The 64403-nt window shown below is 39.4% G+C and overlaps 1 protein-coding gene across 2 annotated transcripts; it reads right to left on the bottom strand.

Annotated features, from left to right (window-relative positions):
* Positions 1-5407: 5407 nt before the first annotated feature.
* PHF6 (PHD finger protein 6) lies at positions 5408-52689 on the bottom strand. 2 transcript variants are annotated; one of them, XM_029930600.1, is made up of 11 exons: positions 52529-52689; positions 48438-48621; positions 48117-48218; positions 33773-33906; positions 33459-33502; positions 20988-21157; positions 20668-20811; positions 19172-19276; positions 16532-16665; positions 8872-9001; positions 5408-8546 (listed from the first exon to the last, which is right to left on the bottom strand). In XM_029930600.1, the coding sequence occupies exons 2-10, from the start codon at positions 48573-48575 to the stop codon at positions 8872-8874; spliced, it is 1101 nt and encodes a 366-aa protein (XP_029786460.1). In that variant the 5' UTR covers positions 48576-48621; positions 52529-52689; the 3' UTR covers positions 5408-8546. The 2 variants fall into 2 exon arrangements, with proteins under 2 accessions (XP_029786460.1, XP_029786461.1); XM_029930601.1 differs by having other exon boundaries at positions 20988-21154.
* Positions 52690-64403: the final 11714 nt, after the last annotated feature.

Here is a 64403-nt window from a genome sequence, read left to right as displayed (position 1 = left end):
ACCTACTAATTCAGGGGTCTCACATGTGGGCATTAATCCCAGAGGCTTAAAACGTAATGCTTTATGGCAGATGGATGTAACTCATGTTAATTCTTTTGGAAAATTGTCCTTTGTCCATGTCACGGTGGATACTTATTCTCATGCGCTTTTCGCATCTGCCCGAACTGGAGAGGCTTTTAAGGACGTTCAACAACATTTATTTCAATGCTTCTCTGCATTACGAATGCCTTTCAAAATTAAGACTGATAATGGGTCAGCATATACATCAAAGAGTTTTAAAAATCTCTGTGAACAGTTTCACATTCAGTATTCAACTGGGATTCCTTATAATCCCCAAGGCCAGGCCATTATTGAAAGAACTAATCAAATTTTAAAAAATCAAATAGTAAGACTTCAAAATTCAGATTTTAAGTATGCCGCACCTCATCAGATCTTAGCTCATTGTATGTTTGTATTAAATCACCTGACTCCAGATAATTCCGGAGGAACCCCAATGCTTAAGCATTGGCAGAACAAACTGACCACAAAGCCCCTAGTGAAATGGAAAGATGTGGTCTCAGGAACTTGGAAAGGCCCTGATGTCTTACTAACTGCAGCTCAAGGTTTTGCTTGTATTTTCCCACAGGACAGTGATTCACCCATCTGGGTGCCAGATCAGAGACATCAACCTGAGTCAGAAGATAAAAAGACTCTGCCTACATTCCTGCAAACAGACAAATGATATCCGTCTGTCATTTAAAACCAAAAATAGTCCCCTCCCTACTTGGGGACAAATTAAAAAGCTCACTGTATCTACTGTTGTTTTAATTTAAAAAGTACATACAGCCTCCTTTGTTAACAGTATGTCTAAATATGTGACTTTAGCTCTTACTACTCAAGAAATTATTATTAGAAAACTTAATGATAAGGTTGATGCCCTAAAAGAAGCAGTTATGTCTATTGGTCAAGAGCTATTAACTCTAAAAATTCAATTATCTTTAAGATGCCATTCAGACTACAAATGGATTTGTGTCATTCCCCTGCAGGTAAATGAGTCAGAACATTCTTGGTACAAGGTACAGCAACGCATTTTGGGGATTTGGAATCACTCTGACCTAAGCTTTGACTTAATTAAGCACTCTGCATAAACAAATCTCTGATACCGGTGCCTCAAATCTAGTGTTTCTCGCCTTCGATTGGAATTTAAAGCTACTCAGTTCTTAAGTAAAAAGGGGGATATTTTGGGGCCCAGTAGGCCAAAAAACCTTCCACATAGCAACCGTTGATGGCACTGCCTGCGGGCACAGGAGAATCTATGTAAGTGACCAGTGATGGCTATGCCTCCGGGACTCAGGAGAACTATTTGGGAAGTTGCAGAGCAAGTCAAAAGACTGTGAAACATTTGGCCTCCTGGGCTGCACATGTGGCTTCTGTTTAACGTGTCTATGATTTTCTCGTTGCTATGCAAAAGCAAAAAGGCATATACCTTTAAGTTTGGAATCAACTTGGGTCAGTTAGTGACACCAGCTTTCCCTTACATTATTTTTGTTCCCAGCCCATTGCCTGCTGTTGGGGGCAAACACAAACCTCTGTCTAAAATTAACTTTTGGGATAATAAGCATCTTGGCCAGACATAACTGCTAAAGGGCCTTGAAGAAAAGAAAATTCTTTGAGAGACAGACTCCCTCATTCCTGTTTTGTTACTTCTGTTCTCACGGCTGTTCTCTCCTCTGCGATAAAAACTGATCCTTCCCAGAACATGTTTTTATCCTTTCAAGGACCATAAACTATGTGTAATCATTAAAGAAAAAAATGTAATCACCTATGGTTTATAAGACACTGACTATCTTAGTAAAGTGTGGCTTTACCACCATTCATGTTGTCTGTCTTCTTTGCTATAGATATTGCGCCGACACCAACCTCCTACTCAGAGACCTTTCACTGGGTGCGTGGGCTGGTCCCCCGCATGTTGACCGACCAGCATAACTGAATAATTGTGTTATTTTTACCAAAAGTTTATTTTCAGACATGAAGGTAACTGTTGCTTGAAATTCTTACATGAGAACAATCATTTTTTTTTTTTGCAAATGAGCTGAAAGCATGATATGTATCAAGTCCATTTTTCTGGTTTGTCTTAGACTTTATTCATACAAGGACAAAACAACTAGCTGAAAAGTTCAAATGGTATCATCTTGTTTTTACATAACTGACTAGTCATTAGACACATTCATGATTTCAGGAGTAAGAACCATCATGACAGATAAAGGTCATAAGAATTCTTCAACAAAACCGTGCTTGACCCCTTCAAGCACACTGAACCAAGTCACACATGACGCCAAACACACAGAGAAGCTGATCCATCTGGAAACAATGAATAGCTATTAACAATCTGTTACTTTCCAGGAAGCAGGAAGAAGGGAAAAGATTCACCTATTACTACTCTTACTAACACACATAAAACAAAACCTTTGACTTAATCGATTGTTTCCCCAAAATAATACATATTCTACTTTTCTACTTGGAGATACAGTCTCTATGGGCTTTACCACAAAATCAAGACCCTACAGTTTTCTATACAGCAGGTATCATGTTTTTTTAAAAGAAGGTACCAGAACTCTTTCCATTAAAAGGCATTCCTTGGGGCGCCTGAGTGGCTCAGTTGAGCGTCCAACTTCGGCTCAGGTCATGATCTCGTGGTTCGTCAGTTTGAGCCCTGTGCTGACCTCTCAGAGCCTGGAGCCGGCTTCAGAGTGGGTCTCCGTCTCTTTCTGCCCCTCCTCTACTCATGCTCTCTCTCTGTCTCTCAAAAATGAATAAACATTAAAAAATTTTTTAAAAAAGGCATTCCTTTTGGAGTGGAAAAGCAGGGGCGCTTAATCCCTAGAAGATGAACTTTTCAATTGATGCAAATATTTTGGATGGCAAATTTTATTAAAACTTTAAATGTATATACCTTTTATTTAGCCTAAGAAATGCCCCTCATAAGGGCATAAAGATGTATGTGAGACGGGCGGCACAATTCCGGTCAGCCACATACTGCAACGGAGCGGAGACACTAAACACAACATGAGAAATCTAATTGTTCAAGGGAAAAGGACAGGTGCAGAAGTGTGTGTATAGCACGATCCTATGTGCACAAGCATTTGGAGGGATACACGTCAAATACTGGCGAGTAGGCCTGTGGAGAACAGGGGGATTTAAAACGGAAGTAAAATTCACAAAATATAAAACTCACCCTTTCAAAGTATAGAACTCATGGTTTTTAATATATTCACAAAGTTGTTTAACCATCACTACTACTTAATCCAGCCATTTGCATCACCCCAAAAAGAAACCCGGTAGCACCTGCTAACAGTCACTCCCCAGGGTCCCCTCTGCAGCTCCCCCGTAACCACTAATCTGCATTGTCCCTACGGATTTGCCTCTTCTGGACATTTCCTGTAAATGTCATCACACAGTATGTAATCCTTTGTGCCAGGCTTCTTAGCATTATGTTTCCAAGGTTCATCTACATTGTAGCAAGGATCGGTAGGTCCTTGGTTTCTTTTTAAGGTGATGTGTGAGTTTAATAAAAAAAAAAAAAGTTGTAAACAGCTCTGATTTTTTGAAAAATACTCAGAAAAAGACTCCTCCTTTTGTACAAATCACTGTATAGAAAAACTCAGTGGCTCTAAAGCCAATGTCCATATTAAAGTATGGTTTATTTCTATGTTTCTGCCCCAACACACCCTTGAATATGCACTCTCTCTCGGGGCCCATTTCAAAGGTTGGTCCCTTCCAACAGTATTTTTGGTTCCATGTTAAGTCTGTTTATTAGATCACTATCATTCACATAGCAGACCTAGTTACTAGCTCTTTGCCCAGCTGCACCTTCCTTATCTCACTGGCACTGCCTCTACCCACAAGGTAAAAACACATGTACAGCCAGAGAGGTAGAGACGAAGGCATCATTTGGATGCATATGGACCCCCTATCTTCTGACAACGACCCAGGTCTGAATGGCTTCAGTCCGCTAACCACGTGCGGAATGTGTCTGGTACAAGGTCACACTTTAAATACTATCATTAACTTTCATAAGTAACTGGCATTTTAGGTTTTTCATCGTGTCAATAAAAATCAAGAGGTTTTTGCCTTATGTTGTTAATGCCCAGATACTTCATTATCTAAACATCGCAAAATTATATAACATTGGCTGATACATAAAGCAGCTTTGTCTCTGCAACTGAGGACTCTAATATATAAACATAGAGGGATTTCCCTTTAAAATATGGATCGGCCATTTGCTGGCCATAGATTTTTCCTAGAAAATTCTATCAGGTTTATACTTTGGAATGACCTCAGCAATGGCTGACGACTGCAGCTGGAAGAAGAAAACAAACCTCCCCCACCAACACCCCCAGCTAGCCATAGTTTCAATTAACTGAAGAAAACCACATAACCCACCCTCCATATTTTTATGGTGATAAAAAAAAATCAAATCATTAAAAAAAAAAACCTGAAAAACAAAATGAACATAAATAATGGATTTGAAACACACACACACACACACTGGCATGTGCATGCGTGGGTGACAAGCAATAGTAGGTAACATTTGCAGTAAGGCATACTATCCCATCCAGCATTAACCAGACCTGCTACACGATTTTTTAAAATATATTTATTTTTGAGTGAGGCCCCCCTCTCTGGGGGAGGGGCAGAGGGAGAGAGACAGACAAACAGACAGACATAGGATCCAAAGCAGGCTCCAGGCTGACAGCAGACAGCTCGATGTAGAAGTTGAACTCTGGAAACGTGAGATTATGACCTGAGCTGAAGTCGGATGCTTACTGACTGAGTCACCCAGGCGCCCCTAATTTATTTTTCCTCTGGAGTAGGAATGCAGGTTAGGAGTTGTGTGTATGGAATGAGCCCGTTCCACTAAATAAAACTTTGATTTCTGCCCTGGATAAGACTGCCTCAATAAACGAACGCTGTACTAGAAGTAAGCTGTCCGTGATAAAGGGAGTAAACTGAAATCTGCAAGGTGGAATCATTTCCTTTATAAGAATATTAATCCTCACCCGTATTACCAGATAAACCTCACTAGGAGTTTTGGTTTATTTTCAAAATCACCTTTTAACTAGCTTCCAGAGGACCCAATTTACGCCCAAGGGACCTGAATCATGGAATAAGAAGAAGAACCAAGGTGTAATGCTGTTCTGATGTGCTTGAAAGATGGATGTTTCGCTCCATGATGAAACTTGTATGTTGTGAAATCCTGAACTGGACTCAAACACACTTTTTTGTTCTCTCTCATACTTGTTAATTAACAAGTCACTGAACAAACTAGGCATTTCATCTTGAAGGCAGACTACAGGGAACACCAACTTACTGCTGCTACAAATAGGCTTCATTACACCCTTTCACAAAAAAGACATACATACAAACATGAAAGTCATAACTCATTTATTGAATGAATAGTATATGCAAGAATACCAATAAAAGGAAACTAACACTACAAACTACAGTTTTGAAAATAAAGCCAATATAACAGGAACAAAATATACATAACATGAGAGGAATGTTTGATTTTGACCCATGATGCATTCCTTATCTCTACAATTAACCTAAATGTCTGTTAGAACAAAACAGTATACCTTGGTCTAACCTTTAGTGCTTTTCAAAAAAAGCAACAACATTCTAGAATGCTTTTCTTTTTCTTTGAGATATTTAAGATTCACACATTTGTTCAAGTACATAGATTCTGATTCAACAGTAGATCTACATATCTTGTTATTCTCTTAATATCTTGAGTCGCATGTACTCCTGAGCAAGTACTATCTGAAATTCTAAAATTGCTGATCTTTGAAATAAAATGTATTTCAGCTGTGGGTTTTACGAAATTGAGATGAAAGTAAAATTCACACCCCCCTCCCCCTCCCCCCAGGAACAAAGAGCTCTTATTAAAGTATAGAAACTCAAGTCTATCTTTCTACTCTAAAGAACGTTTCTTACTAACAGTTCTGGTAAGGCAATAAATGCTCCAGAATAATCTTCAATATACGCTTGCAAAGATTACACTGTTGAATATCAATAATGAAAACAAAACGAAACAAAGGGGGGAAGAAAAGGAAAGAAAAGACGCTTCAAAATTTCAAGCTAAAATATGCGTAAAAGACAGTCATGGCAGTATTTTTTGAAATGATGTACATGTTATATACTTATCAAATAATGTCATGCTTATTAAAACTACAGTTAAGGACTTAAGAGATGAACAGTAAATACACTGCTGAGGTCCATTTTTCTAAATATTCATACCACAATGTAATTACTACCCAGAAGATGATGATGCTACTTGGGAACATAAGTACTGTACAATTTTTACATTGTAAGGCACTTTTTACTCAGCATGTGACGAAGACATGGATGGAGAATCAAAGTATTGGAGGTTTACAACCAAACGTGATTTTTCATATGACTTCAATTTACATTTCAACTTTTAATGAAAGACTGTTTAGCCAATCACACCACAGTGAGAAAGATAGGTAGCCAGCCACTTATTCTAGCCAACCAAAAGGTAAAGTGCTATTCTGGTTGCTAGTGGCAGAGAAAGGGGTGAAGACACCCATACAAAGTTATATACTTCAGTACATAGCAAATCCCATCGACTGACAGCTAGAGTATTTGAAGTCCCTAACATGATCATTGACTGGCCATTCCTACCCCGCACCTTCCATTTGTCCTAAGAACATCATTACAGTAGTTGTCTAAAAATGAAGGTGCTCTATTGTTCCATGGGTAAGTCTATGGCACACCATGTAAAAATGATCAAGACACAGTGAATCAAAGATTTAAAATAACAGGTTTCAAGCTGTTTTAAGGAAATAAAGTACAGATCCTTTGGGAAAAGTCACAGAGCTTGGTAAACAAACATCTAGATCTGTCGTTGCACTTCAAGTCATGGTGAATTTTGAAAATCCATCACATACACACACAGTAAAAAAAATCCAATGGCATATTTAGAGCAAAAGGAGAAAAACATATAGGGCAACCCCACTAAAGCTAGTTTTCCTTCTAAAAATAATAAAAGATGGTTAAAAAGCAATCAGTGAGTCCCTTGACATAAGTGAATACACACTCGACAAATGTGACCATAAGGGACTAGCCGTTAAAAAAAAAACAAAATCAGTCATTAAGCACAGTGTAATTTTCCACCTGTTACATTTTCAAAATGCTTTTCTATAAGCTGCAGAATATCCTGATGCACAGTCAAGTTAACATGATATTTCTTATCTGCTAATTTGCTTTAATGTGGTAGGTTAACTATTAATTCAGAAATCAGAAGCCCTACCTTTGAATATTGAGGTGCTATGGTAGTATTAGGCAGACCACAACTAAAGGTTTTTGGTTTTGCCATGAAGAAATATACAAATGTGCTTCAGCAGGTTATGTGGAAGAAAATATCACTGGCTGAAATGCCAGTGTGAAAACCCTTTCTAAAGAGCTGGGTTCTTAGGCTTTGAAAAACAACTTCGATGATCGAGACAACAACGCCAAGCCCTACCAGAAGAAAAGTAGGGCACAAAAGCCTATTTAATAGATAAGCAAAGCAATGAATGAAAACATTAAAAATATTAAATAATTTTTTTAAAATAGTGGTCACAAAATTAAGAATAAATACTGTTTTATGCAGGCTGTTGTTTATTCCAACAGCATATGAGACCTCCTTACACACTTAGGGCCATATGAAGTGTCCCACACCACACGGCACTTGAGAGGGACCGGTTTCCGACATGGTGGCTGAAGTCCTTAGTGAGTGGTAACCCTTTAAATCTTAAAGAGGTTCAATTTGCTGTTGCCAAATGTTAGTTTCAACGTGAAAGGATCCAATAATTTTGCTAGAAGTTCTTTGTATGACATGACAAGAGAAGAGGTTTACTGTCAAGAGAATTTTGGCAGGAGCGCACTGGAGCTCATTATCGCCAGTTGCCCAAGTGCATGCTGGTCAGTGAGAACAACGTTAACAGGAACGTAATAAAAAGCTTTAGCACACTTCTTGGAAGAGATTTTTAGCATGTGCTGTCAAAGCCAAGAGAAAAAGAAGGTTCTCTTCATTTCTAGTCTCCATTACTTGAGTGTGGAAAAAAAAAAAAAGGACGACTTCCCATTTGTCGCCACCAGAGGCGTGTTTGCACTGCAAAGTGAAATTCGCTTATGCTCTCCCTTGAGTATGAATCCACTAATCAAACTTAGACACGCTTAACAGTAGAACTTTGTTCAGTCCAGAAATATAGCTTACTTCATTTCAATGTCTGCTTTATCTGTTGACACTATACACAGGGTTAATAGTGTTTCAATTGCTTCCCAGAAACTGCAAACTACGGCTACGTAATAGCAACATGTCAAATTCTGCCATCTAGTGAAGGCTCATAAAACAAACAAGACGTTTTTAGGCGGTTCAATGAAGGATCTAAGAGTTGGGCAGTAAAAAGTTACAAACCCTTTTTGATTTTAGAAAACAGTGAAAAAAGCATAGTAGTTATGGATGTCTTATTCAATTCCCAGTTTTCTAACTCTGTCCCATGAACCTGTTCAAAAGATGATAAAAAATTGTAAAATATGATGCTTGAGGGGAACACAATAAATATAATGTTATTGAGGACCGAGAACATCTTATCGGCTTGACATTACAACTATATTTATGGATAAAGTGGAGAGCTTGGTTTTACTGGTACAAAATCAGCTAGCTAAAAAGAACTATGCAAGCCTACACAATCCTTTAGCATTCTAGGAACATGCTTAACTAAACATAATAGCATTAAAAAATCATCCTGCATATACCATTACTCCAACGTGTATTTATCAGTGATTACTGTATCCTGACAACAGATCCGAGAGAAGTAACATTCATACCTAGTTTCCATTAAGTTGCTGCTGAGTTAGTTGCTGCTGGTCAATTTCTACTTTTCCCCGGCTTTTACTCTCTCGTTCCTCATCTTCTTCATCTCTCTCGTCATTTCCGCTATGATTTTTACAATATAGTCTACAATGATGAAAGACACAAATCTCAAAATGTTTTGTCAATGTTGATGAGGGTATATTTACATTATTAGTAGATGAGGTTGGTGCCCTAAATTTAAAATAAGGGTTTCCTCATCCATGCTTTTTAAACACTCTACAATCAGTTACAGGTCCATTTCGATCTCAAATATGGGAAAGCACTCTATTAATGAGATTATGGAAGTTCATCTGAAATAAAACCTCCGGTTTAAGGTAAATGTTGTCACACGTGCCCAAAGATGACGCAAGTCTTCATTCTGCCCACTGAGATGAAAAATAAAGCTTCCAGCCAAGTTGAAAATAAAAACTTGTAGGTATACAGATGAAATAATCCAATTCGAGGTTTCAGATACATAAAAAAGCACATTTTAGGAAACAATATAAACTCTACATAAACTATTGCTTTTTGCTCTTATTTCATGAAACATTTTTATTCAAATTCCTTAAAATGTCTGTCTTTTCAGCATTAGTGTCCTGGCCTTCATTAGAACACCTTCATGAGCCATCTTAACAGTTTTCCAGGCCCCACATTTGGCTAGGTCTCTCCTGATCTAGACTACTGGCTCTTCCAACTTCTTTCCTACAACACTGACTTTTTAGAAAAAGTTATACCAGCTACCTTTCCAAATGCACCATTCTGGATTTTTCTAACTGTGGTACTGTTTCATTTGGTTCTCTCTTATCCCAGGTTCCTATAAGACTGATAATAAAGTCCAAGGGCTTGGTTAACTCGAGGTTCAACTTTTCCTTGTTAGTCCAGGATATTTGATAGGTGACCCTGTGTACTTCAAGGGGCATGTTAATTTCAGGAAGCCCCACTATTAGTGATGTTTTTCGATCACTTGGTTTAAGTGGTGGTGATGGCCACATTTCTCTATTTGTACCTGTGGAGTGATACTTTGACATTAGGCTGCTCTGACCACCTTTTATGTGGGTAATATATACCGTATAATTGACATTCATTGTTTTTAACACATAGCAATGTGAGTTACTTAGGACAAGGGTTTAGGGAGGCCAACTAACATATAAGTACGAATCTGTGTTTTATAGGTAATCACCCCACCATCATCAGTGGGTAAGTTGATCTGAGCTCAGTTTTAGGTCAATTATGTACAAGATGGAATAATGCTTTAAAAATGTTCAGTGAGGGCCCTCTTGTGGTCAGCAATAGATAAAAGACATTCATATAGGAATCCTGACACAAAGGATCTAAAACTCAGTTTAACATGAGGAGTTTCTAAAATAAAAAAACAAAAAACAAAAACAAAAACAAAAACCATGAGGAGTTTCTAACATGTGAATAGAATAAAAGGTGAGGGGAAGGGTGGGGAACAACAATAGCAACTGACTTCCAACCTAGTTTTGCTTATTTTTTTATTCTTAAAATATTTTCAGTTACTTCCAAAGAACTATGGAGAATTTGTACTCTTTAAATTATGCATATTGGGAATCACTTAAAAACAAAACAAAAACATGAGTTCAAATATCAAGAATGAATTCCTACATGGTGCACCTATGGAGTATCTTCCCCCAAAATATAACCTGAATCTAATTAAGCCTTTAAGTCAACTTATAAATTATGGGAAATATGGAGGGGTAGAGAAATAAAGTAAATGGCACCATGAAAAAGCAAATAGCCAAATTCACAAGACTTATCACGGTTCCTTAACAGGTGAGGGGAGGGGCACGGTTGAGGGGAGATTGCTCTGTTATCAAGAGAGACTTACGAGCCATACCCATTAAATGAATGTAGGGTCCTTGTATGTGTTGAGATTTGAACAAAGCAAGCCTAAAAAGACATTTCCAAAACAACTGGGGAAATGCGAACGTGGACTTGGTAGGAGAGTATACTAAGAACCTACTGTTGATTTTACAAAGTGTGAGAATGGCATAATGATACTAAAGTATGTAGGGATCAAATGACAAAAGAGGTGTGGGGTTCTGCTTTAACGTACATCAGAAAGAAAAACAACTGATGAAAACAAGTATGGCAAGAACTTGGTAGCTACTGAGATGGGAGCTAGTTACCATAGTTTTGTATACTTCTGAAATTTTTCATCAGTTTTTTTTTTTCATAAGGGTTTTTGTTTTCCTAAAAGGATGAACCCTTTCTTGCTAAAACAGATTTTAATCTTCTTATGGGATTATTTTTCACTCCCATAGACCCATTATATGTCCTTCTCCAATCTAGACAGAAGGACCGCAGGTGTCAACCAAAGAAGATCTCTACTGTCACAGAATTTACTTTTTTATGGTGGGTGACTGACTTTTTAGAAACATACATATTTTAAAGTTTAGTAATACAATAAAGACAAAAAAACAGGTTAACCAGAATCACTATGTAATCCTCTCTCGCCTTCTTAATGAATACATTTCATTTAATGAATGGATTACTATAAGGACCCAAGAGTATATTCAGGATCCAGAAAGAGCCAGTAAAGAAGGAAAGCACATACAGGAGAGGGAAACCCCTCATTCAGAAGTATTCCTCCCTGCATTGCCTCCAATTTGTTCATTCTTCTATCCCCAAACTACTTGCATATGGACTCTCATTTGAACTGAATAGTCTCTACAAAAAAATCTGGAATCCACACCATAAGCAGCTTTTAGAACAAATTTCAATGTGAAAAATATAAAGAGTAATTCAAATCATCGTGGATTCCAATATAAATATTTTCATTTAGAGATGGTCACTGGCAACATGGTTTTCTAACAGCTAAAGAGTAAAAACCATCTGAATGTCTAGAAAAGGAACTGATTATGCAACCATTAAAATGGTGATGTAGGACTGTTTGTCACAGAAAAATACCTCAGATATAGTAAGCGGAAAACAGATTCTAAGAGTATACATAAGAAAAGCTTTTTATAAACACACGCATACACACAATCACATAAATGTTGACAAAATATTCCAAAAGATTTAAAATTCTCTCTGCTGGTAGAATAAAAGTTCACATTAAGCTTTTTTCCCCTTATTTTCCACGTTTTCCCCAAAGTGAAAATGGGTAACTATTACAGTATGTAAATAGAAAATTTAAATACAAAAATTCTTCACACATCTGATTCTAGATGTTTAACATGGGCCTGTTACTTTTACATATTAATGCTACTTTTGAATAATATATTGCTCACAAATATAGTCAATCACTCAACTGAATAAATATAAAATTGTGTCTCTTCCATTTCCATGCAATGGATGAGGTAACAGCTGTTCAGCTGAATACGCCCCTCAAAAATTTATGTATACAGACACATATCTCCACGCACATGTGCATACATGTAGTTTTTAGGTGCTAAGAGATCATGCGACTTGGGTTTTCACCTGACTCGATCATAGAATACTGTTCCATGACTCTCCACATGGAGCCATTGCATTCTTTAATTGCTGCACAGTATTCCGCTAAACACATGTAGTAAAATTTAAGTCTCCTGATAGGCATTCTGGTTTTTGTGGGGTGGATGTTTGCTAGTATGAGTGAAAGGCTCACCTTCGGTTGACTCTAGCTATTTCCCTGGCTACATAAAACACTTGGCGTGGCGTGTCTGCTTCTTCACCCAGCTGCTAGCCCCTGGTTGGGAGAATGCAGCGGGACCGGGAGAATTAGACTCTGTTCTTGTGTGGCGTAAACCTGAACATGACCTATGCCTACAGAACTATAGTGGGACAGGTGCTGGCTCCAATGGGGTATGAGGCTCTTACGCTCAGGCGGATCCCCCGCGGACCTACCCAAGGGTGGACCCAATCTCACCGGAGCTGAGCGGTACTGTTGGGCTGACTGCTGTAGGGACTGTCTCTGAAGCCTCGGACGCTGGCCTGCTGACAAGCTGCAGCCCCTGCCGCCACCCCTGAGCACACTGATGCCGTCCGTGGTAATCACACCAATCCGGAGGACAGGGGAGTAAAACGCCTTAGTGGCCACGGCAGCCATCATTAACAACAGTACAATGAAACTTCTTGCATGTACACTTTTGTACTGTTTTCTGCTCACTTCCCTGGCAGACATCCCTACAAACCGGACTAGTGGCAAAATATACACACTATTTTGGTAAAGGTTTTGGTTTCCAATGCTGTATTGCTCTCTCAAATTGTACCAATCTATATTCTAACTCAATATCAAACATGAATGCCCAGGTCTCCAGAACCTAGCTGCCATGTGAATACTACTAATCTGTGCCCATCAGATAGGCAAAAACTGGTAAGATCTTGCTTTAATGTATATTTCTTTCATTATAAATAAGGGGGAATAGCTTTTTACAGGCTTATAATCCACAGCCAGTCCTTCTATAAATTGCCTTTTCATGTCCTTTGCCCATTTTTTTTAAACCTGGGCTGTTTTTTCTCCTTAGTCTAATTTTAATACAGTCAAAAATTCTGAGTTTCCTAGCATGCTTAGAAAGGTCATCTGTACTCAACAGATTCCAGAAAATTCCTCCTACATTTTCTACTCAGTTCTACATATGATTAGGTATTTAACCCATTTTATATTCTGGGGTGTGGTCTGAGGGAAGAATCCAATTTGTTTTCTAAATGGAGAGCGAGCTGTACAAACTGTATAGATGTCAGGTATTGAATAATCCATCCTGTCTCCACAGATCTAGTACGGCTGAAATGACCCAACAGACACATGGATTTCCTGGGGCCGTTGTTACTGTGCCAGTATCAGCTTTAATTACTATGTTACTGGTTTTGAGATCTAATAGGGGATTTCTCCTCTTGATCTCATTTAAATGTTTTCTTAGCTGCTGTGATAAAGACTTGGTGACTACCCCAGGACTGATTTTGTCCCCTTCCCTTCGCAGCACTGAACCAGATTTGGGTAGATGTGCCCGCCAGGGGTGCATTCCCTCGCCTCCTTGGGATAGGTGAGTTAATTCTGGCTAATGAGGTACTGAGCAGAAGTGCCTGTGGAACTCAGCTGGAGAACAGCCGCTTCCCCCATCCACTTTCCTTTGCTCCCACTTCCTCCTACTGCCTATGGAAGGGACGCCTGAAGGGCAAGAGAGCAGAAAGATGGTAACCTGGGTCCCCGATGACACGGAGAACAGTCTACCACATGCAGACTGCTCTCCTTGGGACATCTTTGCGGGGAAAGCCAAATTTCTATCTTGTTTAAGCTTTCAGTTTTTCTGTATAAGGTAACTTAATCATTACCAATTGAAAACTAAGACCCCATTTACTCTTCTGGGTAAAAGTCAAAATTTTGTATTTCACAACAATTGTACTTATCGTATAGATTAATTTGAGGAGAGCAGGTATCTTTTAAGGTTGAGTCTTTTCGTCAAGGAACATAATATATTTTACTATTCATTTGGGTCCTGTGTAAAAACACTTAAAAAAAAATTCACCTTTCATGTGAGCAGGTGCAGGGAAAGGGATGGAGGGTGACACTTTTCCTTTATGATTTCTTTTTTTTTTAATTTTTTAAAATGTTTTATTTATTTTTGATACAGAGAGAGACAGAGCATGAGAAGGGGAGGAACAGAGAGAGAAGGAGACACAGAACCGGAAGCAGGCTCCAGGCTCTGAGCAAGCTGTCAGCACAGCGCCTGACGCGGGGCTCGAACCCACAAACGTGAGATCTGATCTGAGCTGAAGTCGGAGGCTTAACCGACTGAGCCACTCAGGCGCCCCTCCTTTATGATTTCTAACTAATTATTACTGGGATTGTTTATAAAAATTCATCTAATATTCAGCGATCTTCCTGAGCTCTTATTAATTTTAATAAATTGAGCTGATTCCTTGGGGTTTTCTTGGTAGACAATGACATCAATAACAAATATTGATGATTCTATTTTGCTCCTTCACAATATTTATTATACAGTCTTCTTTTTCTTGTTGCACTGGCTTAACCCTGCAGAAGAGTGCTGAAAAGTAACATTGGTAGTTAGCACCCGTGTCTTGTTCCTGGATCTAAACGAAAGTGTACTGGTAGAATGGTTCTCAAATACGGATGAACGTGAGAACCACCTGGGGTGTCACCAGGGAACATGGCGTGGGCTTCTACCTAGTGAACTGAAAATCTCGGGTGGTGGGGCCAGGCATGAACATTTTTAAAGTGGGCCTTATCCATTCTCAGGTGGATCTGAGGCTCAGCCCTGACTAATAACCACTGTCCCTTTACTTTATTAAAGCTCCTTGCTGTTGTTTTCTCATAAATTCTTTGTTAGGACTCCTCGCTGCCCAAGGGCACTCTTGGCTCCTTACTTGAAAATTCAGAAGTGTATGTTGAATGCCATCTAATGCCTTTTCACCATCCACCAGGAAGGCGAAAGGATCTTTCTTCCTTTATTAGTTCTAATGGTTCACATTAATATATTTCCTAATTTTAAACAGTGTTTACATTGTGAGACTACAGCTCTGGATTTGACTTTCTAACATTTTATTTAGGAATTTGGTATATTATTATAAAAGCAAGATTTGGTTTGTAGCTTTTTGTTTTACATGCTATCATTGTTCGGTTTGGTGTCACAGTTAATGTAAGTTTCATAGAATGAATGAAGTTTACCATCTTTTGCCATGTGCTGGACCTCTTTAAATATTAGAATTCCTATTCCTTAAAGGCTTGACAGAATGCACTTGAAAAACATCTCCTGTCTTCCTTATTAAACTAAGTTTGGCAAGTTTTATAATAGAGCATCAGCACCTCTTCTGATCACCCAAATATGTGGTGACTGCTTATGTAAATTGCTTTGTACACAAAATAGTAGAGTGTTTAGTCATTAGCTTATTGCATCCTGGGAATAAAAGGAAGTGCTTTACAACTCGCAAAGGCAAGTCAAAAATCCACAGATCTCTACCAACTTATTCTCCATTCAGTTGATCGAATGGAACCATTACAGATGTACATGGACATGGAAGACCCATAAAGCAGAGGATAGAAATCCCAAATCTCCAAACCTTTATGCTTTCATCATTCCCTGAGCAGCCTCCTGACTCATCTTCCCATTTGCACCTCAGCTCCGGTTCCATCTCAGGGTCTTGCACACGCTGTTCCTTCAGGCTAGAACACTGTCCCACCACCCACACTGATATGCCCTTCATGTCTTCGCTCAAGCTCCATTTCTTTATCCACCCCCCCATGGACTAAGTCAGCTCCCCCTCATTACGTGATCTTGTGGTGCTTTGTAATGTAGCCTTTCTAGCACTTAATGTAGTTTGCAATTATACATTTATTTATGTGGCCATTTGGTTAATCTGTCTCTCCCACTAGACTGGAAGCTTCGCGAGGACATAGTCTGTATGAGTATTGATCACCACTGTATGCCCAGCTCCTAGCACAATACCTGGCACTGAGTAAGCATAATACACACTGGCTGAATGAATGCTAACCCAGGGATGTATAATCAGAGGAAAATGCCAATCATAGTACTTGTTTCTTTATACAGAATCTGAAGTATTCTACACTTGGCTAAATACCATCTAGGAATAGTGACTGAGTGAACTAATGTCATCTATTTAAGGGTAGTTACTTACTGACAAGTCAAAGAAAATGGACAATTGTTGTTCTCTTACTTGTAAATTCCTCGTGACATATTTTCAATGTATTTGGCTTTGTCTTGTACTCCACAGTGGTAATGGTAAGTCTTAACACAGGCTTTTATTTCACATCCAATAGTAGCACCGGGCTGACTGCAAAGTGTACATTTCTGTTTAAGGGAAGAGAAAGAATAATCATAAGCAGTATTTCAAACTTTTTGCAACCTTATCTATTCTATTTTAGCCATATTTCAGTCAACATTCCACTTTACAGAGAAAACAGCCAGTTTTCTATGGAAAAAGAATACACCGAACTTACTGTTTAGCATACTGATGCAATTTAAACCACTTTCTGATATTAAGTCACTCCCTGATGTTTCCATTGTTTACTTATACTAACCTTCCAAGATCTGACATCTAAACATTAACGAGATATTCCTGAATTCTGCCAAACACATAAATTGATATTCTAGATCTTAGTGGTTGGCTTCTCCTCCTCCGCAAGGCTAGGTCCTTTGCGATTACGACTAAAGAATGAGAAGACAGGAGAGCCAGTCCCCATGGAGGGACTGCTACCAAGTAGGTAAAAGGGCGGAGGGAGTCTAATGGGGCTGAAATCTTTTCAAGACATCACAAGTTGGCCTAGATCTGCCTTGTCTCAAGAATGTTCTGAGACTAAAAGGGTGGTTGTTGACAAAAGAGTGTCATAGTCAAGTAAGTTGGAGGAATGCAACAGCTTGCTGGATTGCAGAACTTCTCACAGCCTTTCTGCAAGAAGGAGGGTATAGGAAGTTGTTCCCAAATTACTGAACTCCAGGTGCCCCTTTATTTTTAGAAGGGTCGGGGAGAATCTCAATGGACTAATTTCCTTTGGGGCACACTTGGGAAAATGCTAGGTTAGTGTGCACATGAACATTCCACTGTGCAGAGGTAAATAAGTTGACCGGGAGAATGCAACCGTTATCCTGGTCACCTACTTATAGCCGTACGTACACCGCCACTGCCTGGTGTGAAACAGTGAAGAGATTTTTCCCCTTACATGTTTTTGTAGTACTATACATTCTGATTTCGAGTTTCGGTTTTAAAAGAGTAATCAAAGTATCAATAGACTGAGCTGGATTTAGATGGACTAGCTCATATCAACAATCTTCACACCTTCAAAGCTGCAGTTGCACAAAGGGTCATTTCTAATGGATTCCGATAAAGCTCGGCAAAGCCTGGAACCACTGGATGAAAGGCTGAAGGGGGCCACGCAAGGGAGGGGCAGGGGACACGCTCGCCACCTGAATCCAAGGACCAGACATTATGACCAGTCTGATGTGATAAAACGAGGATAATACAGTCCCACCTGTGAAGCATTCTTACCCCCCAAAATCTTGACACTGAATCTAATCAAATCTTTACATCTCACTTCCACTTTAAATTTAGACAATCTGGCGGATAGAGGGACAAGTTAAATGGCATCACTAATAAGCAAAGAAACAAATAAAATATACAGGTGTTCTACAGGACAGTTAATCCATTTTCTTCAACAGGCCAATGGCATGTAACAAAATAGAAATAGAAACAACAAAGACAAGGGGCAGGGAAATGCCCTAGATTATGTAAAGGATACGTAACAACAAATGCAAAGTGTGATCCTCCTTTGGATTCTGAGTCACACAAATCAACGTTAAAAAAATAGTTTTTGAGACAAGTGGGGAAATACAAATACGAACTGGGTATTAAATGACACCAAAGACTCACTGCTAATTTATAAGGTGCAATGACATTGTGGTTAGGTAAGAGAATGTCCGACTGTTAAGAGATACATCCTGAACTATGTAGAGGTGAAATAATATGAAGTCTCATCTCTGCTTTAAAATACTTCAAGCAACAAGAATAAAAGGCACAGATGAAACGAATGCAAATTCTTGATAACTGATGAGTCAAGGTGATGGACAGACGTGTGTTACTAGTCTTTCTAATTTTGATAGGTTTGAAAATTTTGAAAATCAAAAAATGTTTTAAATTAAAGTCATCTCTAGAGACAGTTGCTGTCTTAAAGAAAAAATTTTGCATTTCATTGACATTTTGTAATATTCATCAACTGTAAAGGAGTAAGTGATCGATAAAGATGCCAATATTTCTTAAAGCTATTTATTAGTAATTCAGTATGTTTAAGAACAGGAGACTTAGGAACATTTTATAAAGAAAACTTTAAAGCTATGATAAACATTTTAAGAAACATAACTGTTTATGTGAACTTTAAACAGAAGGCTCTGAAAAAAATCTTTTCCTTTTATTAAAAAAAAAATAACAACATGGGGAAGTTCCCAATGCTCTATTAGGGCTATGGAACTGTTCTTTAAACAAACTTAAACAATGTAACATTTTAAACTTAATTAGGTGTGTTACATTCACATCTGCATTTATTTTATTAAAAGACCCTCAGATACCTTGAAAATATAAATCTCAGTGTAATTCTCTAACGTAATGAAGTTACATAGAAAGAGGAATAAGTTTCATTAGCATCAGCATCCTTTATTATATTACAAATAAGTCAAATAGATACTTGCTTTAACATATGAACTACTGTATATTAAATTTTGTGATGACTGGATAAATTTGAGATGTGTTCTAAGTTTAAAGGAGAAAGTCAGAAGAGTAACATTGCATAAACATAAAACCACAGACCATTCTTTTTCCTCGCTTAATCTCCTGAAGTACAGTTTTAATATCAAAATCTCCAAATTCTGCTCTTGATGTTGTTGTGAGCTGGACTGTGCCAGAAGAAAATAACTAGAAAAGAAAAATGCAGGAACATTGAACATTCAGAATCCTTGTGAGAAAAAAATGAAACATAGTAACAAATGTGTTATGTTACTTCAATATCCTGAAAAAGAAGACGTTTCCTTAATAATCAAGTACCAACTCAAATATTTGTAATACATTCATGTTTGATTAAAATATAACCCAAAATAAGGACAATGAAATAAAACTAATGCTGCTAGTGTGAAGCCAAGATTAAATATTTCATTCAACAATGCAGATTTCAACAATGTTACCCTGTCATCTCAATGGTTTTACATTTCCATAAAGTTTTCTGGTTTTGTTTTTTTTAAGTAGGCTTCAGGCCCAGCATGAAGCCCAATGGAGGGCTTGAGCTCACAACCCTGAGATCAAGACCCGAGCTGAGATCAAGAGTTGGATGCTTAACCAACTGAGCCACCCAGTGCCCCCTCATTTCCCACAAAGTTTTAAAAAATACTTTAAACTGGCAAATTTCAACCACATATGCAGATCGAAAATACCTGGGGAAATGTTAACTAGACATGTCGGGGGTATATTCCAGGGCTGCATATTTTGGAAAAAGCTCCCAAGGTAAATCTGATACACATCTCTAGTCAAGAACCTCTGATATAGATAATCTAATTTTTAAATGTTTATTTTAATTCTTTGTTTTGAGAAGGAGAGAGAGAGAGCACGCGCGCGCAAGCAAGCGTATGCAAGCAAGCAGGGGAAGGGCACAGAGAGAGGGAGAGAAAGAATCCCAAGCAGGCTCCACACCGTCAGCGCAGAGCTCAACATGGGGCCTGAGCTCACGAACCTCAAGATCATGACCTGAGCTGAAATCAAGAGTCAGACACCTAACCAACTGAGCCACCCAGGCGTTCCAATAATATAATTTTTAAAACCTAATCATAAATGGGATGAATAATTCAATACAACCAAACTAAAGAATGTTTGTGTATACTATATGTCAGACCTGGATCTAAGGATGCAAAGATACAGTTCTTCTCTTCAAAGAATTAAGAGCCTATTAAGGGAGAGAGGCTCCCAAACGAGGAACCGCAACGCAGCGTGGGAAGGACAGATGTGCACGAGGGTGCGGTGGGCGCGCAGCACCTCTTTCACGACAGGTTTATAAAGCTGGAATTTGTACGGCTGTGAAATAGTTAACAATCAATTATCTAGAATACGGTAACTATAATTAGGAGTACTTTAAATCTTAGTAAATCATAAAAGTTATATTTTTAAAGCCCTAAAGTTAATGAAGATTTGGGACTACAGGATATACTATTCAAAATTCAAAACCACTAAAGGAGAGAAAAGTGCCATATTTGGTTACTAGCTAAACGCCTTTCAAAAAACACTTGGGTTTAAAAGAACATAAAAAGAACCATGCTTACCATGCACTTATAATGTGCAGCTGCCTTCTTGGCATTAAATATATGCAGTTTTCCTCTGGCTTCATTTTCTTCCTCCCCTACATGACAAAATCCACATTTAGGCCTGGTGTCACTAGGGCTGCTTCTATGTGGAGACCTATCTCTCTGCAAATGTAAAAGGGAAAAAAACAACACTTAAAAAAGAAGATCCATCAAAATACGCTATCAGTACCCTCAAGCTTAGTTAACATTTCAAATGATGAGCTTTTACCTATAAACACAGTTTAAATGAAATATTCATGGTGCAACAAAAAGTAAAAATCGCACATTTTCCTACTTACGTAGGAACTACTCTCCATTTCATCTGTTCCATGGGAGGATGTAGACCTGGTATCTTCCGACAGCCCTTTAAAATTGGTTTTTCGTGGCCTTCCTTTGCGACTTTTCTTTTTACTTTTAGGTGATGAGGGCTCCAGTTCATGTTCATTAAAACTTTCTTCTAAATCAGCTGCTTAAAAATGAACAAAAGCTTTACATGGGCCAATGTTAAAATGGACATTAGTTCATGGGTCCTTAGAATACACATTTCTCCTTAGAATGAAATCCCCTCCAGAAATGAGGAGACGTGGTATGTGGAATGCTCAATATATATAGGAACCTTAATGTTTCATATAAATGCAACCAAAATCAAACACACAAAAAACAGTTTTAGGGGCACCTGGGTGGCTCAGCCGGTTAAGTGTCCGACTCTTGGTTTCAGCTTACATCATGATCTCACAGTTCATGAGTTCAAGCCCCACCTCAGGCTTCACACTGACAGCGCAAAACCTGCTTGGGATTCTCTGTCTCCTTTTCTCTCTGCCCCTCCCCTGCTTGCTCTTTCTTTCTTTCTTTCTGTCAAAAAATAAATAATCTTTAAAAAAACAGAAGACTTAAAAATAGTTTTATTTTGTGATCTTGACTGTGCATAGAAGCCAGTCAAAATTTTCAAACTCTAATAAGTCAATTTTAGTTCTTGTATTATTGTCTTTACCGTAGGTTTCAAAGAGTTTTACCAAACACTGTTGGTGAAATCAGAACACTTACCAAGAAAATAATCTATAACTTGGAAATCCAAACAAAAATAAAGTAGGTGGATCTGTGATGCCCAATACAGCAGCCACAAGCAACAAACAGGTGGCTTTTACAATTTTAGTCGCTTATAATGAAATACAATTAAACCTTCAGTTTCTCATTCACAACGAGCACATTTCTAGTGCTTATTAGCCGCAGGTGGCGAACTGCATCTATACTGGACATGACAGATATAGAACATTTCCAGTGTCACAAAACAGTTTCACCGGGCAGCACTCTCCTAGGATGGCCCTTTAAACTACCACGAAAATCAAATGATCATATTCCACAAGGAAGTCGTCTATAAATGAACAACGGATCAAGTACTTAAACAAATATTACGTATGCAGGGAATTTCTAACATAAATGGCAAAAAAGCTACGTTGCAAGTGAGTTGTATACTTAAATGGATTAAATAAAATTTATGTGGAAATTTTATAACTGCATTTCCCAGCAATTTGAAAAGAATTTCCATGATAAATGAAAGGGTATTTCATTCCGTTTTTCACTACAAACATTTTCTTTATTGAGGGCCTACCGTACATAAGACAAAGTTTTTAGTGTAAAAACCAAATGTTCACTTCTCTTACGGTCAAACTAAAGATAGTTTTAGGCACAGTTCTAATGCCTTGTTTTTTCTTTTAACCTTAAATTTTCAATTTCAGGGACTAATTTCTCAAGGAGAAAGCATATCAACTTCTATTTGTAGATGTTATTACATTTCCCAATAAATATTAAAAATTTCCTACTTAGAAATAAAAGAATTATCATTATGACAAGAAAAAGGTAATTCAATTAGTATACTGGAATGTATAAACTCAAGGGACTGAAGGCATTAGACTGCAAAAAAGTTCATAAAAATTTATATCAATGCAGTTTCACAGAACTACAGTAGGATTTGAGGGAGGAAAAAAGGGGAAAAGGTAAAAGAACAAGGTAAATTCATGTCAACAACTCCCTGTGAAGACCAAGGAGCCAGATATCTTCTGATTTTAACATTATAGCAAATTTTATAACAAAACACATCGCCTACTTTAAACACTGAAACTGACAATTAAAAAAAAATTTTTTTAATGCTTTTTATTTATTTTTGAGAGACAGAGAGAGACAGTGTGAGCAGGGGAGGGTCAGAGAGAGAGGGAGACAGAATCTGAAGCAGGCTCCAGGCTCTGAGCTGCCAGCACAGACCCCGACGCGGGGCTCGAACCCACGAACCGTGAGATCATGGCCTGAGCCGAAGCCGGACGCTTAACCGACTGAGCCACCCAGGCGCCCCTGAAACTGACAATTTTTAAGGCACAGAATTTCATTAAAGCTGTTAGAATCACTTGCACTGCACTTGCCCCAAATTAAAAATTCTTCAAAATGAAAAATCACAAGCAAATCTGTCCATCATTCTGATACATGTTACACAATACATGATATACAGAATATTGTTACTTACAATAAAAACAAATAATCATTAACACTATAAGACTACATTATGAAACACTTTTTTTGTCCTAAATATAGAACCACTTGGTATAAAATTTTACGGGACTTTCACAGCAAAATAGTAAAAATCATAAGACTGACAATTTTAACTATACTAAAATTTCACACTTATATAGCAAAAAAGTGATAAAATTAAAAGGGAAACAATAAATTAAAAAAAAATCTGCTGTAATTGTGAAAAAGGATTAGTATCCTTATGATATAAACTCATAAGAGATTAAGACCCCAATTGAAAAATGGACCAAGCATATGATTAAAAAATTCACAGAATAGAAGTAGTTAAACATACTGATAGAAAATATGACTTTTCTAGAATCAAAGTGTAAATTAAGTGATATATCATTTTCACCTATCAAAATAGACTTTAGTTATAAAAAGCTACAATAACTAAACACAAAATGTGTTAGAAATGAAAACCTAAAAGAAGCCTCACAAAACTATTGAGCTACAGCATACTTCTGGATGAAAAAGATCAAGTTTTGAATGTCCAGTCTCACTAACCTAATATAATGCAACTCTAATAAAATGGTTGATTCCACAGTTCTCTGGAAAAGTAAATTTATGATATACAAAAAAAATTTTTTTTAAGATATCAAAATATACAGTAAAGAGACAGCAGTTAAAATACTGGCACAGGAAGAGACTTATATCAGAAGAGAAAGCAAGGTTGAAAATAGACCCATAAGCATATGGGAATTCAGAGTATAATGGTAGCATTTCAAATGAGTGGGGAAAAGACACGATGGCATAATTGGCTATCCATTTTTTAAAAACTGAGATTCCTTTCCTCATACCATATGAAAAAATCTAATGAAATAACAAACTATAAACGTAATAGAAGAAACTGGAGGGAGTATTTTTTATAACGTTGGGTCAAGACACCTAAGAAGTCATAAAGGGGAAGATTGAGATCTGCCTAAAAATTAGAAATCTTTGCATGGCACACACACCATGAGAAGACAGTGAAAAGTGAGAAGACAAATGAAAAACTGGGAAATCATTCACATTTAGTGACAGAGAATTAATACTTTCACTACCGAAATCACTCACTACAAATCAATTTCAAAAGGACAAACCTCAAAAGAAAAATGCACAATGGATAACTGGCAATTCACAGAAAAAAGATACATGACTAAAATAAAAATGAACAGAGTTCAATCTTAACTAGAGATGAGAGAAATGGAAATTCAATGAGATAATTGGATTTGCAAAAATTAAAAACTGTTAATGTCCAGCACAGAGGCAGGAAACTGAACACCCTCATACACTGTCAGTGGGACCATAAACTTGGTACATGGGATAGTACTTTCCCCAAAGTGAAAAGCAAACCAGTTTTAAAACTTTATCCTATAGAATCACTTGTATAAGTATATAAACATATATGTACAAGAAAGATCAATGCAGTTTTATACGTGGAAAAAAACAGATGTTAATGATTTTTGATAAAGAAATCCTTAAACTATGGTTCTATTTATTCTATGGGATACAACATAACAGTTAAGACGAAAGAGGTCAAATGGGGCGCTTGGGTGGCTCAGTCAGTTAAGTGTCCACTCTTGATTTTGGCTCAGTCATGATCACACAGCTCTTGAGTTCAAGTCCCACATCAGGTTCTGCACTGACAGTATGGAGCCTGCTTAGGATTCTCTCTGTCTCTCTCTGTGTGTCTTTTCCTACCTCTCTCCCTCTCTCTCCCCACTGCTCCCTCCCCACTTGTGCTCTCTCAAAATAAATAAACATAAAAAAATCAGTGGGGATAAAAGACAAAATGCTTCAATGGATGAAAATAAAAAGAATGAGGTCAATCTGTAAACAACAGGGAAGGAGGTCTGTGATAAATCACAGAATAAAGAAAGCAAGTAGCAAAATAGTATGTACATATACTATGATGCCACTGTATTTAGTAAGTGTGCATATATACTATATACATGTCTGTATGTGGTTTAAAAACAAGGCTCTGGGAAAATACACACCAAACTGCTATTACTAGTTACTCCTAAAGAATGTGACTTCAGGGTGAAGGGAGGCCTTTTTGAACTGCTTTAATGTAATAGTATTATTGTATGATTTTAATTTTTAAGCAATGGATACTATACTATTGTTGTAATTAAAAGAACTTCTAACATCCACCACCCATGGGAATATAATGTAGCATAGTCTCTCCAGAAAGATACGTGGCAACACGTATCAGGAACCTCAAGAAGACTGAACTTTGACCCAGTAATTGTACTTGCGGAATTTGCCCTAAAACATAATTGAAAATGCACATGAAAAAATGAGCATGAGGTACACACTCATAGTCACAGTACTTTCATTTAAATTTTTCATGGTGACATGGTTCCAGTAGGGTTTTCTTCCTCAATTCAAAATTGTGAAGATGTTTTAACATGTTACTAGGAAAGGCTTTTTTCTCCTTCAATGATAATTATAAAAGTCCTCTGCATCAAAGAAGTAAACCTTTTCTTTTCTACCTTCTAATTCCGCCTGCTCGGCTGGTGCCTGCCCTCGCTTTCTTCCCTTCCTGCTCCCTCCCTCCTTCCCTCTCTCTCTCAAGTAACCCCTGTTAAGCGCTTTTCTTCTCAACCTCAAGCGTTGAGAGAGCCTGGCCTAGAACCCGGAACTGCCTCAGACTGTGTGTGCCTGTGTGTCCTCTTACCGGAGACCTACGCCCAGGACCCACAAACACACTAAAGGATCCAGTTAGTGTAAAGTACTTCATTCACAGCAGCGCCTGGCACATTAAGAACCTCTCAATAGCTGTCAGCTGTTATTTCTTCCACGCACACAAATGTGGTTTTTAAAAGGATACACAAACAAATGGCATTCTAAGCAGACTGTTCTGCATCTTGCCCTTTTCTACCTCATTTATGAATCGGAAACACTGCAGACCTCAGGGCTAACATTTGGCTTTTGCAGTTCTGACTGTGCCAGATGCGCCGTGCGCTTTCTATGCACGCTCTCACTCGAGGCTCACTAGCAGCGCACGAGCTTCTACCTGTCAGCACCCCATCCCTCATTTTACAGGTGAGGAAAAGTTCAGAATGGGCCAAGAACTTTAGCCAAGGTCACCAAGCTAGGAAGTGGCAGAACTGGGACAAACCTGTGCCAGTGAGCAACCACATGCTTTTAAAGTGGCAATACCCACTGTCACGGAAATACAAAATGTCAAGTACTCCTGGAAGTTACAGTTTTATGTACGCTCATGTCTGCAGAGAAATGCTCTGGAAGGAAACTTAAGAAGCTGACAGCAGCGGCTGCTTTCAGCAAAGGAATCCGGACACCGACATAGGATGGGAGGAAGGCTCGTGAACAGCCTACGCTCATCCTTACGTCCGATTTCTGTACAGTGTTCACATACCTATTCAAAGGAACGAATCCAGTAAGAAAACAAAACCTCACCCTCGTCCTCACAGCTGTAATTTCTACATATCCAGGCCGATAGGGAAGGTGACGAAGTGCTACCAAGCATTCCCAACCCTTACGAACATTGCCCCTAGATGTCTATGTGACTTTAGAAAGGCCAGGCCCTTCTCTGTCACCGTTCTGATTGCGACTGTAAGGCACAGGAGTGACTCTCTTACCAGTACACCAACTTTCCTCCTCCCTGTATTGGAAAGTCCTATCTGCTCCTTTCCCAATTCTCTTCTTTGTCATCACTGTTTTTCTCACCTTCTACCTTCCTGGGTTAAGCTCCATTTCCTCTCCTCCCCAAAGTCCCACATCAATTAACAGTATGAAGCAGAAAGGACCCCTGGACACAAAGTTTGAAGTCTGCAGCCTACTAGGACTTAAAACTTGGTAAAGCTAGTTAACGCTCACAAGGCAAAGTCTCCTCGAGTATCAAATGGAACGAGAACACCTTCCTGAAAAGGATGCCTTAAACATGAAAAATGCTTTGTAAACTAGAAAACTCTATTCACTTGTTAGTCATTACTCTTGTCACACCGTGTGTAGATGGTAAGCTCTCTATCAAGGGGCTAATTTTTATTGGGGAATTGGCAATTCCCCCATGTGTCCACACCCAGGAGGCACTCAATAAATATGTGTTAGAATTATTTTTAAAGCCAAAGTGAAATGATAAGCATTAGGGTTGCGGTGAGCATGGCCGCCCCTGCCGTGCGTCTGTGCTGCTGCAACGACAGGAAGACTGGGGGCGCTGCGCCTCGCCTCCCCAGGGGACACGGAGTGTGCGTTTGCTTTGCACACTCCCCGTCACACACAACTCTGCTTTGTTTTTCAGAAAAGGTATCAGAGAAATGATTTATTTTATGTATATTTACATATGTATGCATATATAAACAATGGAACATACCTCAAAAATCTTCTTTTTCCAAGTATGTATTTATTTTTGAGAGCACAAGCAGGAGAGGGGTAGAGAGAGGGGGACAGAGGATCCAAAGCGGGCTCTGCATTGACAGGCTGATAGCAGGGAGCCCGATGCGGGGCTCAAACCCACGAACCTCAAGAACATAACTTGAGCTGAAGTCAGAATGCTCAACCGACTGAGCCACCCAGGTGCCCCCAAAATGTTCATTCTTAGTTCAGTGTGCTAAAATGAAATATGTCTGGGATTTAATTCAAAATAATCCAGATGGAGGAAGTAGGTGAGAGGTGCAGATCAAACAAGCCTGGCCATGAGTGGATGACTCTTAAGCCAGGTGATGGGGCTTTTTTTCCAAACATATTTTTGTGTATGTTTGATACTTCCTATAATGAGTTTGAAAAGTGTGCCAAATGTAAGATGAGCATAAACAGTGCCTAGCACAGCACTTTGCACATGGGTAGCCAATAAATCTGTTGAGCCAAATAAAAAATATGGAGTAAGTTCTAGCAAAGTGCACAGTGTGAACATGTTACTAAAATTTTCCAGGTTAAATCACAGAGACCATTTAAGTTCTATGATCTTCCGAGGAAGAGCACACGAGTGTAGTATTTACTCGGCACTGAACCACGTGCCAGGAGCATTGCTAAGACCCTTACACACATTATTTCATTTAGTCATTATTTCATAATAATTTCATGACGGTTTTTTTAATTCCCATTTTACAAACGCAGTATCTAAGGCTCTAAGAGACATGAAATAGCTTGCCCAAAACTATGTGACTAGTAAGTGGCAGAGCTAAGATTCAAATACAGATCTGATTTCAGAGCCCATGTTCAGCGAGTGTACAAAACTCCCTTTCCAGCACTTCATAAATCTACTCAACGTTACAAAACATAAAAGGTTTTCAAAGACACTGATATCATATAAAAATCTCCCCCTACTTCCACTTAATAAAAGTAATGAAGACTGAAGGTGCAACACATTGTAGAAAAACAAAGGGAAAGAGAATATTAAGGTAATATCAAAGCAGAATGTACACAGAAAACAACACACCTCTCCTAGAACTACAGTGACTCTAGTTCTTGAAACACAAATTGAGTTGTATGATTTGACAAGTAATCTCTAATATAAAGTTTCCAGAAGGTCTGTTAGGGGATCCACCAGGTCCCTGAATAAAATCAAAAGTAGGTCTTCCAAAGTTAGGCACGTAAGAGTCCTTTACACTGTCTTACAGTCACTGTGAGTAGTTGTGGCACTTCTCACTAAGCTATTTTTAAGTAATTTCACACTTATAAAGGTATACAGAATCAATTCCTACATACCCTTCGCCCAAATGTTAACATCTTACCACATCTGCTTTATCATTTATTCTCTTCATTTATTCATATTTTCTTCTTTCATTCAGCCTTTCTTCTGAAGGGGTGAAGATGCAAACACGATGCCCCTTTATCTCTAAGTACTTCCATGTGTCACCACTGTATTTTAATCAGTTGGTCACAAATCTGTCACTAAATTGTGTCCTTCCCCACCTCCCCAAAACAAAAATCCCACTCTATGAATTCATCGTGCTCTACGAATACCCGGTGCAAGAGAAAGGTCACCCCAAAATAAGGGATACATTCAAGACCATGCTGTGTTGCAAGTCAAGGAAAAGACATTACAGACATTTCTTGAGCACCCATCCTATGCAAAACGTTCTCTACTGGGTAGCTTAGAAATAATAAACCACAAGTTTGGCTACTTACACTTTCAAGAACCTAAACCGAACTGAGGTTATGTTTGTAATCACGACTTAACAATCTACGCATTCTGGCTGCGAAGAGCTAACACTCAGCGTCTACTCTAAATACTGTTTTCTATCTCATCACAGATTACTTTGCTCCACATATATCATTAAACAGAAAAGCCTTAACCTCTTAATGAAAAGGATTTTAAAAGAACCACAAGACATAATCACAGTTCCTTGTAGGCACTCAAATGTTTACTGATGTAATTCTACAACACAGAAACTAGCATCAGTTCCAGACTAGACCTACTTGCTATTACCAATGTTGGGCATTTAAAAAATATTGCTTAAAAAAAAGGTAAAGAATGTATCTATTATCGAAACACAGAGGCCAAAGAAGGGTACATGTAAGTTGTAGAATTAAATTCTAGGCTTTTCCTGTCCATTTTTAATGTACAAATTCCTAAAGAGTAGAAGGGCAGGGGCGCCTGGGTGGCTCAGTTGGTTAAACATCTGACTTTGGCTCAGGTCATGATCTCACAGTTTCTAGGTTCTGGCCCCGAGTCAGGCTCTGTATAGACAGCTCAGAGCCTGGAGGCTGCTTCAGGCTCTGTCTCCCTTTCTCTGCCCCTCCCCACATGCACGTCCTCTCATGCGCGCTCTCTCTCTCTCAAAAAAACATTAAAAGAGTAGAAGGACACGACATTGTTTCATGGGCTCAACAACCATTTGTGGCTGGTGGCTATCATAATAGACGGCGCAAATACAAAACACTTCATTGTCACATGATGTCCTACTAGACAGCCTTGTTGAACCATATGTTCCATAGCCCCTTGTGAAAAGCGTGCACCTGAGATCCACTACATCCAGCTAAAACCACTGCTTCTCAAACTTTCATGTGCAAACAAGTCACCTAGGATCTAGTTCAAGTGGGAATTCCTATTTAGTAGGTCGGGGGTGGGGCTTGAGATGACGCGTTTCTAACCAACTCGCAGATGATGCCACTTTTGCTGGTATACTGATTATGCCACCTCCCTCCCCTCCTGGTTGCTAACAATTACCAACTCCCAGTCATCCCAGCCCGTGCACCAGGTTCTCCTTAGCACGGAGCTGAGCGCTCTTTCCTCCCTCCAGCCCCTGCTGCATCCTGGGTGATTTCAACGGCCCACAGGACAATCCAAGCAAGTTCCCTGACCTTCAGTGATGGCCTCCATCAATTACTCAACCCCTACCATCACACCCAGACACCTTTATAATCACCTAAGAATGGTTCTAACCTCTGAAATCACTATAAATCACACATACTTTGGGACCACAAAATGAGTGCTTTCCCACGTACTTTCTTTCTCACTGATCTTCAATCATGACCCTCCGTCTATTACTTCCTTCCTGTTTCTTATTTTCCTGCCTTCACTTCCCTATCTAACTTAGATGTCTAACTCGCCACTTTCTCCATGCTACACACAGGATTCTGAATTGCTGAAGTAACACAACCTGAGGGTATCACTATATAAATGAATGGTTAGCAACCTTAGCTGAGCCCTCTATCCAGTCTGGAGCCCTTACATTTCTCCAGGCAAACTTCCTCTCCCATCTTCACAACTATTCCCGCAAGCTTTCTCATCTCTCCTTCAACGTCCAGCCCTCCCCAGTCTCCTGCAGTGTCCCTGGCAGACAAAACAGTCCAGATAGGAACCACGTATCCCCCTCCATCTCTCCTGTGACAATGGAAGTGTCCTCCACCTCATGGCAATTCTGGTTGTGTGCTGAACCTCCCTCCTTCCTGGGGCTTCAATGTCCTCTTGCCTAACAGATCAACTAATCCACCTCCTCTCCCAAAAAAAAAAAAAAAAGGCCCACTAAATGAAAACCAAACCGATAAGGCTACATGCTATGTGATTCCAACGATATGACATTCTGGAAAAGGCAAAACTATGGAGACAGTAAAGAGATTCTCGAATTTAACATTTCAAAATACATTTTGTATTAGATCAAACTACCATGAACAGACTGAATTATGGAGTATTTATCATTTTAAGTACTAGCAAACTAGGTTATTGAGCTCACCGATGGCAAATAATCAAGACCCTGCCACAGGCAATCAGCTCCTCTCTGCTGTACAAACTACTGTGGCACAATTCTCAAAGATAGTCCCCGAAATACGACCCTAAAAGCCCCAATCATAAATTACAATCATAAAGTAAAACATATGTTTCCCATTAGAACAATGAAGTAATTGGAAGTTCTGTTTTTGACAAAGCACTCAGTATCAAATAAATTCAAGCTAGATAAAAGTGACAAAAGCCATAATTCAATAAATACATACTCTGGAATACCTTCAAGTTATAAAATTATGTTTCAAATTCTACAATGAGTATATACACACTATGTATATATCAATAACACAAGGGGCCCCAATGTGCTACAAAAATATATACTGAACCCCACCCAAATTCAAAACGATTGTATCACAAATTTGAATAATTCAGGAATTTAGGATTCTTGCCAGTTACATTAAAAAACAGTCCTCTTGAAAACCATTAATTTAGATCTGTCTCAATAAATTTCTCAAAGCAAAAAGGTGGCCAAAATTATTTTACTTTACAGCCTGCAGTGACTTTTCTCTACCACTAGATGGTACTATCAGCTTCAGAAATCTACCAAATGAAAGGGGAGCCAGCTACATTAATCACTGTTGCCACCTTCAAGTACTCTACCCCTGAGTGTGTACACATTCATCTTCATCAGATCCCAGCTCAGAATCCTTGGTTTACCATGCATATATGGTCACTACAATTTTAAAGAGAATCAGAAGTGCGTGGGTGGCTCATTTGTTTAAGTGTCCAACTTTGCCTTCAGCCATCATCTTGTAGTCCATGAGTTCAAGTCCCACGTCAGGCTCTGTGCTGAAAGCTCAGGGCCTGGAGCCTGCTTCAGATTCTGTGTGTCTCTCTCTTTCTGCCCCACCCCCACGTGAACTGTCTCTCTCTCTCTCTCTCTCTCTCTCAAAAACAAACATTAAAAAATTTTTTAAAAAACCCACACTGTTAAAGTGTGTAGTAATGAAAGGTGGGAAAGCTTCCTCTTAACCTTTGAACAAAACAAAAGGTTTTTCAATTAAATTCTAGAACTAAATAAGGAAAAAAACCAAGGACAACACTTAAAAGGTTTTTCAGTTGCACTTTATCACCTCTGCAACGTTCTGTTCTTAATAGTTATCGAATCTGTTTACCTTGAAGACACGTTTTTGCTGAAGATTATATAACCAGCACTATGCTAAAGTAATGAAACAATCTGGAGTCCCAAAGTGTAGGATATAGGCAAGATCTAAGATATCAAAAAGGGCCACAAACTTTAATATGCTGACACTGATAATTAGGTAAGTCTTTATAAAAGCAAGCACTTCCTAAATCAGCAGACTGAAACCATTCTACTGCTAAGCAACACGTTCTCGGAGGCTAACAAAAACTAAAGATCTCCAATCTAAATGCAAGGACAGAACAATCTCAGATTAAATCCAAGCCTTTTTATATTGCTAGTGAAAGTATCAAAACCATCTGTTGGTAAAGGTATGAAATAAGTCAGAATTCAATTTAAGAACATTTCCATACCTTTTAAGGACCAAGTACAACTTGGCTAACTATATATAAACATCCCTGACCTTCTTTTAGTTAAATTTAAGGAAAAACAAACTATAATTTTAAAAGTTACTGTATTTTAAAATTGATTCCTTCTTATGAACATGTCTGTATGTTTTAAAAAGCTCTACAACATGAAAATACAACAGGAAGCCTGATCACAAAATGCAGTGGTCTCCCTAGTTCACATTTTCTGTATCCGACAGTAGCACGGATCCCAATTACCTTTACAAGCTACTAACACTGTTGTGATCACAGAAATCCCAAACCCTACCATCATGTTTCTCCTAAAGATGAATACATTCTCAATGTACTCCTTACAAGAACTTTAGGAGTAAAATTTTTCTTAAAAATTGAGATCATTTCCACTATGTATATTAGTTTTAGTTTATCTTAACACTTTTTTTTTAACTCTTTGAAATGTATTCAATATTGAAATACATCTTGTGGCAAAAATCGGTATAGTAGAATTTACTCCAATTTCTTCCTGATATTGAAAAGCAGCTGAACGACATACCTTCAGAGTTATGTGCAGTCTTCTTGTGTTTCCGGCAATAAACCCTATAAAAAATGAAGAAATCAAAAATTATCAAGAAAACAAAATTCGTTTTTCAAATTAAGAAGATGAGCAGTATACTTTATCCCATTCACAAGCTGCATCCCAAACATGTCAAAGTCCTATGCCATTTGTCTAACCATTAAATTCCTTACCAAAAACACCTATGACAATGATGATGAAACGCTTTGAAATGGGAAAAATGTTTACGAAAGCCTAAAGAAAGTATGACTGCTAAAAAAAAAAAAAAACTTAAAGAGAAGTTAAATAATTACATGTAAATTCCTTGTGAAGGTTTCTCTCGTATTTGAGCTTTATCATGCAACGCACAGTGGTAGTGGTATGTCCTGTGACATGTTTTCACATCACAACCAATTGTTGCTCCAGGACAATGGCACAAAGAACACATCTACAGCAAAACAATAAGATAATTATTATTAGCGCGCAATTTTCCTACGGCCGTGATGTCAGGTTAGCGGCATATCGATCTCTGTCAAGGAAAACAAACCGGTTACTGAGAGTTTTGTAACTAATAATGCTATTTTTCTTGTTTTCTCGCCTAGAAATAATTTGAATAAAATTCTACTAGGGGTATTTCCCCCTGTGTTAAACACTGACAAAATTAATGGAATATTATTAATGTCTATTGTTTCACTATGGTCAAGAGAAAAATTGAAATGTTGCAAATCAGGAATGTAAGGTATAGTATATAACCTTTCCACAACCCAGATTTTCCTGGAGATGAGTAACTGCGGAAAATGTCTCATACCAGAAAAAAATTTGTCCTTCACATCTCCACTGAATGAGAATCTTTGGGAAAAAACCCTCACATACTATTGGGGAACTTGGTAAAATCAATTTCAAGTGAGGGAAGAAGGATAAAAGAATTAAAGTAGATTTTTAAATATCTCGAGCTCTAAAAATAATTTGTGATGTCGATTGTAAAAATAGCTAATCTATTTTAATTTAATCTATGTTACTTACCTACTGCATTATGAATTCAGGCAAATAGACAAAAGAACAGCTTCTTAAACATATTTTTAATGTATTTACCTTCTAACTTTATTGGATAATTCCTATCGTTTAACTAGCTCATGCTCTAAATTTAGGAAAAAGCTCTTTTTTAAAAAAAAGTGCAGAACAATGATTGCTGGTGCGTTTGATTAACATATCATAGTACACTGGACTGAGGGGGCTTTTAATGAGGCCAACTCCTAAGCTATAAATGCCATGGCCAAACACACTCACTATATGGGACATTTAAAAACCTGCTGGTTTCTAGATACCTCGTTTGGAGCCGTTTTCACTCCTCTGTTGATTTTAACATAAAGACCACTTAGCATCCTAACTTTGGGATTACTTGGCCCCTAGGCAATTTTGGTATACGGAGAGGCTAATATAAATTCCAGTACAATTCCTTATACTTCTTTAAGCAAGTCAAACCTCCAACCTCTCATCCGAGCTATCATTTAAGAAATACTCCTATTAAGTCAGAACCAGAAACAGTCTCAATACAGGTACACCCCAGAAAACACGAGGGCCAGCGCCCATTAATATTAGAGAGGAAAACTTCAAAGTATTACTGTTAAAAAGAAATACTGTGGCAAATGATCAAGCAGGAGAAGCTGTTAAATACTTTGGGGTGACATAAATCCTTGAGGAAGTGCAGCATTTGTACTGCAGATTAACTATGAAGTTTTATTATTTTAGCAAATTGTTATCTTTCATCGAAAAACACACTTAACACAGAAATTTTGGAAAAGACAAGGGCACAAAGGAAATTTAAACGTCACTCATGCTTACCAAGTAGAGATTCCCTGAAGGTGGGTTACAATGTTACATGACAATATTTCTCTATATAATTCTGTACTTACTACTTTTACGACCAGTTGTTAGTTTTTTTATTTAACAAGTCGAACATACCCCATCTCATTGGAATTCTACTGCAAGTAATTCATCTTGAAATTCCATCAAAAATGGGTTTACAAGTACATTTTGAAAAAAAAAAATCACTGAATTCAATTAGCAAGTAAAAATGAAAGGAGGGGAGGTGCTGTTAAAAATACCGTACTTGGCTCAACACTGGCAAAAATATAGTGAGATGGGCACGCTCATATCCTGCCAGAAATCACTATACTCTGGATTTTATTTATCAAAGAGCTTTTAAAAAGTTCTTATTTCCTGATCCACTAATTTTACTTCTGTTACTCTAGTCTAAAAAAAAATGAGACTCAAATGACTTGATTACATTCATGTTCATGGCAGATTTACAATAGTCCAGCATGTAAAACCACTCATGGAAAGCTGAAAAATCTTTAGATTATAGTGCACCTGTATGTAGGAATATTCTATAGCCATTCCCGAAAGAAAATTTAGTGGCATGGGAAAAGGTTTATGTATAATAAACACTAAGTGAAAAATAAGGCAGGATACGAAACTATATTAATTAGGATCACGATTATGTGTATAACATATATTCTTTAAAAACAGGGGGAAGTAGATATAGGAACATACCAAGTGGCTATCACTGGGTGGTTGGTTCTCTTCATACTTTTCTGTATTTTCTGATTTTTCTACATGGACAAAAATACTTTCATACACAAAAAATTATTTTAGGGGCACCTGGGTGGCTCAGTTGGTTGAGCATCAGGTCATGGTCCCAGGGTCATGGGACTGAGCCCCGCATCAGACTCCACACTGAGCTTGGAGTCTTGTCGAGTCCCGCCCTGCGGAAAATCCTTGCGGGTTCTTGATCCTGAGGGAGGGAGAGAAAGGGCAGGAGGGAGACGCAGAGAGTGGAGACAGCACACGGTATCTGATCAAGCCTCTTCTTTTTATTCAGAAAAACTGTATCTTATAAAGCTTTTTAGGAGGGAGAACAAGGCAGCTGACCTAGGTCTGTTGCTAGGAAACAGGGTTAAGTGATTAAAGCTAGGGTAAAGAAGGAAATAAACTAAAGTTTTTAGCACAGCACTCAAGGGCTGATACCACCCTGCCTGTGGGTGATTGATCTTTGTTCTTCTGGCTTCTCTGACAGGGAGTGGCGCTCCCCTGCCCATTTTTGCAACTCCCCTCAGGGAGTGACATATCCAGCTAGCAAATGGCCAAGCAGCTGAATCTTTGCCGCTTCCCACAGAGTCTGCTTAAGATTCTCTCCCTCCTTCCTTCCCTCTCTCTCTCAAAATAAATAGATATTTATTTATTTAAATATAAACTAGTTAGACTATAAATTCTAGACTGGGGCACCTGGGTCGTTCAGTCGGTTAAGCATCTGACTCTTGGTTTCAGCTCAGGTCATGATCTCATGGTTCGTGTGTTCAAGCCCTGCGTCGGGCTCTATAGCTGGCAGCATGGAGCCTGCTTGTGATTCTTTCTCTCCCTCTCTCTGCCCCTCCCCTACTTGAGCTGTCTATGTCTCTCTCAAATAAATTTAAACAAATAAATTTAAAAATAAATACGGGTGCCTGGGTGGCTCAGTCGGTTAAGCATCTCACTTTGGCTCAGGTCATGATCTCACAGTTCGTGAGTTTGAGCTCCACGTCAGGCTCTGTGCTGACAGCTCAGAGCCTGGGACCTGCTTCAGATTCTCTGTCTAGCTCTCTTTCTGCCTCTTCCCCACTCATGTGCTCTCTCGCTCTGTCTCAAAAATAAACAAACATTTAAAAAATTAAAAAATAAATAAACTAAAAAAGCAACAATTTGGGGAATACCCTAGCAAATGCTTTTAATACCCATCTCTCAGTTTGTTAATAACAAGGAAACCAAAGGTCCAAAATATATCAAAATTTGTTTTATCTGGTTCTCAGTTTAAATCTGCCCAAAGTATAACCAGTTAACTACAGCAATTTAGGACAGATAAAATTTTTGAGGGAGAAAATGCTCATTCTCACTTTTGTTAGTTCCTCTCAAGGAAGAAAAAAGATATACCAATAAAAATGGTTTCAAAGAGTGGAAAGTTGTTTTCAAGGTTAGGAGTAGGAATTTTTCTCAATTAGAATTTATTTACTAGATCTATTTTAGGCAGCATTCATATAAAAGCAGAAATCCCTGCTTATATATGAAGTTCTGGCAAGGCACTAACATAATAGCAAAAATTATCCATAACAAAACTAAATATAAAATTTACGTGTGTTTTGTGTACCTATGAACACAAAACAGAAACGTAACTGTTACCTCGAAGTCTACTACATTCCAGCCCCTAAAATATCCTTTCTCCCCTGAACTCTTATGGGACTTAAGATATAGTATTTATTTTGGCTCCTACCAATTTACTCCTTTGTATGGCTAATTATATTTATAAATGTATAGATTTTATCCATCAATTGTTTCTAGACTGAATTTTTTGGAAGATACACACTGCTTTACGAAGTAGTGTTCAATAAATGTACTGACTTTAAGCTTATTCTGTTACTGAAGATTTTAATACCTTCTGGTATATTTTTTTCTCATTCATGTTTCTAATACCTGCAGATTTAACAGAATAATCTTCAAGTGTGTCTAAAAATTTAAACAGTCTGATCTAGAATGTGGAAAGGTAACATTGAAGAGAACAATATAGTTGAAGGGGTACAGAATCAACAGAGGCAGTATTTGGGAGGAAAAGATTAGCCCTGTCAGATACAAGGTCGAGAATCAAAAAGAGATAAAAAGAAAAATGAAAAAAAGCTGGGAACCCAGATAGATGGCTGGTACACTTTCCTTAAGTTATGGAAAATGAAACAAGAAATGACCTCTCTTGAAAAAAGTAGAACAGGAAAATCCCCCCCCCACCCCCAGCTAGCACCAAGTGGCCGGACCCGGGTAATGTTACCCCGTATTCCTCTTTACATGAAACATGTGCCCTCAGACTTGCCAGTCCCTACTGGGCTCTTAGCAGAATGACTCTCAGCTGCCAGTGAACATCAAGTCTGCACTACCTGTGACTCTTTCCAACATGGGAAAACGAAAGAGAATCTGACAGGAACATGGTTAACTGTGGTTAAATGTCTGTCCCACGTATCAAATATTCAGTTAAGGGCTAATTTTCTGCCCCCAGTGGAAGTATGAATGTTAATTCATACTTATCCTGTTCATACCCTGATTTCAAGTTCTTTAAACAGAGGTGAAAATTTGTTGAGAATCATTTTTCTTTTACTTCTACTCCTCTCTTCAGCTTGCTACCTACTAGTCCTAGTAAGCCTCAAAACTCAAGCACCTCTTCTGATGTGGGGAGACTTGAAAAAAAGGCCCCATCCTATTACAGATATTTGCACCTCATCTTCGCAGTGTGGTTAGAAGCTATGCTGGCTTTAAAATTTCTTAAGTAAAAGCCATATATATTTAGGATGTATGGCATGATATTTTATATTAGTGAAATGATTACTGTAGTTGAGCTAATTAGCATAACCATGTCTTCATATACTTACCAGTGGGGGGGGGGTGAAAGCACCAGAAATCTACTCTCAGCAAATTTCCAGCAGACATGGTGGCACTGACTACAGTCATCATGACATACACCAGAGCTCTAGACTTCACCCTTCGCAACTGCAGCTTCGTACCCGTCAACCAACACCCCCTCCGCCTGCCTGTGGTAAGCACCATTCTACTCTGGGTGAAACTCTACTATGGTAACGTTAAGCCGTACCCCACAGGCCGAGTCTCAACGAGCTGACCCAGACTAAGGAGGAACTAGATCACACATGAGTGACGACAGAGGGAACCGAAAAGGCTGTGACTTAGCTAAAGTCCTACAGGAGCTGGAGGCTGGGATGTACCTGCTCCTCAGGCAACTGAACCGGGCCTGGGCTGAAATTCAGTTTGTAAAAGGAAGTCCTAAGGAATAAAAGGCAAAATAATGCTTTCTCAGTAGCCATGGGCGGAGCTCAGAGAAAACTCAACCAAGACCACAGAGAGAAAGTAAAACTAAAATAAGACTGCCAACTTCTAGGACAGGCAGAAGGGAAAGCTGGAATCTGATGGCTAGGCAGAGCCATAGGGATCCAAGTGACAAAGGGCTCACTTGTGAAGACTTGGCTTGGCCCAGCTTACTTGCCGTGTGTCTCCCAGTATGTGTTGTGTCAGTGACTGACCGCCACTGTATAGATATAAATCTGCTCAGCCCAGTAGTTACTACTCTCAAGACACCTGCTCCAAGAAAAGGGGTATAAATGTATGAGGATGCAAAAGAGGTTCCCAAACGAGGCCATATTCTTAAGTCCGCAGGCACAGAAAACATAAAAAGCACTTGAGTCGGGAACAGGGTACCTGGGATACGTGCACAGGAGACAGGAGACAAAAATAAAGTGAGGGCAATTCCCCTTACCCTAGTGTCGGGGGGTTTTTGTGTTGTTTTTAATATCACATAACACTACCTTCAGTAAAAATGAATGTGCGATGAGGCGGTTAGGGTAAGCTTTCAGAGCTTCCTAAAAAAGGCTCCTAAACTCCAGGTTCATTGCTTTATATACAGTAATACCTCACATATCCAACACTGTTAGAAAACAAGAGTGACCTCTGACTTATCTGGTTAAATGTCAGCTGTCCAATTTACCTGTTAAAAATAATTCCTAAAAAGAATTACCACTGCATGGTAGGCTGGAACATGAACACATAACTGCATCTGCTATATACTACAGCATCATTAAAAAAAGTTCACCGTTTTGAAGAAGGCCTCATAAAAACACAAAGTTAACAATAGAATATTAATAATAATAAACTTCATATAATAATTAGGTCTAAATGGAAAGCTAGAGAGCAAAAATGAAATCTGAAAGCCATCAGAGTCATTTAAAAAGGACAAAACTGATACGTAAGGATCTTAAATTTCCTAGTACTAAAAAAACAGGGCCACTGAAAAGTACTTGTTTTCATTAAAATAACAGACTAAATCTAAGCAGTTACTGAATAAATCAGTTTAGGAAGCTTTCTGAAATTGGAGGGCCATGAACTAAGTTAGACTATGTAGTTCTCACTTAACGTAGTCTCCTGACCTTGCTCTAAATCTCACAAACTCTAACTCTGTCAGACTTTGTGAGTCACCACTGATGAGGAATATAAATTCTTATTGGAGCTTTTGAAGGTTTTTTTTTCATCTGAAACCGTTTTTCTGAGCTCAGAGCTGTTTTCAGGAGTCGGTTGTTTCAGGCTGAGGGTACTCTAAGCTGCTATGTTGTCTGCTATATACACTCAATCAGCGGGAAATGTCAAATACACATCCATACTCAAGTGACTACCAAGAATCTCCCAAAACCAGACATAGATTATTTTACATTACTGGTTTGGGTGCTCCTCCATTAGCACAAATAGATGAGAAGTAGTTACATAAAGACATAAATTTACATTATTCCCAATTACAATTAAATGAAGGCAAAGAAAAATATTAATTTATTCAGTAATAGTCAAAGACCTGATTTTCTCCATCACCGGACTTGAAGTTTCTCTTTCACCTTACATTCATTGTCCTTAATCACCTCCAAAGGAAAGCAAAATTCATTTTCATATAAATGACAGGTAAAATACCTGCACACATTAAAATTAACCTGCATGCCATCATCTGAGCTTTTTAAAAAAGTACACACTAAGAGGAATACACTTGTGATGCACCTACACTCAGTTACACAGATGACAATGAGGCCAGTGACTCAGGAAGAATTTACCTGTTCTTCCACAAAAATACTCTCAGGCAGGGGTCCCACAAGCCTGACCCAGCCCACCAGCCATTTTCATATAAAGTTTTATTGGAACACAGACATGCTCATTTCTTTGTGTATCATCTGTGACTACAATGGAGACAATATGGCTGGCAAATCCTTAAATATTTATTATCTGGTCCTGCAACCAAAGATGGTCTATCCGTCTCCTAATGCACTGGTCCACAGCCAAGAGTGTCCATCAAACATCATCTAGGAATCTTTTTCAAAAGATACATGCCTGTAATCCCCTGCCTGCCCCACTTCTGATCTAAAAGTTGGGTAAGGACCACTGCTCTAAGGACTCAGCACCACTAATCACCTGGCATCTTCTGCTGCTCTGTATGCAGTAAGCAGCGGTAACATTCTGTGCACTGTGGGCACTCCATTTTGCCCTTACTGAATGCTAAACGAGCGACTGACTCTACTTTAAATAGCACTGCCATTTAATACTTACCTATTACTTTTGACCACATCCTCTTCCTTGAAACTCATCCCCCTCTGACTTCTACAAGCATCACTTTCCCAGTGGAACACATTTCAAATGTCACTCTCTGTGAAGCCTTCTGACTTCTCAAATAGAATTCATGAGGTCCTCTATCCCAGCTCTCCTGAGACATTCTTTACATTCTCCTACGGCTAAACTAGATGCATTCACGGTTGCACCCAAAGTGTCTAAGCATCGTACTTGCTACAAAGTAGGCACTAAATTAAGTAACTGATACATTGACAGATACATGAATTCTAGACTCCAGAGGGAGGACTGGAGAGATACATGAATTCTTAACTCCAGAGGGAAGACACTGCCTAAGGAAACAACAAAAATAACACCATACCGGGCCACAAAATGTTGAAGAAACACGAAAACCCTCCTGTGCGATGCATACATAGCTCTCCACCGTCCTGAACAAATAACCAACCTGATATTTCCCTTCAGATTTCTCTTCCTTTTCAAACCGCTAGAGATGCAAACAACACTAAAACTCTGATTAACCAAAAAAAAAGAGGAATTTAATGCTACACTATTACCTCCAGAGCCAATCTACACTTAGACCATTATTAAGGTTTCACGCTATTATCCAATTGAAGCTCTTCTCTCCTTCAAATTAAACAATGAATGAGTGCCCACTTATTTACTAAAATGCTATTGAGCACAAATGAGACATCAAGTACCTTGCTAAGTGTCTTCCGTGCATTATCCCCACTGAATCCTATGCTAGGCAAAAAGAAGAGTCTCTACCCTCCCAGAGTCCATAATATAATAGGAAAAAAACCTGCACAGGTGTAACAAATACAGTGCGTAGCATGTTAAACTCAATGACAGAGGTAAGAACTGATAGGCAGCCAGGATAAATAATGTCGGTGCACGCACAACATCGGGGACAAACAGAATGCATGGGAAACCGAGAGGAGAGACAATGAGATCAAGAATGGAAAAGGTGGATTATGACTTCTGCGGGGCAGGCTGAGGCCTCTGGGTAGTATTTTGTATACAATAAGACATCCGTAAAGGTTCGGAGTCAGGGAAGCAGAGATCAAGTAATTACCAGCAGTGCTTGGAAGGACAGAAGAGGAAGACTGGATGCAGAGAGCATTAAGAAAGAAAAGAAAGCACGGACATCCCAGAAGGAGAGTCAATGTGACAGATGTGGAAGAAGGAAGAGCTGAAGGTAAAGGATTTAGAAAAAGAATCAAGGTTCAGCATGGGGAGATGATGAGTAACGGTTTAGACAGGATGCATTTTATGATGTCCTTGCAGGACATCTATGTATAGCAGACAAAAATGCTGCCGTTATGAGATTTCATTCTCCATAGTGAATACTGTATACCCCTTCTCTCCGGAAAAGCCCTGCTTTGCCCGTTCCCATCCCCTACTATCAGAGTTGAAATTCCTGTCTAAGGTGTAAACACCCTGCAACTATCCCACTTTACTCAACTGAATCATGACTGCCGGTCTCCTGTTCTGGTAGTTTACCTATTTCCTGGATGCATTCCCCACCCCCCCGCCTTTTTAAACCTTACTGTCTCTAGCAGTCTTACTTACCTAAATAGGCAAGGCTCCTCCTACTCAGAATAAAAAGGCGTATGTATAAATTGTCATATATGCAGATTCATGGCATGCCCGAAATCTAGGTCATAAACTCAAAATCAGATACCCCATTTCTCTGGGGTACCAAACACTCCATTGGTACTGAGGAAATAACAAAGTAAAGACCATCTAAACTTGGTCTTTTCATTTTCGGAGACCACAAAAGATATCTTGAGGGTAACAGAGAATAAGAATATTCTTACCTAGTATATATATATAAGATGTTTGTCCTAAAAACTAACAATGCTATGAGGGCTGAACAGGGAGAGGGGAAGGAGGGGTGTTCATGGAGAGGAGCACTTGGAGGGAAGAGTAGTGGGTGTTTTATGGAAACCAACTTGGTAATAAACTATTTAAAAAAAATAAAGCATGTTGGTTACCCCATTAAAAACAAAACTAACAATGCTATTAAGAGAACATAGTAACAGGAGTTAGATTATGTCCTAAATTCAGTAGCATTTCTATATTTACCAGAAAACTCTTTAAGCTCTAATAATTACATTGCTTAAAATATGATTTGGGGCTCGGTAGCAGTCTAGTATAACCTAGGGTGATGAAGTGTTCTGGCTTTGAAGTTACCTGGCCCTAAAATCAAACACCAGCTCTGTCGCTTACTAGTTATAGGACCTTAGTCAGGGTACTTCACTGAGCCTCAGTTTCCTCACCCATAAAGTGAGATTTAACACCTATCTCACATGATGACTGTCAAGATTAAAAAGAATCATATTTAAAGTACTTTGCCCACACGGTAAGTGTTCAATAATGTTATCTATTTCTACCACTGGAAAAAGCAGGAAAAACGTTCAGAGGATTTCTTTAGACGTGGGAGTAAAATTTAGTCTTAAAAGGGGAAAATTTAAAAGTGGCCTGAGGACAGTCATCAAGTATATGAAAGACTGTCCATTTTTAGTAAAGAAAAAACCCAAATACTTCCTTTAATGGAAGGAGAAAGACCTAGAATAAATGGCTTTAAATTGAGATAATTAAATTACAAAGAAAGATGGATTTCCCAATTCTGAAGAGTGTAATATAATGATGGTCATGATTCAAGGTGCTTGGGTAGAATGACAACTTTTTGATATACTTAAAATTTTTTTTATGTCTTTATTTTATCTTGAGAGAAAGAGACATAGAGTGAGCGGGGGAGGGTTAGAGAGAGAGGGAGACACAGAATCTGAAACAGGCTCCAGGCTCTGAGCTGTCAGCACAGAATCCGATGCGGGGCTCAAACCCAGGAACCGTGAGATCATGACCTGAGCCAAAGTCGGATGCTTAACTGACTGAACCACCCAGGCACCCCTCTTCTTGATACATTTAATAGCAGAGACGAGGGGCGCCTGGGTGGCTCCGTAGGTTGAGTGACTGGCTCAGGTCATGATCTCATACTTCAGGAGTTCAAGCCCCACACCAAGCTTGCTGCTGTCAGCATGGAGCCTAATTTGGATCCTCTGTCCGCTTCTCTCTCTGTCCCTCCCAACTTGTGCTCTCTCTCTAAATAATAAATAAAACATTTTTAAAAAAATAGCGGAGACAAGAATCTTATGGTGGATGGCTTGGAGGCAATCTTGCATGGGGGTGAAGGAGGTGAACGAAAGGGCATTCTGAACTCCTGTTCTTAGAGTGATATATGTGACACAGTTACCAGCTGCAACAGCAAGTAACTCTCCAGTGTAGGTACTTAAGGACTTCACCACCTAGCTTCATCCAGAGAGAGTATGTTCTTCAAATACACTCCTCTCAAGTATCTCCTTAAAGAAAATGAAAACAGTGATGATGATTCATAATTTTACTTGGAAATATGCATTTCTTGGCTAGATAGCTGGAGGCTAAGAGTAGATGGTACAGATATGGTGTCTTCATATGGCTTCATATGGCTGCAAAAACCATTCTGGAAAAATATGTATTTGTCTTAACTGCAAATACAGAGACACAAATTATAAAATCCTTAGTACTCTGGCAAAATCTTCCTGGTCCATCTGGGTGCTCAAAGGTCACGCAAAAGAGATGAACTTCCTCCCTCATCTTTGTGACTGACATGAAAACCTTGGAAAACTGCCTATGGCAGCAAGGACACAGAAATCACATGCCTGCATCTTCTGCTCTGTGACCTCCCTTTCTCTCAGACCGACCCCCATCTGGCCCGCTATACACTTCCATCGCGAGTCCCAGCCTCTTCTCTCTAAACCTCCCTTTGGGGCGAGTGAGCACCTGTTAAGCCAATACCCGCTACAGGCTGGGACCTCGCGTGGCAGGACCCAGGGAGCAGCACTCCTGTTTATTTTCAGTGGGTGTTCACGACCTACCTTCCCCGCACAGGTCAGAGTTACACGTATGAATGCTCCTCCTGTCCTACTTATGTAACTTCTTTAAATTCTGACATTTGGGAGGAAGAAAGGGAGCAAAACTATGTACCTAGGCCCAAATTCTTTCCTTTTGCCCCTATTCCTTACTAGTAGAGACCCATAGCCTCAAAATAGCTTTTGAAGCACGTTTCCTAAGGCAACTCTTTCTATCTTCTGGAGAACTTTTTAGTCATGTAGCATCACTGTTTAGTAAGCAGTGGTGCAGCATTGCCTGTTCACCACTGGCAGAAAGACAAATAAGTTAATGATCTGTCTAAAGTTACATAACGTGTCAGTGACAGAGTTATTAAAAAAAACAAGCCTCATGATCTCCCAGCTCAGCATGCTTTTCATTAGCCCACAATGACAGGAGCAGGATATTATTATTTGTAAACACTAACTACAATGGTGCCTACCATTTACCAAGTCCTAGCCCCGTGCCAGGCACCACGCTAAGTCCCAGACAGTGTCTCTTTCAATTCTCACAGTACCTCTGCGAGACACGTACTGCCACTACCTCCTTTTGGCAGGGGAGGAAAACATGGCGGAGAGAAGTCCAGAACTTGCCCAGGGTCACCCAGCGAGCCAACGACAGAGCTATGATTCAAATCCCAGTCTGTTACTATAGTGTGTCGTCTTAACCTCCAATGTTCTTCCGTTTCCTGGATCCAAGGGACAAATGTAGTTTCTTTGTAACTTGCTACACTTGGGGGAAAACTTAACTCCCTATACTATACCATTAAAAATTAATCAAAATAATTTATATTTGTGAAACTTGTACAAGGTTCTGATGCTCTCTTCACAAACAAGTCCAAATAAATGAAATCTCCCCTGGATTTAGCAATACCGCCAGATGTACACTGCTGCTCCATGTAAAACGCAGCACTGCATTTGTCAATAACAAGTAACTTTAGAGACCAAAACTGCTCCCATTCTGACTAGAGCAGCCATGTCAAGTGACCAAAATGCTAACAGGTCAGGATGTAGAAGCATTTTCCAGACATATTCATAATGCCAAGGAATAAATAATGGGGCAGTAGGTTTACGGCACAACCACTTCCAAGTAAATAGTATTCTTTCTGTGCATCTGAATTTGCTTTTAAGGACTAGCAAATAAAAACATATTGTCTTGGTTCTCAAAAATCAGCAAGCCATAAACACACAAAGAAATCTAAAAGCAGCAAATACAAAATCATGATAAAAAACCACAAAGCATTCGATTACTACAACAGTTTTGGAGGTGGGGGAATATAAATGCTTTCACACTTAAGGCCTCACTACCACAAAAACTGACTTCTGAATTCCCACCTGTGCCAGTAATGATTCTAAGCTTTGAAATTATTAATCCGAAAGCAAGTCTCAAATCCTTGAATTTCTTCATATTGCTTTTTTCCCTAATACTATAAGACTGACACCTTTTAAAAAACGGATTATCCCTGATCTTCAAAATGATAGTACCTACCTTTGTTCATCGGATTCTTCATGAAATATGAGATTATCCGGTGCCTAAGAACATACATACATGTTTGCCAAGTCCATCTTTAAAATAATGACACATCTGAGGGCTGCCTGGGTAGCGCAGTCCATTAAGTGTCTGACGTGCAGCGTGGGTCATGATCTCACAGTTTGTGATTTTGAGCCCTGCACTGAGCTCGCTGCTGTCAGCATAGAGCCTGTCTCCCTCTTTCTCTGCCCCTCTCCCATGCATGCATGTGTGTGCATGCTCATGCTCTCTCAAAAAAAAAAAAATTAAAAAAAAAATTAAATAACGAAACACTTGATAGTGAAGCTACCGAAGAGACATTTACAGATATAATTTCAATAAAGAGCTCAAAGGAGAAACATAACAGCCAAACGAGGAGAAGCTACTTCAATGTAAACCGTAATGTATCGAAGTAACAACTGAGATGACGTTACTTTTCCAAAAGAATAATATAGTATCTTGTCAGTCTGGTTACTGGTAGTGAAGCCAGCTACAAGAATGGCATTGTAACATACCTTCAGAGAAAAAAAACCAGTAAAATCCATCAAAAGTTATACAAAGTCATAAATGCTGTTACACGGCTGAACCACAGTAAAATACAGCAAGTGCTAACATTCTTCAGCTGAAAGGGTACTGTCATCTTCATTTATGATCACCACAATTTGTGATGGAAGATGAAAACACATCCGAATTATGAAAATTCACCTGAATGAACACTTTAACACATGACATATTCAAATCAAGTAAACTGCTTGCTTTCTAAGTCAACCCAGCCTGCAAGAAGATTTTAATTCTTTTTGAACAGAAAAAAAATTGGAACAACATAAATATTGATTTGCTCCTTTCTTGTTGAGTGATAAATAAGTTAAACCCAGCCTTGGAATTTCTGGTTGGGGGCAGGTGGGGGGGGGTCGGGGAAAAGACTGTGATTTAAAATCATACTGTTAATAATAATGCAATACACTCTATAATAAGCAATCTCCTCTTTAATGAGCTTTAAATAAGTTTTATTCTCAAGAGGCAGAAATACCAACTTACCAGTTTCGTGCCTCTTTTAATTTCCTTTTGGACATCTTCAATAGAAAATCCACCAAGGCTTTCGTTATCAGAGTGTGATGATACCAAAGCAGATGAAAAGAGCTATAAATTACATTTAAAAACAATTAAGGTTCACATTTAGAGAAATTACAGCGAAACAGTGAATAAGATGTCAACTTTAAAAGGGAATCTTCTAGCACAAACAAATGGGATAGCCTTAGTGAGAATCCAGTTCTTAAACAGGGAACTGAGCTTCGTCCTGCTCGGGCTGGTCCCCATCAGGGCCCCGGCGGCCAGGCCTCGGGCGCCGCCGGTACTTACCATGCACTTATGATGCGCTGCCACCTTCTGGTTTGCCGAGATTAGTAACTGTCCACACTCCTTGTCTCTATTTGACTTACAAAAGCCACACTTGCGCTGTCTTGTGGGCCCTTTTTTCTGTTCAACTGAGCTTGACATGATTTTTAAATTGCTTTTAGAATGCCACTTTAAGCCTCAAGAAATGCTACAGAGAATGAGAAGGGCAACAAAATGGTTAATTGCACTTTAATATCCATTTACACAGTCATGTCGTTGTTTAATATTTAACCTAAGTTTTAATATCTGCAGTTTAAATGGGTATTTAGAATAGACAAATTAACATTAAAACCTAAAATGTCTCCATAATGAAAAAAACCAAATGTATGCATAAAGATAAGTAATGAAATAATTCAGAAAAATCAAACTGCTCCCAAATTAGGGGATATGTGAAATAATTAAAACAATTTCTGCATGGATAAATTAAAAATGTACACTGTGTGATACTAAAATCATCATCTGCTCACATAATTGATGAAAAATATTTTTCCTATATAGCTAGATGCCCCATCAAGGAGACCGAGAATTATATATCTAAGAGCAGAGCATAAACTTGTAAGAGAACTACACAATATCCAGAGTGAACAGAATTCTAGAACTGCACAACTCCTTGAAGTTTACATATTCATAAACCAACAAAAGAGAAATGAATGCACTTAACCGTGACTTCGGAACACTTATTTTTTAAATTGGAATTATTTTCAAGTTTAGAAAAAAATCATGTATACATCTTTAGTCAATTTTTGCTGTTGTATTCCTCTTTAAAGAAAAAATTAAGCTGATAACAGTCTATTCAAAAAAACACACTTTAGGAACCGATTATTTATAAAAACAACTATATTATCGGACTCTGAGGCTTATCCCAAAAGTCTGCTTATTAAAGTAAAGTTACAAACTGAGAGTGGTGTTCTAAATGCAGCAACTTTCGTATTAAATTAGCAATACTGTATAAGGGAGGGAAATTTTTGTGTGTGACCCTTAAATCTAGACAAATTATAATTATAGTTGGTAGTCAAACCAAAAAAAAAGGGGAAGAAAAGCTCTAAGATACAAAGTTTCAGATTTAGATCATCAATCTCAACATGGATTCTTACGAAGAATCTAAACAAGTGTAAAATCAGTTATGTGATTTGTGTAGTTTTCTCAAAGCAACCGAACTAAGCAGTCCAGGACCCAGGCGGCCACAACACAAGTCACAATAAATAAAATCTCCAATGCTCATCTTAAAATTGACTAACATTCCTCCCATTTTTCTATGTACTTGAATATTTTCATATTATGTTGAAAAATGGACTAACACCACAGTGTAGCTTTCATTCACCAACAAGAAGAGCAGCAGCTGGTGCCAGGAAGGTGTGAGCTGGAAAACCACTCAGTGCCTTACAATATAAAACTGCAGATACTTCATCAAAATTTAACATAAAGCCACAAAGAAACAGGTCTTTTTATCAATTTATGTCTGGGGCTGTTTTGTTTTGTTATTAAACAAAACTTCAAAGGCCTTGGCAGTCTCTGTGTTGATGAGGTTTAACAAACTCTTAATGCTATCTACAATTTTAAATACCTCAGTCTTCCAAATGGCATCGGACACTTTACAACAGCACTGTATTCCTAGCACTGCCTATAAACCATGAAACTGATTGAAAACAGGCAGCAAATACTTTTAGGATTAAAGAAAAAAAGGACATCACAGAGAAACAAAAGAAACAAAAGGGGAAGTGTGTTTGCATTTGTACAGGCAAATATGTGTTCAGTTGCTTTATCAAGAATATAGCTGCCAAAATCTTTAGAATTAACCATGCAAAACAGCATTAATACACAAATAGTACCAAAATCTGCTATTTGAGGTCTAAATTTTTTTTACGACTATGTAAGGAATAGTAGACACTCTGAAACCACTGTAATGTATTCAGCATTTCTCCCCGGTCATCCTTGGCCAGTTCAAAAGACGGCACGTTATGAACCTAATCTGTACAGTCATCTTTAACGTGTAATTTCTGTACAACCCTAGCATAGGCTATAAAACCGGGTTTTAAGATTTTAAAAAGTCCTAGAGCAGTAAAGCACTTTTTATTCTTGAAATCAATTCAGAAAATGGTGTCCCTCAGGTTTCATCCGTACTGAATTCTGCCTGTTTTGAATTTATAAACAGGGAAATTTCTCATCCTAATTTTGAGAACTTCCTTTCCTACGATATCAAATACCCAAAAACCCAAGAAAGAAAAAAGGTACACTTTATTTTGGACTCAACAATATTCTAGTGTTTTAATCAGTTTAAATTGGTAGAGTGAACAGAAACACAAAAAAGTGCCCCAAACCAATTAAAAAACTTTCCCCAGTGTGCAATGACTAAATGGATTTTTCCACTAAAATTAAAATAATGCATCTGTGCGTATCTTTCTAATTTTTTACAGCCTCCTTGTAAAACATGAAGGGGGGTACATCATGGAAACAATGACTCCTCACAAAAATGTCTTTATCATAAAAATACAGATTTTTATCTAATGCTGTCTCACTTGTGGTCTCTAGTTAAGGAGAATATAAGGGCATTCCAAGGACCAATATTAAGGAGTTCATAACGATCCACACAGCTATCTGGCATTTTAATTTCAGCATAAAAGGTTTTTCAGGGCACGCAGAGATCAAACTTTGATGCTTTCGCCCAACAATAAAACCTTTTCCTTACAAGAAACGTAGTCTTATAAAGCAGAAATACAGAGGCAAAGATAACAGCGTGAAAAACATAATTTAAATGTCTGAAAAAATATAAAAGCTCGGCTAGTCAGGGCTGAGGCAATCAATTCGTTCCTGATTTTACAAGATGCTGTAAAGCACCAAGGTGGAAATAACCTGAAACAAGGAGAGCATTCACGAACCAAGTCGAGAGCTCATTCAATGTCTCGTATCTGAAAGACCATTTCCACAGAAAAACAAAACAAAACAAAACAAAAACTGCCGTTCCGGAAGATCAAACAATCCCACACGCAATCAAGCTGAAATATACAGTTCAAAATACATAAACGTGATCCCCAAGGAAGCAGTATTTGTCAGGAAAGTTACAGTGTAGAGAAATAAACGAACAAGAGATGAACCGGAAGGGCACCTGAATTTGGTTGCACGATATTATTACATGCTTCGCACTGCTTTTTGCGGTTATTCAAAAGGAAACTGAAGGAATTTTCCAGTTGTTTCAACCCCAAGGGTAAGAAAGAATTTCAACTGTCTGAATAAGACCTGATATTACGTAGTAAGGCGATGAAAAGAAAAGGTTCTTCAAAAAGAAAGGATTTTTCAACTTCCACGCAGAATATCGAAACGAACAAATTTCAAAAGAATGCCGTGCTGTTCGTCCAGAGAATAAAGGATGGTACACATAACGTACCGGATCTTCTCCCCGTTATTTATTCCCCAATACACACTGGACTCCAAGACCTCCCTCTAATCAAGCGCTAGATAAACTCGCAAAACTATCTTCCTCTAAAAACACTTTAGCAGGTCCTTTCGGTCGTCAAGTCACGGTCCCCTGATCGTCCTTTTCCAATCCTCCCGAAGCCAGGAAGATATCCCACCCACTTTCTTTAACCCTCCTTCCCCAGGAGTTCGCTCTCAAATAGTCTTCGTTTCAGATCTGTTTCACCCCTCATTCCCCCACCCGAGTTTTTCCTCATTCCGCAAAGCTAACCCTCTTGCCATCCTAACCATTCTTCCTCTTACGCTTCCCAAACTGGGAGTCTCCCTCCTTCCCTAATATGTCCCAAGCGAAGGCAAAGACTAAAAATTCCCACTATTTTTTCCTCCCTAAATGCTGCGCCCCTTCCCCCGAAGTCTACGCTTAAGCCTAACCGCTCCCTTAGCTCCTCCGAAGCACTTTTCTCAGCTACCTCTTTGCCAAGCGCCTTCAACGAGCGGCGCTTCTGGGGTCCTTGACAATAAAGCGAGACCACCAAGAGTCCCCCTTAACAACGGGCAGGGGCGGCGGCCTGGCCACCGCCATCCTCCTTGTCTTCTCCCGCCGGGCAGAGAATGGGGGGCCCCTAGCTACCGTGGGGACTCACCGGCTAGGCCCAGAGGCGAACGGCTGGGAAGAAGCGCCAATGAGGGGAAAGAGAAAGAAGTCGGTGTCGGTCCTCCGGCAGCGCCTGGGAGCGGGGCTCTGTCGCCGGAGGTTGTTTCCTTTCATTCGAGGAGAGACGGGCTCGCGGAGCGCCCTTACGTCGCCCCCCTCGCACGCAACGACTCAACACAGCGTTAATACGTCTCCCGCGCGCCGCGGGCCCCGGTTGGCTGCACGGCAGGGGCAATGAAGCCGCAGAGCCACGGCGTATGCGCCGACCCGCCCCCAGTACGGATCGGGGCGGCAAGCTCCGCCTCCTGCTCGCGCGCGTACCTTCTATTCTCCGGTCCGCCGCTCAGCCAAGTGTTTGGGGGCAGGATCCGGGGAGATAGAGAAAGAGATTCAAAGATATCGCCGTGGGTCGGGCGGAGAAGGGGCAGGGTTGGGACTAGAAACCGTTGGACGGGAGCCCTGGGTAACCAGTTTTCAACAGGGATTCAAGTGGGTAGGCCTGTTCCCTTGCACTTGTTCACCTAGGCCTTTTCACATCCATTATTTCATTGTACTCTCGTGGCATCCCTTTGAGGTCCTCCGTTCTCTCGTTTTACTGCCAGGAAAGACTGAGAAGCTCGTAGTGGGGTCAGTCGGCCTGGATTTCGGTTCTTGGGCAAATCATTTTCATCTGTGTATCTGAAAAAAAATGTTTTTTGTCTTTAAGACGGGGATTAAAAATAGCATCTCACGGGTCTATTGTGAAGAAGAAATGAGATAATGCAAGTTCAGCGTGTATGAGCGTCCCTCGCATATAACAGGCCCTCTGTAGATACGGAGATTATCATAATCAGCAAAGATAAGTGGTTTTCCTTATAACGGACGCAGGTAAACCCGACACCTAACCGAGCGGTTTCCTCTTTGATGTATGGAGCCTGACTGGGTTTGAATTCCAGCTCCCTCACTTCTAGCTCTATGACCTTGAGCACGTTGCATTATCTCTCCGTCCCGTCCCTCAGTTTCAGCACGTCCAAAATGGAGATCACAATGCTATCCATCTCAAAGAGCTGTTAAGAGAAATGAGTTAATGCATGTAAATCAAATAGAATAACATTTGGACACAAAGTATGCCCTCTGTAAGGGTCAGCTTTTGTCATTTTCTCCTACGCTCACAGACTGCAAGCAAGTGGTTGAAAAAAAAAGAAAAGCCCTAACAAACCAACGAAAATTTAAAGATACTCTTTAGCTATTTTTCCTCTAAAGGGCGGGGGCGGGGGGAGGTCGCGGTGGATTTTCATTGTTGTGATCCTATACTGTTACTATCAGGCCCCAGGTCTGCTAGCCAGTTCAATTAGCATGACTGATAGATGCAGCCTGTTATTTCAAGGGCTACAAAAGGGAGTCATGTTGTGACAAAACACTATCAACAATGCCTGAGGATATAGCATAGGATCCCTTAAAGTCTTAAGGAACCGTGAGCCGCTGGTGCACTCCCACTAACACCCTTCCAGTCTTTCTTCAGGCTCTAGATCCTGCTTTCTGTACCTCATTCTCAGCAAAGGCCTTAACTTTCTAAATATTTAGAATTGGGCCATCTGAGCTCAGTGACTATCTTGTACACCCATCCTTAGTTTCTTCCTTCAATACTCAGAAAGAATTGCTCGTCCAGCTTTTTAAAGCTAAGGCTGTGGTTTTAATCACGTCTCCTTCATGGTCTAGAGGAACTGATTCTCTACTTATTCCCTGCCTTCAAGGAATTCCCAATCTAATGAAGATGAAAAACCGGTATTTCTAATGAGGAAGAAAACCAGAATTTCAATACAATAGATGAAATGCTATCATGAAATCACATACCTACAACGATGAATAGACTCTGTCCAGTGGAGCAGGAAATACATCCTTGGGGAGGAAATGTTTTGAGTTGGATCTTGAAGGACAGGTCCAAGCCCAGAAAAATCTGGATTCCATCCTCACGACTTTTGTCCATCTTCATTCTTGACATCTCTGTTACATTTGACGCTTTGGGCAGTTTACTTGTTCTTAAACTTTCATTTTCTTTGACTCTTAACGGGGACTCTGGACTCTGGCTCTCTGGCTATTTCAGGCTCTCCTATAAGGTTTCTCTTCTTTCTTACCTTACAGACTTTTCCCTGGTCGAGTCTTAGGCCTGCTGCAGATCTATTGTTATTCCAGCCCAGCAATTCTCAAAATTTGGAAGTGAAAATTAGCTGGGAAGATTGTTAAAAATGCAAATTTTCTTGGCACCACCCCCTCCTCGAAGGTTCTGAAGGGGGTTCAGGAATCTGCCTTCTTAAACTGCCCGCATGTGCTGATGCAGATCTATTGAGGACCATGCGTTAAGAAACTGCCCTCCACTCCTTTTCGTAGAATTGAAACAAGTCTCTGACTTTATACCCTGTAAACAACCGCTTAGCAACTGCATCTGCTCTGCTTAGATCAGTCCTGTCCTAGAGCTCAATCACTAAATCCAGTACAAGCAAATTCATCCTTTCCAGCAACTAAAAAGTAATTCCTTTTCCCATCGTCAGTGTTTCTGTGTAAGATACCTCTAGCATTTCTGCTCCTGCCTAAGCCAAAGGCTAAATTCGACTCATGCCTATGACCTCCCTTCTAGCTATAATCAACACCAGTGGATCATTCATTCATTCATCAAGTTCATATTGATCACCTGTGACATGTTAGATAAACATGAACGTGGTCCATTTTGGTGAGGTGGCAGACAGACCTTAATCTTGATTACTTGTAATATAAACAAATGTAAAATTACAATGTGTCTTGTGCAAAAAGACCTAAATGTTGCTTATATGTAACTAAAGTCTATTTGCATTTTGCATATTGGTTACATTTTACATTTCTTACTTTTTTATTTTTAAACTGGACAGATTCTGCATTTTATTTTTTGAAAGGGAGAGAACGAGCATGGGAGGGGCAGAGAGAAAGGGGGACAGAGGCTCTGCAGCAGGCTCTGCACTGACAGGGTGACAGCAACGAGCCTGATGTGGGGCTTGAACTCACCAACTGTGAGACCATGACCTGGGCCAAAGTCGGATGCTCTACCAACTGAGCCACCCAGGTGCCCTAGATTCTGCATTTTACATGTTTTTGTGAAGAGGCTCCTGGCTAGCTCAGTCAGTGGAGCATGTGACTCTTGATCTTAGGGATATAAGTTCAAACCCCACATTGGGCACAGACATTACTTAAAATAAAACCTTTTAAAATATAAATGCTTCTGTGAAAAAAAAGTGCTATTTATTTGTGTGAGATGCTGCATAAGAGCCAGAAGACCTATGTTTGAGTTGCTGGCCTGCCACTAACTAGCAGGGTGACCTTGGACTATTCATTTGACATCTCTGAGCCTTAGTTTACACATCAGTCAAATGAGATGGATATTACTCACAAAATTGTTATGGAACACAAGGACAGATAATGATGTATGTAAATTTTCCTGCCTCAACAAATATGAAGGATGGTTATTTTTTTATGTATCCCTTAACTGCTGTATCATCTGACTGATCTCCCTGCTAATGTTGGCTGAAGGAATTTGACCCCTATGTTATTCTAGGTAGTTTTTGTTGTTGTTTGTTTAATGTCCAATTAGTATATTGGTGAAGTTTTAAAACATTGTTTACTTTGTCCAGGCTATGGAGCTACTCTAGGATCTAACCGAGGAGCTAGGGGCCTTGGTGGACTTCATGTCTCCCCTTGTGAAGCAGGGCAATGCTGGGTATGATACAGAAACTGCCCAGGAAACTAGCAACTGTGACAGAGCGAAATGCTTTAGAGGCACATGGACACCTCTAAGACATCATTTGTTTGTTTGTTTGTTGTTTTTAAAGGTTTTCTTTTTTAGTAATCTCTACACCCCAAATGGGATCTGAACCCACAACCCCGAGATCAAGAGTCACAGGCTCCGCCAATCTAGCCAACGAGGCCCCACCCCCAAGACATTGTTTATTGAATATTAAACACAGAAGCTGAACTTAATATATTGATAGCAATATTGGAGAAGTAATTAAACTTTATAGTGCTGGTGCTTGCAAAATAATAAGAGTTAACTGACTTCGGACAACGTACTAGGCACCCTGAAAAATTCTTTATGTGCATCATCTTATTTACTCTTTACAACGGCCCTGAGGGGCAAGGAGTATTATTAGTCCCATTTTACAGAGAAAGAGACTGTTCAACAATTAAGTAACTTGCCCAAGGTCACACAGCTAGGAAGAAGAAGAACCATGTGTCAAGCCTACATTTGTTTTGACTCCAGACACCAAACTCTTAATCACTATGTAACACTGCCTCCTATTTATTTGCTTATGTGTTTATTATCTGTCTCCATCAGGGCAGGGACTTTGTTTTGTCATGTTCACTAATCCATCCCCAGCCTGTAGAACTCTGTGCCCCGCCAAGAGTAGATATTCAATAAATATTTAATAAGGGAGGACCATGAAGAACGGGGAAATGGAAAGGAGTAGAAAACAGAGAATGGGGGAGAGAATATAATGAAGAACGGGGACAAGAAAATTTGGAATGGAATGAAAATAACTCAAGGATTTGTTAATAATGCAGCAGCCCAAGCCCTACCACAGTGATTCTGGCATAGATGTGAAATGGGGCCCAGCAACTATATTTTTAACAAGCTCACCAGGTTAGACTATAATTCGCACAAAAGTTTGAAAATCAGTAACCTACCACCTTCAAGCTGAAAACAAAAACACTCTCCTCCTGAGCATTGTGTCAGTTACACCTGCGTGCCTGAGTGACTTTCTTCTGGTCAGTATCATTCTTCGGCAAACACCTTAGTGCAGACGCTTGCTTATAACTGGCTTTGCCACTGGATCCTGGGTGATCTTCAGCATCTTTTTTCCTTTCGGCCCTATCTGGCTATTGGTTATATAATATAGTCAGAAACTTCTACACTCATCTCAAATAGTATAATAATAAGTTTAAAAGCTAAAAGAATTCTATATGAATAAGATTTGTGGGAGTTAATATTCACAATGAAACATAACTCTACTGGGAGGCAAAAACCCAAATGGCCTGGACACAAATCCTGATTTCAGATTAACTTCTTAGTGCCTTAATTTCCTCATCTATAAACTGAGAATGATGGAAGTACCTTTTTCAAAGATTTTTTTTTTTTTTTTGAGGATTGCATGATCACGTAACCCACATAAAGCACTTAGCACAGTTCCCGGCCCACAGAGCTCAATAAATATTAACTACAAGAGCTAGTTTCATAGGTGGTAATATGGAATACTTTTTATCTTACACAAGTTATGAGTAGTTTATTGTGATCTCCAGTTTTTCTTTTTAAAAAATTTTTATTTTAAGTTTATTTATTTATTTTAGAGATAGGGACAAGCATGAGTGAGGGAGGGACAGAGAGAGAGAGAGAGAGAGAGAGAGAGAGAGAGAAGAGAGAGGATCCCAAGCAGGCTCTGCACTATCAGCGCAGAGCCTGATATGGGACTTGAACTCACAAAATCGTGAGATCGTGCCTGGAGCCGAAACCGAGAATTGGTTTTTCTGATGAGAGGAAATTTCTTTTTTATTATTTCAATAAGCTTGTATTTGTTTGTCTGTTTTTATTGAAGTAGATTTGATGCACAATGTTACATTAGATTCAAGCGTATGACCTGGTGATTTGACAAATCTATACATTATGCTGTGCTCCCCGCCAAGTGTAGCTCCCATCCATCACCATATAACCCGATTGCAATACCAGTGACTACATTCCCTACACTGTACCTTCCATCCTTGTGACTTATTCATTCTGTAACTGGAAGCCTGTACCTCCCATCCCCCTTCACCCATGGTGCCTGTCCCCTCAACCTTCTCCCTCCTGGCAATACCAGTTTGTTCTCTATATTTATGGGTCTGTTTTTGCTTTGTTTGTTTGTTTTTTCAGATTCCACATATAAGTGAAATCATATGCTATTTGTCTTTTTCTGTCTGACTTATTTCACTCAGCATAATACCCTCTGGGTCTATCCTTTCTGTCCTCTGTTTCTTTATTCACTCTGTTCTTGCTCCCAAAATTCCTTTACAACTCCTGTTGGACTAGCTTTCAAGATGCCATTCAGGTGTCAGCCCTTAGCTTCCCAGAAGCTTTAGTCCCCCTCTGCTTGGCTAAAGCTCACCTCCACAGCATCCTGGCCAGACCTCTAGCTCATCATTTACCACATTATATTGAACGTGTATGTACTTCTATCTCTCCCATGATAGAGCAAGCTCTTTGGGAGAAGAGATCATGCATTATTCTTTTTTATACCCCAGGCACCTAGCACAGTGCCTGCCCCGGAAGTATTTGCTGAACTTTCTCAAAGAGCTTGCCCGGGAACCAGCGGTTACTACTGTTGGAAGACTTGTTCCTATCTGAGATTGCTCTCTTGTTCTCTGGGCCTTGGCTCCTGTACCTCTCTGTTGCATCTAGCGTCATGCAACGCAATTTAGCAGTTAATTATATACTGTATGCCACATATTATTCTCTAATTGCTTCATATGTTAATGTGGTACTTCTTCGCTCTTCCCTCAAGCATTGAGAAGAAAAGATTATGAATTGAAAGTGAATGATACAGCTCTAGGCCACACCCAGTTATCAGTCAACTCTGCTCACTGAACGGCCGGGGCATTCTGTAGCCTACTATTAATCACCAGAGGCAGACACAGATGAAAAAGGCGCACCATTTACCATAAGGGCCTAGAACAGTATCTTCACATAGTAGGTGCTCAGTTAATATTTGTTGAATAAATGAATGCTGTAGCGAAAAAAAGTAGTATACTTGGTTAGGCTAGAAATCAGGAGGCCTGGCTTCTAATCAGATCTCTATCACTTCATTTTGAACTTGAAAAGTCACTTCAACTCTCTGGGACACACTTTTATATTCTGAAAAACATGACAGAATTAGGCTAGATGACCTTTAAGGTCTCTTCCAATTTTATTATGCGATTATTCCTGCCAATACTCTGACAATTCCTCAAGAACAAGCACAGGCAGATCTCGTATCTTCTTCATAGCATCCAGCACAGCGCTAAGCACTCAGGACTTGATAAATACTTAAAAAGTTAGAACCGTTATCCTCCCTAGTCACCCTTAAGCAGAATTAACAACAATCTAAAGAAAAAGGCACGGGCGCCTGCGGTGACTCAGTTGGTTAAACAGCTGACTTCAGCTCAGGTCATGATCTCACGATTTGTGACTTTGACCCCCGGGTCTGGCTCGCAGCAATCAGCACAGAGCCCACTTTGGATCCTCTGTCCCCCACCCCCACCCCACCCCCGCTCACCCTTGACTCTTGTGTGCTCTCTGTCTCAAAAATAAATAAATATTTGGGGCGCCTGGGTGGCTCAGTCGGTTAAGCCTCTGACCTGGGTGGCTCAGGTCAGATCTCACGTTCGTGGGTTCGAGCCCCACGTCAGGCTCTGTGCTGACAGCTAGCTCAGAGCCTGGAGCCTGCTTCCGGTTCTGTGTCCTTCTCTCTCTGCCCCTTCCCCTCTCATGCTCTGTCTCTCTCTGTATCAAAAATAAATAAAACATTAAAAAAATTTAAAAAAGAAAAGAAAAAAGAAAGAAAGCCCAACCAATGGATGTGAAACATACCTCATTTCTAAAAATAGGACTTAAAAGAAAAATAGGAGAAAACTCTTTGATGCATTTCAAAATCTTTAAAAGACTTATGATTTGAAATCCTAACTTAGGTGCCAGTTGCCAATCATGCAATTCGATTAATCCTAGTGAAAACTTGAGTGCAGTAGCAATACAACTATACCCTGATCCTAGGCCTACCCTCAATCTGCCTTGTAATCAATCATATTGGTTACCATCCACTGACGTGATAATACACTCATTTCTCTCTCTAGCCAACATCGCTCCTCCAAATTCTAGGACTTTATAGTCAACTGCCTATTTGAAATTGTTTAGTCATCTCAAAGGCATCTCAAACTTAGTATGTCTGAAACAAAACTCATGATCTTCTCCCTGTAAACCTGGTGCTGGTCCACTGTTTGCTAACTCATAGAATGACACCTCCATTCATCCAGTTCTGCAAGCCAGAGATCAAGAAGTCATCCTTGATATGCCCCTCCATTCCACAATGCCCCCCATCCCCACTCATCTCCACTCTATCACTAATTGTGGCAATTTTGCCTCCTAATCATCTCTAAAATCAGTCTACTTTTCCTTATTTCCACCATCTCTCCCAGCTCTAACCTGGATCACTCCGCTAGCTTATGGACTCGCCTATCTGATTGAATTTCCATTCCTCCAATCTAGTCTCTGCACTCCTGCAAATGTCATTAATTCATTTATTTATCAAAAGATATTTACTGCAAAGACATGTACTTACAGTGTGCCATGCACTGGGCACATAGCAGTGAACAAAACAAAGATCCCTATTGCCACAGAGTTTACATTTTAGTAAGAGAAAGACACCCTAAAAATAATATGTAAAATCCATGGTGTGGGAGATTTACTTCCGCATGATGAATGGAGGAGGATAATGAATCTTCTCCCTAAAGCACTGTAAGGCTGAACAAAGCTGTCAAAAACAACCCTTTCAGTACTCTGAAAAGTTACCAAAGGTATAACAGAGTGACCAACCATCCCGATTTCCTTGGTTCCGTCCCAGTGATAGCACTGAGAGGCCTGCATCCTGGAAACTCCACCCCAGGGTGTGAAAAATCCATTTTCAGCAATGGTTGCTCCTGTTTGGGGGGAAGGTACCAAACCCAAACTGTGGTTCCAAAAATAGGAGTTGAAAGCAACACTCTTTTTTGTGTCAAAAGGATGTGGCATAGATTCTCCACAGTCATGCCGCCATTTTCAACCCTGACCACTGATGATGGCAACCATGATTTGCGTTTCCTAGTAAAGTATCACCCATTGTTGCGTCACTGACAGGGATGCAACCTAAATTTGCAGCTTAAGTGCACTGCAGTCATGAGTTGTAACATTCTGTCTTTGCCTGCCTGTGGCTTAACTCGGATTAACTCTTGCGATTGGTATCGAGACAGTGCTACTTTAATTTTAATGTTATGAATATTATACATGCGTTCCAGGTGTCCAGAAGAAGAAGTTGAAAACAATCACAATACCAACCCCATCTTGACCGGAAACCACCAAAAAGGAAAGCTAAGTGGCTGTTATTTTGATGACAGATGGAAGGACAAATACAACTGGATAGGGAGGTAAGCAACCAAAACACAGCATACTGAAAACTACGCTGAGAAGAATTTGGGACTGGGCACGGCGGACAGGGGAATGTGAAAGCCCATATGGAGACCAAATCTCACATGTTCTGGAGGAGACAGACAGGCCTTCCAAATCAATCAAAAACTTCAAGTCTTCCCAAAAGACACTAATGTTCAGTCAAAATTGGTGGCCACTGATTTTAGCTTGGCCTATCACACCAACAAACACGCATTATTGTGTCATTCTCTTGATTGCCCTTTGAATAAAGTTAAATTTCCCGATGCAGAAGTCACAACCAAAATCTCCTGTAGACGAACAAAAGAGGAAATTTTGGTACGAGATGCGTTGGCCCCTAACAGTGCGGGGCTGTGTCTGTCAGCTCGCACAAACCATTATGCTTTTTACTGTATACCAGGTGATGTGTGCAGTCACCACAACTAATAATGATTCTCCTAGCTTTTAGATACTTTAATTTGGGGGCGCCTGAGTGGCTCAGTCAGGCCTCCGACTTCGGCTCAGGTCAGATCTCACATTCGTGGGTTCGAGCCTCGCGTCAGGCTCTGTGCTGACAGCTGGCTTAGAGCCTGGAGCCTGCTTCCAGTTCTGTGTCTCCTTCTTTCTCTGACCCCCCCCCCTCATGCTCTCTCTCTGTATCAAAAATAAATAAAACCTTAAAAAAATTTTAGGTACTTTAATTTGAAAAGCAATTTCAAATCATCTTCTTAATTTCTATGAAGATCATGGTGAAACTGCCAAAATCATTAAACAAAAGATTGTTGATGTCTTGTCTAATTTTGCTCATCTGTCTACATATTCAGCAGACAGAGCCAATGTAAATTTTAAAAATCAGAAGGCCTTAGAACTCAAAGAAAATGTCACCAGTAAAGGGCAGTCAAATTAAACAGGACTTTCTCAATTTCTTATGATAACTCTAATTTATTTGGAATCCAATTTTAATTTCGCAATCTCAAGTTACCACTGTGCTTTAAAACCACTTTTCCCTGAGAAAAAGAACGTTCCTATGATGACATCCAGTAGGCTTCATGGTGTTTAATTTTTTTTTAATGTTTTATTTATTTTTGAGACAGAGAGAGAGAGAGAGAGAGAGAGAGAGAGAGCGAGCGAGCGAGCATGAGAGGGGGAGGGGCAGAGAGAGAAGGAGACACAGAACCGGAAGCAGGCTCCAGGCTCTGAGCTAACGGTCAGCACAGAGCCTGACGCGGGGCTCGAACCCAGGAACGTGAGATCTGACCTGAGCCGAAGTCGGAGGCTTAACCGACTGAGCCACCCAGGTGCCCCTTCATGGTGTTTAAAGCTTATGGACACTTTGGGGGCACCTGGCTGGCTCAGTGGGATAGAACATTCGAGGGTTTTTTTTTTGAACATTCGAGTCTTGATCTCAGGGTCAGGGGTTCAAGCCCCATGGTGGCCATGGAGCCTACTTAAAAAAAAAGATGGACATTTACAACATGAATAGCCTATACAATGAATTCATAGATGCAAAGGACCTGATTGGCAAACAGCCAGTCTACCAAAAGTAGCTTGAAGATACAAAGCGAATGTACATTATTTGGAGAACTAGAAATGAATTCCTACAAATCTAGAAACCTAATGTTTTTACTTAGCAAAACCTATGTATTCCATGCTCAACACTTTTGTTCAGAGGATATTTTAGCTCCTACATTTAAGTCTTTAATCAATTTGGAATTAATTTTTGTATATCGTGGGAGGTTGTGATCCAAATTTATTCTTTCGCATGTAGGTATCCAATTGTCTCCGTGCCATTTGTTGAAAACAGCATTCTTTCCCCCTCTGAATTGTCTTGGCACCCTTGTTGCAAATCAATTGACCATAAACTGAGAGTCTATTTCTGATGCTTTCCATCGCTCAGTGTGTTTATCCTTATGCCAGTACCAGGCGCTCTTGATTATTACAGCTTTGAAGTAAGTCTTGAAATTAGGAAATGTGAATCCTCCAATTTTAATCCTCTTTTTTTTCAGCGCTGTTTTGGCTATCCAGGGTCCTCTGAATTTTCAGCTGAATTTTTGGATCAGCTTATAAAATTCTTCAACAATGCTGGCTGGGTTTTGACAGAGGATTGTTGAATCCTTGCTGAATTTATACATCAATTTGGGGACTGTTGCTATCATAAAAAATACTAAGTCTTCTGATCTATGAATATGGGATGATTTTTAATCTTTTAGATTTTTAATTTCTTTCAACAATATCTGGTAATTTTTGCTGTACAGCTCAGCACTTCTATTGTTAAATTGATTCCAAAATATTTTATCCTTGAGGTGCCTGGGTGACTCAGTCGGTTGAGCATCCAACTTCGGCTCAGGTCATGATCTCACGATTCATGGGTTTGAGCCCTATATTGGGCTCTGTGCTGACTGCTAGCTCAGAGCCTGGAGCCTGCTTCTGATTCTGTGTCTCCCTCTTTCTCTCTGACTCTCCCCTGCTTGCGCTGTCTCTCTCTCTCTCAAAAAAAGTATTTTATCCTTGATGCTATCATCAAGAATCATTTTCTTAATTTCATGTTTGATGTGTTCATTGTTAATGTATAGGAATAGAGATGATTTTTATATCTTGGGCCTGTGTCCACAACCTTGCTGAACTCATTTATTAGTGCTAGTAGATTTTAGCATATTCCTTAAGATTTTATATATATATA

The sequence above is a fragment of the Suricata suricatta genome, chromosome X (genome assembly GCF_006229205.1).
Source record: "Suricata suricatta isolate VVHF042 chromosome X, meerkat_22Aug2017_6uvM2_HiC, whole genome shotgun sequence".
Taxonomy (NCBI): Eukaryota; Metazoa; Chordata; class Mammalia; order Carnivora; family Herpestidae; genus Suricata; species Suricata suricatta.
This window is presented reverse-complemented; position numbering and strand designations above follow the sequence as displayed.

Coding starts and splice junctions, on each gene's coding strand:
- PHF6 (XM_029930600.1), bottom strand. CDS start 48,575: ATGTCAAGCTCAGTTGAACAGAAAAAAGGGCCCACAAGACAGCGCAAG. Junction 48,219..48,437: donor CAGCGCATCATAAGTGCATG/GTAAGTACCGGC, acceptor TGTAATTTATAG/CTCTTTTCATCTGCTTTGGT. Junction 19,277..20,667: donor CTGCACATTATAAGTGCATG/GTAAGCATGGTT, acceptor TTTCTTTTCTAG/TTATTTTCTTCTGGCACAGT.